Source organism: Perca flavescens, chromosome 3 (genome assembly GCF_004354835.1).
Source record: "Perca flavescens isolate YP-PL-M2 chromosome 3, PFLA_1.0, whole genome shotgun sequence".
NCBI classification, from domain to species: Eukaryota; Metazoa; Chordata; class Actinopteri; order Perciformes; family Percidae; genus Perca; species Perca flavescens.
Genome location: NC_041333.1, coordinates 15,803,908 through 15,875,996, shown reverse-complemented (window position 1 = coordinate 15,875,996; position 72,089 = coordinate 15,803,908). Strand labels below are relative to the sequence as shown.

General features: G+C 41.0%; 3 protein-coding genes across 3 annotated transcripts; all 3 read right to left on the bottom strand.

Annotated features, from left to right (window-relative positions):
- Positions 1-7,030: 7,030 nt before the first annotated feature.
- LOC114552867 (potassium channel subfamily K member 13) lies at positions 7,031-10,185 on the bottom strand. Its single transcript, XM_028573962.1, has 3 exons — positions 9,849-10,185; positions 7,256-7,798; positions 7,031-7,092 (listed from the first exon to the last, which is right to left on the bottom strand). The coding sequence occupies exons 1-3, from the start codon at positions 10,183-10,185 to the stop codon at positions 7,031-7,033; spliced, it is 942 nt and encodes a 313-aa protein (XP_028429763.1).
- Positions 10,186-16,724: 6,539 nt separating this feature from the next.
- On the bottom strand, positions 16,725-40,540 carry LOC114552528 (galaxin-like). The gene is made up of 14 exons (XM_028573401.1): positions 40,440-40,540; positions 36,864-36,962; positions 36,555-36,743; positions 32,985-33,083; positions 32,676-32,864; positions 31,357-31,370; positions 30,994-31,016; positions 29,479-29,579; positions 25,568-25,659; positions 23,602-23,681; positions 21,613-21,772; positions 18,932-19,094; positions 18,753-18,806; positions 16,725-18,645 (listed from the first exon to the last, which is right to left on the bottom strand). The coding sequence occupies exons 1-14, from the start codon at positions 40,495-40,497 to the stop codon at positions 18,389-18,391; spliced, it is 1,578 nt and encodes a 525-aa protein (XP_028429202.1). The 5' UTR covers positions 40,498-40,540; the 3' UTR covers positions 16,725-18,388.
- LOC114552866 (galaxin-like) lies at positions 40,511-61,981 on the bottom strand. Its single transcript, XM_028573961.1, has 11 exons — positions 61,911-61,981; positions 61,782-61,814; positions 50,392-50,428; positions 45,788-45,936; positions 45,183-45,314; positions 44,203-44,391; positions 42,958-43,056; positions 42,649-42,837; positions 40,748-40,846; positions 40,547-40,627; positions 40,511-40,515 (listed from the first exon to the last, which is right to left on the bottom strand). The coding sequence occupies exons 1-11, from the start codon at positions 61,957-61,959 to the stop codon at positions 40,511-40,513; spliced, it is 1,062 nt and encodes a 353-aa protein (XP_028429762.1). The 5' UTR covers positions 61,960-61,981.
- Positions 61,982-72,089: the final 10,108 nt, after the last annotated feature.

Here is a 72,089-nt window from a genome sequence, read left to right as displayed (position 1 = left end):
TGGACCAATAGACCCCGTTGCTCTGGACGGAGACCAGTGAAGGCTATTAGAAGCACTTTTCCGGTGATCTCTTCCTTTACAGCGCAGCCTCCAACTGACAGAGACAACGTAGATGTGACGTGAGCAACGTGTCTGAAAGTTGTAAGTCTTCTGGTAGCTGTGACAAGAGAAATCTCAATCATTCCCAATCTTACAGAGACGGAGAGTGTAAGTATATGTAGGAGATAACATAAGCACAGGCTAATTATTGCTAACTGACATGCTAGTTAACATTCGTAATTAAACCTAAACAGCTCATGTAAGTCGAAACTGCCTGCGAGCTTCTCCTGTACTGTACGGTAATTCCTCTACTGTGCGACAGTAAGTCACTTGGTTATGACACAATCGTTAGCTTATTTTTACAAAAACGTCTGCTACGGAGCTATAACATGAGGTACAAGGTAATGGAGCCTTTTATACATTGTGGTGTTTCTTTAGAAATAAACAATGGACAAATAGAGTCTTTAAACGCTTCAGATGTAAAATTATTGTATTTTATTTTGAAAATTAACCGGACATTTATTTTGTTTCTGTGCTCGACTTCCTGTCCCGCACTATCTGCCGTGTGCTGAATTGCTGCGGAGCTCTCCGTCGTCCGTCAAAAATAGAAGCTCTGCGTATCTGCTGCAGAGGGCTGCGAACTGACGGAACTGGGACGGAGTAGGGACGCAGACGTTCCATAGTCTGTGGAAATACACAGATTGACTTTAATGGAAACCTAATGACTCCGTCGACGTTCCGCAGACTTTCCACATCCAGTGGAAATTGCCAGTGAGTATGAGTCTGGTAAGGGATTTAAAAAGATCTCAAAAGAGGTACACTGTCTGGAAAATAGTGTACAAGTGGAGGACATTCAAAACAAATGCCAACATGTCCAGGTTTGGCCGTCCAAGCAAGTTCACCCCGAGAGCAGACCGCAAGATGCTGAAAGAAGTCTCCAAAACCCCTAAAATGTCATCATGGGACCTACAGCAGGCTCTGGCGACTGTTGATGTGAAAGTGCATGCCCCCTTGGTTAAGAGACTGCACAAGTTTAATCTTCATGGGAGGTGTTCAAGGAGGAAACCTTTACTCTCCAAGAGAAACCCTAAGGCCAGATGGAAGTTTGACAGAGAGAATGTAGACAAAGAACAGGACTTCTGGAATAATGTTCTTTGGACAGATGAGTCTAAAATTTAATTATTTGGTATTTGGCGCACACCAAATACAGCGTTCCAGGAAAAGAACCTCATACTGTGAAGCATGGAGGTGGAAGTGTCATGGTTTGGGGATGCTTTGCTGCAGCAGCTCACCATCATAGAATCCATCATGAATTCTACAGTGTATCAGAGGGTGCTTGAGCAACATGTGAGACCATCTGTAAGAAAATTAAAGCTGAAGCGGAACTGGACCCTGCAACATGACAATGACCCTAAACATACCAGTAAATCCACCAAGGACTGGCTGAAAACTAAGAAATGAGTCCTGGAATGGCCCAGTCAAAGCCCAGATCTTAATCCCATTGAGATGCTGTGGGGTGACTTGAAACGGGCTGTACATGCAAGAAACCCCTCAAACATCACCCAGGTTAAGGAGTGGGGCAAACTTCCCTCAGACCGATGTCAGAGACTGGTAGAGGGTTACAAGAAGCGTCTAACTGCCAAAGGGGGTAACACTAGGTATTAGGGGGTAGGGTGTCCTAACTTTTTCCTCAGTTAGAATATGCATTTATGTTGATGTCTTTTGTTTAATGGAGTAAAACAATTTTATTTTTTGCTTTTTACCTGCAATCAGATCACTTTCTTTTCCAGAGATAATTAAAACAAGATTAGACATCGATATGTGATCATTTCTAAATGAATAACTGAATATTTAATGGGGTGTCTTAATTTCTTCACATGACTGTATATTGCCAAAGCTATATAACCACTGGTGATGCATGCAAGTAATGGGTTGACCAAAGACAAAAAAAAACGTAAGTCACTGATGTTCCCTCAGCACTCAACACTACCCAAACACATCTATTTGCTGTAAATGTTTTAATTGTGTCAGGATCCTGCCGTTCCTTTGTGCCACCCGGGTGGCCATTTTGTATAATTGTGTTGTGTTTTGTGCCAACACGGTGCAACACGGTCTCATGGCAGTTCATGAAATGGTCAATTTTTTTTTTTTTCTTTTGTAATGTCATTTTTTTCGTTGTAAAGAAGGACCTGCTATTTCATGTTTGGAGTGATGGGGATCAGCCAATCAGCGCCTTTGTTTTGGGGTCAGAAAGGACGCCTGTGTTGCGCTGGCTGACTGATAAGTTTCGTTTTTTGAGTTAGTAGCGAGTGGCCAGGAGAAGCACATGTAGATATTTCTGGGGTGTATTGTTGTCGTCTGTGTCGCCATCTGTACATGTGTGCGTTCAGAGACATGTGTGTACATTGGTGTAAATGTTTACATATGTGTATTTCGGTGCCTTGGGTTTATATGAATGTTATCTGTTCTGGGATGCTAGTTTGAGATGCAGCATGTTAGCATGGAAAATCGCTAGCAGCATGCTAATGCCTAGTATTATTAGTGTTACTTTACTATTGTGTTTATATGTCCTCACATGGCCCTGCGCAATTATTATCGGAGTGTTTACAATGGTTGTGTGGTAGAGAATGATGATTGGGCTGCTGTTACTGAGACCCAGCAGTAAGAAGGCTGCTTTAATTTAATTTAATAAGGAGCTGATGTGTGTTATCTGATATTCTTTGGTTATTTGATATGAGCAGCTATATATGTATATATATGCATATGCATGTATATATGTATGTATGTGTATATATATATATATATATATATATATATATATATATATATATATATATATATATATATATATATATATATATATATATATGTGTATATGTATATATACCTGGAGTGAAGGTTATACTAATTACCATTTATTAGCCTTACTAACTGCATCCTGTCAGCACTGTTGTGTTTCTACTTGTATGCTGATATTTCCTTTATTGTTTATTGTAGAACCACACATGCCCTCATGAAGACACAGACAATCATCTGCTAATAAATCCATTGAAGAGCATCACAGCTTTTGACTGCATTCTTACCGATGCACCACAGCGGTCACCTATCCCCAACTAGCCATAGTTACAGTCCTAGTCGTCAATCCTCCATTACATTCGTGGTGCTCAGCACGAAATGGGAATGGCAAGCATAATGGGAAGCCTCTATATGGAGGTTGGGTTTAGAAGAACGGGGAAAGGACACGTCACACGTCGGGACATGACCCGCGGTCTCTGGGGGACACGCAACAACAACGGGACGGTTGTTTTTAGGAAAAAAAAGAACGGGGAAAGGAACAGTCAACAACGGGGAAATAAAAAGCCACCCGCGGGACACGATCCCCGGTCTCCGGAGGGTAAAAGTGTTGTTTGACCCATCCACTACCCCGACCAACCTCCCTAGGCGTATTTTCGGCTTTTCATACTACTCCCTACCGTATTCGTGCTGTGATCACGAAATATGCATTCCATTTAAATACATTACATTAAAATTCGTGCTCACCACCACGAAAAAAACTACATAATTGTGTCCTGTACATGAATCAATAGATTACATAACGTGACCATTTTATTGGTTATTTGTGCTTGTTGCTGTTTCCCATTAGGGTTTAATCCCGGGAAACGGGATTCCCGGGAAATCTGATCAAAACCATTTCCCGTTCCCGGGAAAGGTTATGACGGGAAACGGGAAATAAAATAAAATAAAAAAAGGCAAGGAGTGCTTGTCTATTGTTCTCATACTGTAACGTTGATGCAGGCGACGGTAGCTACTCCCTAAATCATTACACAGGCTCAATACATTCATTCATTAAAGATAGGCCTGTCTTTTTGTGGTGCACACTGCACACAATTGTACATTTCTGAGGATAATTTTCTTTAATTTTGTTTGGCCCTGCCCTAATAAAGAAATATTTGGTTAACTTCGAGTGATTATTCCCGTTTGCAGCTGTTCATCCTCAACAGCCACATAATGGATTTCGGTAACGTAATGGTTTAATAATTATTCAGTGGTTTACTTAACCATATTTCGTTAGTTTTTATAATAGATTTCTATAAAACATTGATTATATAAGGCAGGCACGGCGTTATGGGTGGGCCTGACGGACCTAGGCCCACCCACTTTTCAACAGGCCCACCCAAAACATTTCCTCAAAAAACATTAATTAATTAATATATTATAATTTGGTGAAGAATTATTAAAAATCGGCAAATAATCTCATAATTTGTGCTAAAATTGTCTAAATGTTTAGTTTTCAAAAACAATTTAAAAAACTGGTCATGTCTATTTTTATGTTTCTGCGCAAGTTCAGCAGACAGTGAGGTTCGGATCGGATGTAGCTTGTAGGTATGCTAGGCTAGCTCCCAGTGATCTGAGAGTGTGAAAATCATTTCCAGTAAAGGACAAGGTTGAAACAGTCGTTGTTTAGGTACCTTAAACGTGCACGAACGGTCTCAGAGTCATCGCTGCAACCAGGAGATGAAGGAGAGCTGAGATCCACAACGCCGAGCACATCTTTGTCTCGGCCACCGCAGCATGCTAACGCGGCTAGCGCGGCCAGCGCGGTTAGCGCGACCAGCGCCGGTGCTACAGCCTTTGCCTCTGCCTCGCGAGTGGATGATATAGCCTCTATGGATATAGTCCTGTGGATCGGTCTTCCGTGGTATGGGGTTCCATTTGTGCCAAAATTAAGCCCGCAACTCAACCAGTGCTAAAGTATCCGGTCACTTCTTCTGCTGAGTTTAATTGTGTAGGACCGCCAGAGGATAACCGTAAGGTATGTGGCTACTCTGCCTGTATTGTATTATGTCGTTATATGAGATATATGGAATAAAATAATCAATTCATAACCCGCTACAGAAGCTGCAGGAGTAGTTCTATTTCTATAACAGCTTATTACTGTTGTCAGGTTGTTTTTTCCCTCATGGTTTTCTCTTGTTATGGCCAATAATGCTTTAGGGCTATTAATGTGATTTATTTATTTTTGTTAAACATGTTTTTAACATGAATCATCACACTAAAGTAAGGAAATAACGTGAGTCTTGTTTTACATGACAGATGACGTTGTCAATGAACATGTTCTGTGGCCGAGTATTGATTGAAACTGTCGGGCAGTGTTGTTAATCTGTATATTGTTGAAAACTTAAAACAGTTGAAAAGAATTGTGAAATATTCGGCCTCATGTTATACGAGCAGAACTAAGCTATGTTTTGGGAAAATATTAGATTCCTGACCACTTTTACAGTCGATAGGCCTTAGGTTAGGAGAGATGCGCTATAGCACAGCCAGGTATGGTGCGTAATGGAGATTCCAAAGCCTCTTCTTTTGGGCAGAACCAAGGAGAGCGATTGCGGATAGGTCCGTCCTTTGCACCGAAACTTTTTACAATGCAACAACATATAAATAGCATCAAGCTATTACAATCTTTATTATGTAAGCACATATAATATATGTAATATAACAGTATATTAGCCAGTCATTTTTATTAGGTTAAACAGGGATTTGATAACGTTTTTAATTTAAGGCCCACCCACGATTGGTCTGGCCCATCCAAAACTGGAATCCTGGCGCCGTGCCTGATATAAGGGTTGCCTAGATTTTCAGAAGACAAGTCCCAGACATTCCACCTGGCATTTCATAATTAGCGCTGCAGCAGATGTCACGCTGCAGCACGCAGCTCACTTGATCACGCAGCAGAATTGATCATTGCAAACTGTGTTGATGATGGACATAAACTGTGTTCTTTAGTCCTAAAAATGATACAAATAATATAAAAAAATGTCAGTTTGGGATTTTGGGAACGCATATTTGAATGATATCGATACATTACATTACCATTTCCCGGCCATTTCCCGGAATATGGGATGTCTATTTCTGATCTGATTCATCTCATTTTCGGGAAAAATATTAAACCCTATTTCCAATATCCTCTCCCGTTATATGGTCTGCACTTCCTGTCTTGTTAGTTTTCCTCCGTTTCTGCTCTCACATTCCCAATTATGGTCTTGTCCAGTCCCCTGTCTTCCTGTTAATTGGTCTGTGTATTTCTACACATGCCACATTCCTCTGTCCTTGGTCGGTTCGTCTCCCTGTTTGTCCTGTGAGAGTCCTGTTCGTTTGTAGGTTTGTAAGTTTGTAAGCTGAAGAGTCAGAATAAATGTGTTTGTCTGAACTTCTGCCTGGAAGAGTCTTGCATTTGGGTCCTCCTGCTGATCATTCAAATCTCAGACTTGGATAGTGGATTTCTTGACAAACAGCATCCCAGTGTGTCAGGGTCATTCGTGTGTTGTCCTCCAAATTGCACTACTCCACACACTCTCCCCGTGGCTGTAATGTCCAATTTTATCTTGTACACAAATAATTGCAGACACAATTATATGACAGGCATGTTTAGAAACTTCCTGATGACTCATGTTGACCATTTGTTAATGACTGAATGTTTTGGTGTAATTACTTTTTATCAGTGTTTTATTGAATCTGTCCTTACTATAAGGGGCTTAAAATGAAGACATTTCAAAGGCTGACTCTTGTATTTATTCTCTTTATGTTTTTGACTATAGACTTTTGCTGTTCATTGTCATCCGTGTGTTCCTGTGACCTGCATGATAATAGTTAAAGTTGAAGTTGTCCTATTGGTATAATCATGATAAATCTCCTCTAGGCACCAAAAGGGCTGGACATGGAATATATTATATACATTTTAATCTAAATCTAGACTGTTGAAGAAAACACAAAGCAAAGTATGTCACACCTTGAAGCTGAGTCATCTGAGATAGACAACATAATGACAACCTGTTAACCTTTTGACCACTAAAGAAAGCTACAGATTACTATTGCTGTTGACAATATTTTCAGAAATATCTTTAATTTAGCCAAGTTGGCAGTGGTCTAGCATAGATTTTATTTCTTTCATGTGAACAATTATCTTGCTCCTGTTTTGCAGACATCCTATGGTCTATCTCTCTTTGGCACACTGTTTCCACTTGAGCCTCATCACAAAGGCATTTACCAATAGCACTGGGAACACAGGAGTGCCACATCATACCGTGGCCTGAACTGGAAACTGCTTGCACCTGCTGTCCATGCAAAGTGTCATCTTCACAATAAAATATAGGTGGCTGAGAAGCAGTGAAACAGAGTTTAAACAGTGGTCGGTGTTGCAGCCTATAGTGGTTGATACCACTATACATCCAGGCCAGTGTCTCCAGCATCAAGTTCAGTCCCTGTTTGATGATCACAGAGATGGTGTTAAAGAGGGAATAAGTGCAGCATACTCCCAAGAGCATCAGGAGACAGTTTGCAACCTGGTACGCCCAGGTGCCTTCATGGTGCTCTCTCTGGCAACTAACAAAGTCCCCAAAGCCCACTGTGCTGAACGCCACAAAGCAGAAGTAGAGGGACTCCATGTAAGTCCAACCCTCCATGGCTGAATAGAGAGAGGCAGCACCACATGCAACCAGCAGGACAGCAACATAAAGGATGAGTGTGACTTGGTAAACGGATGGTTTCCATTCTCCATTTCTGTTATCTTCACTGTCTCGGCCCTCCTGTCCGCTGTGTCCCATTCTTTTTCTGTGGCACCAGAAGATCAGCAAGCTCACTAATGTTATGACTCTCTCCAGGAAGAGATTGAAGAAGAGTATGGTAGCCGAGCAGCCCAGCAACCCATAGAAAACAAGGAAGACCTTCCCCATCGCAGTGGATGGGGCCGTCACTCCAAAACCTAAGAGAAACACTAAAGGTTATCATTATATTAGTGTCCTTGCAGAGAGGATTGTATTGCTACCACTGTGAAATGTGTTGTCTTACACTAGCTTAGTGTATGACAAGTGAAAATACACAAAGTTTAACTGTGTACTTTTTAAGTTTAAAAATTATCTGCATTTTGAGTTGAAAAGAAAGAAGATATGAAAAACAGATGCAAAAATAATTTTGAAAAATATTTATGAAATATTAAGAAAAGCTATCCAACATTAATGAAAAAGTTATCAGAAATCTATAGTAGACCAATGTATTATCAAGACAAATGTTCATCCTTTCCCTGCTAATTTATTTTTATATATTCTGGCCTACATGATTTAGTTAGTGTGCTTGTATTATCAAGACAAATGGCCATCCATTCCCTGCTAATTTATTTTTGTTTATTCTGGCCTATATATGATTTAGTTAGTGTGCTTAACAACACAAGTAGTGTGCCAGTCAAATTACAACTTCACAGATTTCCTATAAAAGTAATGTATAACTGTTGTGCGTGAAAACACATAGAGACTCTAGGTCTAGGTTTAAAGCTTCTGTTTCCAAGTTTCCCTGAATTATAACTTGACTCTTGTGTCAGCAGTCCACCGTGGGCGGTAATGACTTCCTCCAAGTAGCGTAGGTTGTGGCTTCCCTTCAGGCTCACAGACACCCACTCTATCCTCTTCCAGTTTTGCAGTAAAGGGCTAGACAGGGAATGACGACAAGAATCAAACTGCCGACGTTGCGGTTGTGTGCTGTAATAACTCACCTACCAAGCTGTCTCAGCTGTAGACTCTTAGTCTTGTTTTTATTACCACAGGCTATTTCATAATCAGAAAGAATATATGTAACCTAAGCAAATAACTGATAAATACTGACGAAATAAATCCTGCCTGCTCACATTGACCAGGGCTGCCACATACTGTATTCTTTGTTTTATGCCTATAAATAAGCCCAAGTATGGTTTTCAACAGTGGTTTAAAAGGAAGGAAGGAAAGGCAGTTAATTAGCGAGGGGCTATAAATGTGGGAGCCATAGTCGTGAGTCATATTGAAAAGGATGTGTTTGGTTTTGGGAAACAAAAACACCTGTTGGAAAGTGTCTTTAGTAGTTACATCCTGAAATTATTGTAGTCAGTAAATACGCAGGTTGTTGTAAACGGAAATTGATCAGGGCTCAGTGCCCTCTGTCCCTCCGTTTCCACAGTGATAGAGAGTGCCTAAAGATAGTGGAAACAAATGGAAGGCTGTATCTGATTCTCAGAGACAAGGCTGGTTAAATTTCTATCTTGGAGACATGTTTGTCCTCTATAGGTGTAGGTTATATATGGATTTCAATGGATTTTAGTGAAGTTTCAAACACCTCTCCCCTGTGGGCCTATCCAAATCAATATGCCTTTATATGTCCTGTCTAATTAGGTTCATAGTTAAATTGTGTGTAATTGTGATAGATTTGTGTTACTTGGACATGGTATTGATTGGTTATCAAGGGATCCCCTCTGTATCAGGACATGATGAACAATTGGCCTTTGATATTTTTATCTGTCAGAATGATACAGCCTTCACCAGTGGGGCATGCCTTACATAATGTGTCTTTTATAATGTAACTTTCAGTTTTACATATAAGTGTAAAACTGACAAAGTGATAATTCAAGTTGCAATTTTGACTGATTGATCATTAAGAAAAGAAGGGGCGCCCTGGTAGCTCACCTGGTAGAACCTGAGCCCCATGTACAGGGGCTCCGTCCTTAACGCAGTGGCCTGGGTTCGAATCCGACCCACAGACCTTTGCTGCATGTCATCCCACTCTCTCTCCCCCCTTTCTTGTCTTCAGCTGTCCTACAGAATAAAGGCCAAAAAAGCCCCAAAAAATATTTAAAAGAAAAGAAATCTTCTAATCCACATATGACTGTGGGGTGATTTAAAGAAAAACAACCCTAACATAACTATAATGTTGTGCGGAACAACCTGGGAACCGAATGAATTAGCGGATGTTATAATTTTTAATATAGAATTCCCATAACATCACTGACTCACCAATGGTGGAAACTACAGTTCCCACAAAGTAGAAGGCACCTGTAATATCCCATAGGGCTCTGCCTTGTTCTGTCCGGATGCCTGCGGTCCTTGCCTCCTCATAGTGGTGCAACAGAGATTTCAGGTCTTCATAACTTAAGTTATGGTCATGACTGAAGTCTCTTAGCCTCTTTTCCCAGAGCTGGTGGGTCTTTAACTCTGCTGGTCTCTCCAAGGAAGAAAATATGGCAGCGCCAGCCAGCATGTAAAGAGCAATGAGCACACAGAGCAGGTAGAAACAAGCAGTTTCCCTGCTAGGGATCAGAGATGGGCAGCAGCAGGTGAAATCTTTCTTCATTGTCATTTGTAAAGACTGAAGACGCTTTCTCTTCTTTGTGTGCTTTCAAGTCATGTGCTAAGCAACAGCATTAAGATGGATGAGATTTGCTCAGCTGTTTGACACCATCAGTATACAGGTGAAACAGAAGAGAACATTGATAGTCCAGTTTGCTCTTCCCTCTGTCTCACTTTATCCACTTAATCCCTGCATTCTAATCAATGCAATGAACACTTACACAACAACAGTTTCCCGATGTGAAGGGTGTTGTTATCTGTTGCTTCTGGTTCAGCAGGTGGCTTTAACAGTGGCTTTAATGATCTGTGCATGGCTACTGCTTATCACCAGCTCAATAATCAATCTTTACTCTCCTTTTATGAGCTACAAACATACACGATCATATGCACTCCTGCTCTCCTTTAACAATAAAACAGAAAGTATCCTGCCTGACTGAGTTTGTTCCAGAGATACTGATCCTTATGCTTTCAGGTCCACACTCAATATCATTGTGATGTTAAGTTATCACTTTTATTTCTTATCAAAGAATATAATTTAGAATGTGTTTATGTGCAAAATGTCAAGGTTTTCAGTTGATCAGATTTTTTCTAGCATCCTGTATCTGTGTTTGGAAACGTGAACCTCAAACCTAGTAACACAAAACTGAACAGTTTGTTAAAACTGTGTTCCTATTGAAACATTGCTCCACTGAGCAGTCTTATGCCTTGTTTTGGACATGTTTGTTTGATTGGAGTTGATGAGGATTTAATTTATGCCAAGTAAAGAACTCCGTTGGCAACAACAAAGTTGTTTTGTTTAAATGAACTAGTCCATAATTGCATGTTAAGTATTTTGGGTGCTTAGCTAACAGCTGCCATTAAGTATGTCCGGTATTTCTCCTGTAAATGAAAACATTATGCATTTGGAAAACCCAGTCGGCAACATGAAAAAGTTTCTCATTTATTAGGAATGTGTGACTAACTGAAATGGAACGAAGTAAAACAGTTGCCAACTTAAAAGTCTGCTATTAACAACTGAGAAATAGTTCAGATATTTGTCTCCTTCCTTACACCGCCCAACATTCTCAGAGTAATGTATCACTCCCACACAGTTCCACACAGTGAAAGCTATCCTCTGTTATTTATACAAAGTACAAAAAACCACAAAACACATGGGAGAAAGGCTTGGAGCTGACCTTCCCTTCATCCAGGACCTGCACCGGTCCAGGGTCAGGAAAGGGACCACTCACATCCTGGTCACAAACTGTTCCACCTCCTTCCCTCCGGTAGGCGATACAAGCCACTGTTCACCAAAACCAGCCAACACAAAGACAGCTTCTTCCCCCAAGCAGTCACTCTGTTGAACACTCAGAAATAGCCCCCACCCCTTACACTGAACAAGGTCAATCAACACTGTTCTGCTCATCTACCTCATGTATAGTTCAATCTTACAATTACAATATTGTTATTAATATATTACCATTGCACTGAACTGCCTTGCGCTATACTTATATTTAAATCTTAAATTTCAGAATATACTGATACTGCACTATTCCTTCCCTCTCTTCAATTGTTATTGTATATTTTTTGGAAATTTGTAAATTCTATTGTATTGTTATACTGTATACTTCACAGTATTTGTTTTATATTTCTTACTGTCCTTTCTGTTTTTGTTCTTTATATGTTAAAGCAACATTATGTAACAAATCTACTTATGTCCTGTCTTTTGTTGTCTGTTGTCTATCCTGTCCCTTGTCTGTCTTAAATGCTCTACTTTAAGTAGTAATTGCAATTTATGTATAGTCTACAATGTGTATGCACTAAATGTAGCCTGTCTCGTATGTTGTTTTTATATATTTTAAACGTGTAACACCACTTGAGCCACGGTGAAACGTTTTGTTTACAGCGTATATGGTTGAAATGACAATAAAACCTTGACTGCTTCTGTAACCGTTAGGCGTGGCGTGGGAGTGGCCTTGTAGGAAAGCGAAACAAGTGCATTCTGGGAGTTGTTGTCTTTCTTCCACATGAGCCAAAAATACATTTTCTGGCTTTTCTCGGTCTAGAAGGCACCTACTTCTAAAATTATTTCACATTTCTACTACATAAATGACTCAATTTAAAAACATGTTCATCTCTCCAGCAGTGAAATATCCCTTTAAGTGAGTGTTGTACTTTGAGAGCAAATATTAACCAGAGTCAAAATCCGTTTGTTTACGCAAACCTGGCCAATAAAGCTGATTCCGATTCTTCTTTGATTTGTCATGAAATGGATTTTAGGCCACAACAACTAGGAGACACACCATGATAAAGTTTTACAAAAGCAGTAAACCAAATCACACCAAATTAAAGAAATATTAAGATGTGGGTTGTGGATGACAGTGTAGTCAGTGGTATAACGTAAGGGTGCATGAGTGATGAATGTGTGTGTATGACTGTGTGATGAAACCAACACGCAAGAAGAGACAACTATCAGAATCAGAATCAGAAAAAGATTTATTGCCAGGTAAGTAGCACTTACTCTGAATTTGACATTGGTTGATGGTGCACACATAAAAACATATTTAAACATTAATATGAAATAATAAAAAATACAATTAATACAGAAACAAATACATATACATATAACTATATAACATTAGGAAAGAAAAAGTGTGTGTGTGTGTGTGTGTGTGTGTGTGTGTGTGTGTGTGTGTGTGTGTGTGTCTTTTAAAACATGAACTGATATAGTGACTTGGCTTTTCATCTATAAATCCTTAAAAATTAAGAACTTGGCTGCTGAATATTTTAAACACAATTTCCTGGCGGTTAAGGATTAATGACCCCAGTGTGACACTGTTGGTCTAAGCAATGATAAAGGAACCTTTTGTTTTTGACGGCAATGATTTATTCATTGCTAGATTTATTGGCATTTGAAACAGGAGTTAATTATTTTGATTGAGTAATCACCTTCTGCAGGTCACATGAGTGCTGATGTACCACGTGGTGTGAGGACTGTACCTAGAGTTTTGACAACTGTAAGTTTGTTTCAGTAAATGTGCCAAATCGATTGAGAAAAACTGTATTATTATAAACATCTTTTTTATTTATTTAGAAAAAGCATGCATAAGGGATTCCAGCTTAGGTAATAATCTTCATTACCTTACAGTGACAGCGACACAGCACACCACCATAAGGTATGAGCATTGACAATGTGGATGAAAGCTCCAGCATCTATTACTTACTCTGGTATAATTGTACAGTATAGTATATCATTACAATAAACACTCTTAAGGAAAACAAAGTATGGCCATCTCAGCGTTAAAACAAGCCACGATTAAATACTAAGTAGAATGTACTGCATATGCTTGTTCAATATCCTGTACGTTGGCTTTTTATCAAAGTCCACCAAAAAACAGCAAGCAATGACAGAGTCTATATTGTTCCCCTCCCTATCATGATCCTTCCTTCCCATGAAAACATGAAAACAATCGTCATAGTTCCGCACCAAGTTGGAGTTACTGGAAGATAGATGTGTGTTGTGCCAAAGTTGTTAATTCAGATTGGAGCCAAGGGATGTGTTCAATGGTACACTGTGGGCCAGATGCACACTTTTAAAAGTAGCATTATCAGTGCCATGGCCAACCCGCAGAAAGCGCACGCTGTGATACTTCAGCTTACGTCTTAGGGCGTTTTCACACATACCTCGTTTGGTCCGGACTTTCGGACTTTTTAGTTTGATCCGAACCAAAATAACAGCTGTGAAACCTCCCCCGGACCGCGGTCCGGATCTAAAGACCAAATTTTGGTCCGATAAAAAGAGGTGGTCTCGGTCCGGACCAAACTGAACCATGGTCCGGTTCGTTTATAGTGTGAAAGCATTTTTTGGATGGTTCGAACTTTTGGACCAAATACAAGAAGCTCTGGCAGGCTCTCCTTGTGTTACAAGACCGGGGAAGCTCCTTTAAGGTGCTTAGGGAGAGAGAGTGACGGTGAATGCGTTCAGAGAAGACAGCTGTCGGCTATCAGAGCAGAGAATACATCAGCAGTTTATTTGTTAAGTGGTAAATGTACAGCGTAGGTTTCAGTTTGTCTCTGAATAAATGCTCCAGAAAGAGCTTGTCTTGCTTCCTAACATCACAATAAAACAAAAAGGGCCGCGGCAGTAGGGGGAGAGCAGCAGTCAGTTGGAAAAACTCCGACACAGAGAGAGGATATGAGAGGACGAGGAAGCCCTTCAACAAACCAATCAGTTAGAAGTATCTGGAGACGTAGCTCACGTATGTGATGACGGTAGGTTTGTCACTTATAGATCTTTAGTGCGCTTGCAAAACTGCAATGTGAAACCACAACTTACCGGATCAAATGTATACAATGTAACAAAAACATGAACCTTGGTCCGGACCTTGGTTCGGACTTTCATGTGTGAAAACGCCCTTATTTACCAAACCTGCAGTTCATCGGGTAATTAGCGCTTTTTTCCGCCCACTATACCGTAAATTTCGCGCATTTAAAAGCGCAATTGAATGGGCGGTGTCAAAGAAATCCTGCTTGATGCGTGTTATTTTGGCATCCAGCCTATGTCATCCATCAGTCATGCATGAGACAGATGAATGAAAAAACTTTTGTTATCAGGTTGATCAGGCCAACATGTCAGAAGACATTCTGAAATTACACATTTGGCAGACCGCCTGCATGAGTCTCTTGACATCTGGAAAGTGAATCCAACATTCACTTTTTCAACATATTATTGATTGCGATAGTCCATATTTCATTTCAATTTCGCAATACAAAGAAATAGACTAAACATTTAGTGTCATTCTCAATTTCACAACGAAACAAAACGTAACTCATTTGAACCAGACCACCGTCTCAGATATCCTCGGTGTCACACACAATAATGCATGTAGTCTTTAACTTATATACACAGGGGAAATGCACTAACTGGCAGAAATTAATAAAGTCAGCTGCCATAGCACAGCCAAACTATGTTCTAGTCTTATAATCTACACGTAGTGATAACAACACCTGGCTGTTCAGTCGTCTCGGCTTTACGGAGACAAAAGAGACCAAACTGCCCTGCTCTCAGCTGGCTGGGGCCTGCGTCCAGGAAGCCATGATGCTGATGTCCGCTGTCCACTCTTAATCTATGACTGGACAAACGGCACAGGTTTACATTTCTCAATAAGAGGTCCATTCAACTTCAACTATACTATTCAACTATTTGTAACAAGACTTTGTCACTTACAGCGCTGTGAATACCTTCTCCATTTTTAATGTAACGAATAAAGTAACTTGTAATCTAACTTTGTTACTTTTAAAATCAAGTAATCTGTAAAGTAACTAAGTTACTTTTTCAAAGTAACTGTGGCAACACTGGCAACAATGTTCTTAATTGAAACATTTTTAAAAATCGGTAGTTTGCTACACTAACGTTACATTGCTGATTTGCACAACAGACCTGTATTTCTCTGACTAGCCTTGAATGGATTCCATGGAAGCCAGCCAGCGACAATGTATGATGACATAACCGTGACCAAGTGGTGTCTCATTTCATAGATGTATGACGAAGGGGTAGGTGAAGGGGTAAGACAGAGAAATAGCATCCAGCCTATGTCATCCATCAGTCATGCAACATGAGACAGATGACTTAACAAGCTTTTAAATGTTATCAGGCTGATCTGGCCAACAGGTCAGAAGACATTCTGACATGACACATTTAGCAGACAGAGCAACCGCCTGCATGAGTCTCTTGACAGCGTACTTGTGTGTGCGTTATTTACCGTGATATCATCATGTGGATGAAAAGAGTAAGCACTGCCAGCATACAGGTCACTCACGTGGTATTGATTACGACGTATTTCCCCACATGCATGTGCGCGCGAGTGCCGTCCCTGACTGGCTCAGGTTATCCCATTGTAGCCTATATTTTATTTTAACGGCTTTAATGGTAGTAGCCTATATTTTAATTTTATGTCTTTAATGGTAAGAGACCGCACAGGGGTGGATAATGAGCGGTGTTTAAGATACAATTACAATGCCACATATGGCGGACACCTTCAGATATGAGAGACCCCCTCAGATTTTTGACTTTGTTGCTTTCATGGGAGCCAGTCCTCCAGCTCTATGGGAGCTCGGCTCCCTCTGGCTCGGCTCCCTCGGGCTCGGCTCCCTCTGGCTCCCACGCAATTCGATCACTGATCCTGAGGTCTCAAACACTGGATGCCTTTGTTATTGTTGGCTTCCATAACGGCAAAATTTAGTGGAGAGAGACTGGGGATTTCATAAACACCAATCTTGCACCTCTCTTGCATCAGACTGTGTAAGGAGTGGGTGAGAGCGTGTCAATACTGACAAGGGGAGGATCACTGCTAACTTGTCCTAGGGAAGGGGTTTTTCCTCTCCTTACTGCACCCACACAAAATAAACAGGCCACTTTCAAGAATAAAATACACATCCTGCAATGTCCTAATATTCACTAAAAGCTTCCACTAACGGCCCAACATTAAGTAAGATAAGACACAACAGGTTTATAGGTTATAATGTTTTTTATTGAGATAAAATATATAAAACATAAAGCGCTCAAAGTAGCTTGTCATGTATGAAAAATAAACATGCAATATAAGAGTTATTATGAGTTTCTGTTTCTTAAAATTAGATAAGAATTAGAAGATTTATAGACATAGACATACTGAATATTTTTTGGTAAAATGAAAATAGGTTTTCAAGCTTAAATTCATGTCATTCACATACAGTACAGGAATATACACTGCACCAAAAAAAAATGCAGTATTGAGAAACATATCTTTAATGCACCATAGCTAAATCTTTGCATGATTGGAGGTTTAGTTCCATATAGCATATTTTTATCCCTGATATTTTTGAAGACAAGCTTATCAATTACTAGCTTCATAAATAATGTCATGATAAACTATAATTATTGCCCTGTGGTTGTATTCCTCCTCCAACCAGTAAAGTTTACATCCATATCTGTCTAGACTCATATAATGTGTAGTGAAGACTTATAAGCAATTGAATAAAAGGTATTATTGTATGTTTTGACGAAACACGGATGCTTCACACACACATATTCAACCCGGCAGCACAGAAGATCTATACAATCACCACAGTTTCAGGGTGGGCACCCAAGATTAGTGTCACAAATTCAGTATCCAACAAAATATGAAATATGGTCAAAATCTCCCCTTCTGTTCCTGAGTTATGGCACTGAATAATGGCAAGAAAAGTGTTTTTGCAGAACATTATGATGTCACAGTTAAATTGACCTTTGACCTTTTTGATATAAAGTGTCATCACTTCATCATTTAATCATACTAGACATTTGTGTGAAATATAAGTAGCATAGGAATTCTTGAGGGGCCAAACATGTGCTTCGTGAGGCCACTCTAGCCTTGCCCTTTGACCACTCAAATCTAATCAGAGTCCAAGTAAACGTTGGTACCAAATTTGAAGAGATTCCCCTGAAGTGTTCAGAGATATTGACCGGCCAAGGCTATCGCCGGTGCGGAGTAGTAAAAATTGACATGTCATTTACGTCATTTACATGTAAATGTAAACAACATAAATGAAATGTGTGCAAACAGTTGCCATTTATAATGTAGTTTAGTGCAAGAATAAAAAATAATAATAAAATATAATATAATGCATGACTGAAAAGAATAACAAAGACTATCATAATATTCTGAAAAATAAAACATGTTAGATGATAGCTGTTCAGCTTATGTGAAAATCAAACTACATATTAATTACACATTAATTCTTGCACGCTAACAGCTACCAGACAGGAAAGAAGGCAGCTTTTCTGCAAAGAGCACCGCTTTAAAAACCTTAATCTAGAATTGTAGCGGTATAGTCCACAGTGTACAGGTGGCAATGTGTTTCTGGTAATTTGGCTGCAAATGGTTTGGTAAAGCACCATATATATATATATGTGTGTATATATATTGAGCAATGAAAATAATGAAAAGTTGCACCGCTTATCATTGAAGGATAGGGGAAATGTCATGGCTTGTTTGTATTTCTTTAAACCAATCACAATCGTCTTGGGGGGCGCTAAGTCCGGGATGCAGCGATTGCAGTGCCCTTGCTAAATAAATAGCGGAGATTAGCTAAAGGGGAGGAGAATGCCCTCTGAAATAGGGGGACAATGGTAGGCTTCACATCCGGTGAGTCAGACCATGTATACGATAACAGATTAACTGATGGTAGTAACAGGTAACAGTGGTGACCTAAGGACGATAACACTTGGAAAGAATGAAATAGAGCGACTGGAGAATAGAGTTATGGTTGAAATCTGTGAAGACTTTAACTTCATCAAAGAAGTAGCTATTCCCAGGGATCAGTTTAGGGGAGCTGCAGCGATCAGGTGTTTCCAGGATGTGAGGCGAAGCCAGAGGTTTCACCATGGCATTTCTTCCATGGATTTTTAGCACATTGCTGAACACGATGCTGTCCGGAGACACACTTTCCACAGTACCGATTTGCACTAAACAGGGACATAAACAAACACATAACATTTACAAATCCACATATCTTCATAAACAGTATTTGCTCCCAAGTTCACACTCAAAAAAGTAAAAACTGATATCTTACTTTCATCGCAAAGATCTGTTTCATTCAGATTGTTTACTGACAGAAGTCTGGATTCTGAAAACGAACAGTATACACACACACATCATTGCTAAGATGCAGAAACTGAAATATACATCAAGTTAAAATGACAATGATCAAATGCTTTTTGTGGAGCACTATACAAGCATCGCACCACTGACCTTTAATCATCACGCTCTGATGCTGTCCTACTTTGGGTACTGGACTCAACTTCCCTGCACAGCATGACCACAGAGAGGCGTTGTAGTAGAGGTGACCACAGCATCCGAATCCTGTCTTGGCAGAGTAAAGCACCTCCTTGTCCTCACTCGAGCAGCAAACATTCTGGTTATAAAGTAGATATAATGCACAATTATGAATGGTCACATTGATGGTCCGTAAATATATGCTTGCTTGCTTACTGATATCACTGTTGTATGTGTCCAAGATATACAAGATATACAGTAAACGGATCCAGGACACAGTTATGGATCTCACCAGGGTTATTGGCAGGAGTGGTGTGACTGGTGCACCAAATCAGATGTTTGAGTTTTGGTATAATAATAAAAATTGTTGTGGTTATGGATTTGTCTGTTGGGGTTGTTTATATTTCTGTTACCTGTTTGCTTTGTATATTTATTCTGTATATTTCTGTTCCCTGTTGTGTAGATTTTCCTGTTTTGTGTATTCTGAGTAGTGTATGTTTCTGTTTCCTGTTTTATTTTGATAGTCTGTTTTCTGTCTTGTCGTGTCAAAGCCGCACTACGGAAAGCTTTTCCACTCCCTATTCAGCCCCATTGTACCGAATTTGGTTGCAGTTCCACCAGAGTTCCACTGGGGGTGGAAATGAATGGGACTCTATGGAGCTAAACGGCTAAATGTGTCTCTTTCGCCTGATTGTTGTTGAGAAATCTCAGATTTGATTGTAGTTTTTGCAAGTTCAACATGGATTATAGGTCGAAAGTTGAATGAACGAGTACTTATGTCCTTTCGATTTCTTACAGGTTGAGTCGTTGTTGCCCATAACACGCTAGCATTCTGCTAATGAATGCTGATTGGTCAGTGAAGGACGGATTACAATCGGAGATCCCGCTTGACGGCATCCGAAGCGGAGCCAGAATGTCAGAGTGAATATTTCGGCGTGGTCTTTAAAACATTAGCAAACCTCTTTCTAGCACGTGTATTGACAGGGAGAGCTTAACCTGTCAGCTGTGTTGTCGATGCCTCGAGAGAACAAAGGAAGCGACTCAGAGCTTGACGTAAAGCAGTATCTCTGGCTGTATATGTGTATGATGTCACATTTTAAAAGCTTTTTAAAACAAAAAAGCCACATTAAAAAAAATCTAACACCCAGCAGTGTGCAGTGTGTATTTTCTTAGCCTCCCCTTTCGAATGCAACATTCAAATTACTAGACAAAAAATTATATCCTGAGAAAAGTGGATTTTGAGGGTATAGCTCCATAGAGTCCCATTCATTCTGCATTGGCCTGTGAGCGCCCCCTATATGGAACTCTGGTGGAACTGCAGCCAGTTCGTAACGAGAGAGTGACATTTCTTCCCTTATTAGAAATTCTTTGGTGGTGTCTAGTTTTGCTTCCTGTGTTTTCATGCCTGTGTGATTGTCTAATGTGCTCCACCTGTTCCCCAGCCCTGGTGTCACCTGTCCCGTGTTTGCTCGTTACCTAGTTTATTTAGCCTCTGTGTTTCCTTTGTCTCTTGTCAGATTGTTGTTTGTGTTCGTGTCTTGCCTGGTCAGTTTGTTCCTGTCTGAGTTTCATCCACGTGCCTTTACTAGAATGAAGCGATTCGGTCTGATGTGGCAACGCTGCCGAATATCCAGAAGTTAAAGCCCAAACAAGAACTGTTATGGGTTTGGTATTTGGTTCTGTGTTGTCTTATTGTTGTGGTCTGTTTTGGTATTTGCTTGGTTTCCTGTTTAATTGTGATAGTCTGGTTTTCTGTTTTGTCTTGTCTGGGTTTTCACCGATTTCCCAGCCCTTGTGTCACCTGCCTCTCGTTACCTCATTACCCTCTGTATTTAGTCTTTGTGTTCCCCTTGTCCTGTGTCAGATCATTGTATTGTTTTCTGTATGGTATTCTGTGAGAGTTTGTGTTAGTCTACCCCTTGTCTTGGACTCCTGTTTTTTGTATTCTTTGTCTTTTGGATTCTTGGATTTTTTGCATATATTTTTGCCCAGCTGTCTTCTCTCCTTGGATTTTGTTTATTAAACCTTTTGAACTCCTCATTGCCTTATGTGTCTGCATTTGGGTCTGCCACATTCTCTCCAACTGTGTAACAAGAACAATCTTTGCTGAGTTGTGTTGGTGTCCATGATGTTGTGGCCCTCCTCCCCACGGGGTTTGGGAACAGTTTGATTTTCCAGCTCGCTCTGTTAGTGGTGAAGGAGTTGGCTAAGGATAATGCTAGCGATGCTAAGCCGTTATCACAACCAAACGTTAGCGATCGGTTATGGCAGATCCAGAGTGGCTCTTGGCAGATCCAAGAGTTTTAAACTTCAACAGAGTACCCGCCTTCAAGGAAGTTAAAGGTCCCATGACATGGAAATCCGAAATTTACATGCCATGGGACCTTTAACACTTGTCAATGGAGAGTGGCCAGACTCTCTGTACAAATGAAATGTACGAGAGTGTGATAGGACCAGGCTAGTTCAATTTATATATAAGTTGTGTTTACGTTCAGATTAGAGATTTTTTGTTCTTTTTGGTGTAAGAATCTGTGCAGGACAACATCTCTCACTATGGAGAGGTCCGAAAAAGACAAAAAAAAATGCATGCTTTCAAAACGGAACAAAAGGCTGAATGCAAAAACACGTCAAAACTTTAAATATTATTTAAAACCTACATGCGGGGTTTGCAGAACGGATCCACAGCATTGCGCGTCATGTCCAGGTCTGCATAACAGGGTGAGTTTGTGCAGTGTCCCTGCGCAGCACTTCATCTGAGGGTCTTTAATGTTGTAGGCTTTCCCCCCACAGCAGTGAGTGTTTTCTTTTTTGGCATGTCTGTGTGGATAAACAGTGCTCGTAATTAATATCAAATCACGAGTGTGAGATAAAGAAGTCATTGTTATAAGACAGATCATTTAATGTTCAAAAGACGGTGAGTTAGAATATGCTTTCTGTGAGCATCAAATACGACTGGAAGATAACTTTTTCAACACAGTGTCTACACAGAGTATAAGGTGAAAGCAGCATGTCAGCAGTGCAGCTTCTGTACTGTGCCACAGTAGAGCTGCAAATCACAGTAGTCTAATAATTAGACAGATAAATAATAAGAAAAAAAAAATAGGCGCCTGAAAAGCTGTTACATGTGTAAAACCGCAGTAAAACCTAAAGCGGTTTCGTGGCCGGTGTAGATAGCTGTAATGATTGAAATGGAAGAGTATGCTGAATCCCAATTTTCTGTCTTACCCCTTCCCCTTCCCCTTTCCTCTTAGTTTTGCACGTTCACGTGAAAGTAAGGGCTATCCCAATTGTCGTTTTGATCAAGGGGGAGGGCTAAGGGGAAGGGGTAGATACTCCTTAAAACCAAGCATTTTCACAAGCTTACTTGAAACCAAGGGGTACCCAGAGTCTCATAAATGTAAGCATTTTTTGGCTTAAATAATTGATTTAAAAATGACGACAGTCTTCTTTTGTGCTCTACACAGTCCTGTACATATATATTTGCAACCATGTTCTTAATTGAAAAAAAAAACGGTAGTTTGCCACACTAACGTTACATTGCTGATTTGCATAACAGACATGCATTTCTCTGACTAGCCTTGAATGGATTCCATGGAAGCCAGCCAGCGACAATGTATGATGACATAACAGTAACAAAGTGGTGTCTCATTTCATAGGGGTATAACGAAGGGGTAGGGGAAGGGGTAAGACAGAGAAATAGCATCCAGCCTATGTCGTACATCAGTCATGCATGAGACAGATGATTGAACAAGCTTTTAAATGTTATCAGGCTGATCTGGCCAACATGTCAGAAGACAGAGCAACCGCCTGCATGAGTCTCTTGACATCTGATGAAAGTGAATCCAATATTCACTTTCCTTTCAGCTCTTGTGTGGTCTCCACCAAATCCTCACAACAATATTTAGGTTTTTAGCTTGCTATATTTTTTTCAGCAGCTAATTGTTATTAGCTTGGTCTTTCTGCTGTTTGGTAGTGTACAATTAAAACGACTAGCTGCTCAGCTGGAAACGGAGCAAAAAGAGCTGCAGAGTTGGGTGATAATTCTCTCTGGATTCATAACTACCAACGACAGCTTTAATATTACACTGTCATTTCATTTAGACCAAAATGCCAAACTAAAAAAATACTGGTCCTCTTAAATATCAGATCCCTATTAAAATATTGTAATCCCCTGAAAGATGGAATAGCATAACTGTAAAACAGTCATTACATGCACAAGCACATGACAAACACAAAGGCCCGTCTGCACAGACGGGCAGATAAAGTTCATACGCTTAAAACCCAGACACAGAAATTCCTTGGCTCAGTAGCTTGGCCTGTTTTAAAAGTTGCCAGGAAAAATTCAAAGGTACATGCTGTAGCTGGAACGTCTTCTTGTCTCGGTAGACAGCATGAAACTATCTGGAGAGAATTTTTCCCTGCCACTCCTGTCTGGAGTAGTATCCTCGCAATAGCTCCAAGAGACAAACGTTAACAGTTTCCCACACAGCCTCATTTCTTAGCCATGGAAAACACACTATAAACAAGCCGCACACAAACCACAGTGCAACACACCAAGCTAATAAAAAAAAAAGCTTCACCGACTCACTGAATTTCATCAGTATGTCCACGGATAAGTGTAAACACACACATGCACGCATAATCACCTGTGTCCATCGCAGCAGATCTCAGTGCGAGGCCAATAGACTTCTGTCCCGCAGCAGTGTTGTCCATGGGAAACATGAAACTGAGAACAACACATAGTCCCTTTAGCTGGGTTATAAAGAATGCTGATTTCTGAACATTCCTCTCCATTTTCTCTGTCCTTGTACAAGGTCATGTTATTACAACAGAGAACTCTGCGTTGGGCCAAGCCATAAAGCCTCTTTAAAGAATCACAAACAAAAAATTAAAGTGTGCAAAAATACAGACACAAGCAAGTACAATCTTACACACATACAAATGCACACATTGGAACATAATTATGCGTGATGTCTCACAAAAATACAGTCCCAAAACAAAAAGTAATATCGTCCTTTTTATTATGCACGAAAACTAAACAACGCTGTTAGCAGTACGTTTTATCCATTAGACACAAAACACACTCATCTGCTGTATATAAGGAGCTGGGAGGAGCTCCGAGCCCTCTCAACAAAGCTGCACGAAGCAGAGTTTTTTTTTTTTTAAACTACGTAAGTGACGTGAACTTATTTTCAAGCCCACATACCTCAGGGGAAAAGGTGGTTTACATTTCCACAGAAAAACAGAGAAACAGGGTTGACCTTCACACAGGGCTTAAAGTGAAAAACAATCCTGAGCCTGGGGAGGGGGGGCGTTAAAGTCCTTACATTACACATCACAATCACAAATTTGCATTATTTAGCTTTTCATAAAATCTTGGACAAGGCCGTTATGTTTAAATAACTCAGGCATGAAAACGGGTCAGGGGTGAAAAAGGAGAGAAGGATATTACCTGTCTTGGGGGGTTTGGGGGCATGCTCCCCCGGAAGAGAACATTTTTACTATTCCATATTTTAAAGCATCAATCTGATGCATTTTTCTGCCAACCAACAGTGTAATATTTCAATATGAACTCATTAAAGTTAATTTGACTGCCAAAACAGTTAAAGTTCTTCTGACATTACACAATAATAAAAGTCATAAGTTTTAAGAACTAAAAAGTTTTGGATCAATTTTTACTTCTTCCAACCATATTTTAAATAAAGAGTCAATGTGGATTTACATATTGCAATAATATCATAATCCTATAATCATTGTGAAAACTAAACTTTACTACTTTGGCCAGGTCATCATAAAAAAGCGAATTAGTACATTCATGATTTTGTCCATGTTGATATTAGCTGCTTTATTTAGGCTACATTTATTAAAAACGTTGCATTGTTTATAGCTAGATGTCTAAACTCTGGGACAAGGCCGTTATGTTTAAATACCTGCCATGCTGACTCCAAACAGACAGCTTTGTCAGGGCAGTTTGGGCTTCAGATAGCTACAGTGAACGTGCACACACGTATTGTTTGTATCACAGTCGGTCAGTAAAGGAACAGTCGCAGTCGCAGCGGTAGCGGTTGTTGCCGGTAACGTACTCGAGTGCACGGACAGAAGCTTTGTGACTAGCAAACTAGCTGTATCTACATGCTCCAAGTTTGATATACTTTGCATCCATTTTTTTAGCCGCGTTACCAGGAGACACACCGCACTCGCGCTTTTCGGCAAAAACCCGCCCTACTTTGCATCTGATTGGCTAGAACTCATTTCATTGGTAGGTGGAAGTTCGATAATTGATTAAACCCAGCGCATCAAAACAAATCCCGTGTGGACTTTTTAATTTATTTATTTTTCTAAAATATTCATATGCCAGAAATCCGGCACCAGGCCCGATTACTTTCAACCCTGTGTTAGTTAGAGCTGTGTTCCTCTTAAATGATTGGTAGGCTATGTGAAATCAATTGACTCGAAAATATTAAACCACATGAAAGTTTTTTTTTTTTTTTTTTTCCTTACGGCCGCACGCCGGAGATCCGGCACGGTGCCGGAATACTTTAAGCCCTGCCTTCACAGGAAGAATACTCTACCCAGCTGAGCAAACAGCACTGTAAATGTAATGGTACATACTTGTTCAATCCAAGACTTCCACTCAGATACAAAGCCATCCCAGCAGACATGTGTACATGGGTTATACACAGTAGAGGCATCATCACATTGGCCTAAACAGATGGGGGGGGTGAGGGAGAGAGAGAGAGAGAGAGAGAGAGAGAGAGAGAGAGAGAGAAAAGACAGAAGGTTTATCAGAGGGTGTGGGAATAATTGATACCAAATACCAGTTATAGCAGGGTTATACCAGTGGCTTAAATATCAATAGAATTACTGCAAACTACGTCGGCTCTGCAGGTTTGTTTGGTGTCACAGTGAGTCACAGAAATGCCGATAAAGTGGTGCCACCAAAGCCCTGTGCCACCTTTCGCGCGCATCCTGCAGTGACACGATGTAAACAGTAGGGCCGAGATCATCGATGTAAGCCTGCAAAAGCGACGGATACATTTTTAAAAAGGAAAAATACAGATTCTGATCTTATTAGGCTACAATGTGTCATTTTATAACATTTTTGGTTGGTGGTGTGCCGCGGGATTTCTTTAATGTAAAAAATGTGCCGTGGCTCAAAAAAGGTTGAAAAACATCATCACATTGGCCTAAACAGGCAGGTGTTGGGTGGGGGAGACCGAGGGTTAATCACACAGAGGGTGTGGGGATGATTGATACCAATAAAGGGTGACTCAGAATAGAATAGAATTGTTGGAAGGGTAAGATTGAGCATAGACGTCTGTTTGGGGTGTTCACTGCAGTTGTACTATTGCCATGTACCCATGACGTACACTACAGTAAAGAATTCCCTTTACCCCGCCCTCTGTCCCCACCTTAATGATCCTCCTTGTGATAAATCGAGCAAATAGAAAACTTATGTTTTTCATCATAGACATATTTTAAGACCTGGAAATTACTCTAGACGCCGTTATGGGAAAGGAAAGGCGTCGGTCGGTATATACCGGGTGGACTCTCCCATCTTTGACCAAGTAGCACGTGTGCCTGAACCTGGCCAAATCTCAAACACAGCTGTAACAGATCAGTGTGGTGGAATTTCCAGCTTACGAACTCTTGCTACGTATGTTGAGACAGTGGTACCCCAGGTCTCATTCAGATCAGTGTCCAACATAATCTCATAACCTGTCTCAGGCAGAATATCAAGTATATCAACTCTGTCAGATGATGGGAGACGTAACAACTGGATGATAAGACAAGCACTCCCATCCTGCCAAGGTCTTGGATTTGTTTTAAAGGTCCCATGACATGCTGCTTTTTGGATGCTTTTATATAGACCTTAGTGGTCCCCTAATACTGTATCTGAAGTCTCTTTCCCGAAATTCAGCCTTGGTGCAGAATTACAGCCACTAGAGCCAGTCCCACAATGAGCTTTCCTTAGTATGTGCCATTTCTGTGTCTGTAGCTATTGAGGGAGGGGGGTTGGCCTTGACCAACTGCCACTTTGCTCATTTGAAAGCCATGCTGTCTCTCTCTCTCTCTCATGGGTGGGCTAAATTATCTGGGCAAGCAAAGCAGAGAAAGGGGAGGTAACCTTGCTCCTTATGACATCATAAGGAGAAGATTCCAGATCGGTCTATCTGAGCTTTCATTTTCTCAAAGGCAGAGCAGGATACCCAGGGCTCGGTTTATACCTATCGCCATTTCTAGTCGCTGGGGGACCATAGGCAGGCTGGGGGAACGCATATTAATGTTGAAAAACCTCATAAAGTGAAATTTTCATGCCATGAGACCCCTTAACTAAAAGACAGATGGAGCAGGGCCCCCCTACTACATATTGTATAAAATGAAGTTGCATTTTAAACTGGTCCTACAATAAAGTACAGTGCGGCTTTATACTGTACATACCTTGTTTTTGTTGCATAGAATACTAAGCTATTCAAATAGCCTAATAATTGTTGGCATGATTTTATAAATCATGTGTTAATGTTAAACATACATGTGGCAGAGTGAATCCTTAGGATTAACTGTATCTGTGGATGGCTACCTTACCTATAGGCCATTAAACAGTAGGGATTTACAGTATATTTGCTAATAATATGTTGGATTAATTTTAAGACTCATTTTTGAAAAAAAACTTTCAAAAATGTACTATAATTTAGAGCCCCACCTGCATTGACTCTGAAGGCCCCCTAGGGTTCCTGTATCCCCTGTTGAAGATGCCTGACATAACACATTTTCACATTCGCACACACTTAGGATAGGCTCTACTGCAGTACGGTCAGGCCGACATTGTCTTCTGTCTGCGCTGAGGGGTTTGAGTTAATGATTTAGCTAAGCATTTGTGTTTATGGCGCTCGCAATATTTTTGTTTCCATTCAAGTAACAGCTAATCTTAACACCTCCAGCATGAGTTTAAATACACCTACAGGAAGACAGTTACTTCAGAAATTGGGATGGCACTATACTGTACTGTGTAGTCCCAGATTCTCCTCAATTGAGATTATATTAAATGCTTCTGTGTAAGTAATCAAAGTCTCGCGAACCGTCTTCACATATGTGAATATCAGTTGTGCTGCTCCTGAGTTTTCCTTAACAATCAGCACTCATATTAATCAGTTTTCAATTTTATGTTGATAAGACTGCTTACCCTTACTGCACATATTATGACGACTATTATTATGTGCTGTACTGTACCTCAACACAACATAGTGCATGTAGTGCTGTACTGTACAGTGTGCAATTTTGTTGGCTAATGGCAGTCTCTGAATGCAACATGAGCATGTCCATACAGAGTGATGCAATAGTCTGGGTTTCTGTATATATTCAATTCAATTCAATTCAATTTTATTTATAGTATCAAATCATAACAAAAGTTATCTCGAGACACTTTACAGATAGAGTAGGTCTAGACCACACTCTATAAATTCCAAAAGCCCAACAATTACAGTAATTCCCTCAAGAGCAAGCATTAGCAGTGGCTATTGCGACAGTGGCAAGAAAAAACTCCCTTTTAGGAAGAAACCTCGGCAGACCCAGACTCTTGGTAGGCGGTGTCTGACGGGCCGGTTGGGGGCGTGATGAACAGTGGTGATAACAGTCACATTAGAAGTCACATATATGCACTATGTTGTGTTGAGGTTTTTTTAAACAGCAGATACTTTTTGTTTGTCCAAGACGAATTTCCTTCGGGAAAATAAAAATATATCTTTTCTCATCTTATCTTATCTTCGTAAAGGTCAAATGTTACAATTTTGGAGTGAAAAGGTGATCCTGCCAATCAGGGTGTCAGATCAGAAAAATGTGTTGTTCTGAATCAATCATACCTCATACCTCATGCAGGGGAGTTATATTAACTATAACTACATTATAACTGATATTGGAAGAGCAAATGCCAGTAGATTGGCTGAGGAGTGCTACTTCACGAATGCAGTTATCAAAAAACAGCTGCTCTTCGGACCAAAGAACATATCATGAGACCAAAAATTAGAAAGGTTAGACTTGTACTTAGCTTGGTGATCACAGTCACCTTGGCGGGGAAATAATTCCCAATACCCATTCTTTCTGCCAGTTAATCATAATTTTAAAACGTGATAAATTGCATGTCCGGGTTATTTAGGGAAAGGGAAATTTGCGTATGCTCTTTAAAATACATTCATCGTACAAGCTGATATGCCTAAGATTTGTTGAGTGATGAACAATCTGAACAATTTAATTAAAATCATCACTGGTGCCAAAACTGTCATTGAGCAAGTGTAGGCATAGGTGATAATTGCCTGGAAGTCTATCCCATCACAGTTGCCCCTGAGGTATTTTTTTTTTGTGTGCCACTGAAATGAAATTGTTTTGTCAGCTTTAGGGGAAATGTGTGGGTGTAAGCAGTTATTGTAATCACATGAGAATGACATCAACCATGATGACATAATGTCCTGTATAACAAAAAACATATTCAACACCCACACAACAGAAACTGACTGTTTTTTTCATACCTGGGAAGCGGCACTGAGACTTTCCCTGGTTTTTCTCACAGCAGCGAAAGGAACTTGGATTGTAACATGCTGACCCACAGAGAGTTGTGTTTGGCTCAGTGCTGTAGAGGTGCAAAGATAAGCAAAAATAAACACAAAAGTACTCCACATCCCATGAGCACTATCATATAACACAAAGCAAGGTTGAATGCCATTTAAGTCACTAACCTAATCACTGGTTCCTAAAGTAATTGTATTGGTTTGCAGTTTTGAATGTCATATGTATCGTTTGGACAACTAACAATACATCTGTGACAATTTAAGGGTAAAGGCCCGGACACACAGAGCCGATAATCGGCCGTTGGACAGTCTGGCGAGGTCAGTGACTCCAGTCTGTTCGGTGTGTTCCGTGCCGTTACCCACTGCTAGTAGCAGCTCTACTCGGCTCGGCCGCGGTGCCCCGATTTAGTACCGCCTCAAGGTCGTTTTACAGTCGCCACAGCCAAGCTCGCGCGCGCCAATGTGACGTCAAAATGATGTAGATCTTGCTGGCTCCCCAGGATTTTGAGTGCGCGACCATTGTTTTTTCAGAGGTGCGCAACGAAGTGGAAACAGGAAGCATGAACGAGCTCCTGGGAAACCGGATGCCAGGACTCTCAGAGTGACTGCAAGTCTCTCTTGTAAACTTACTGGGTTAAGAGGAGTTCTTTTATGATGAATGAAAGGCTTGAGCTGACAAAGTAGGTCATTGAATCAAATCGAAGCATTGACATCAGTGCTGCTGCCATTTCTGCCAGTTGTTTACCTTTTTTTTTTTCTTCTAGTCCGTAGAAAGAGCAAAGTCGGTAGCCTTTCCTCATTAGCGCCACCTCTGTTCAGGAGAAGTCTGCAACTAGTGTCGTGACCACCACACGCGAGTATAAACAGGCGCTCCCATGACGTCACACTGGCGCTCGACAGGTCGGCTGCGGCGAGTATACCCCACGTTTCATGCGTGAGGCGAGCGCGGCTGGTCGTAATAGCGCCGCCGAAGGAAACTGCCGTGACCTAACGCGACACACACATAGAACGTCGAAGGTGTTGTTCTTGCCACAACCAGAAGACAAATGTTGTTTCAAAAGAAGCTGGAGGCAGCAAAAAAAAAAACACAGCTGGCTAAACTATTTAAAAGCGGCGGGTTTGTTCACTACACCCCCGTCTGTCGCTAGCAATGATGACGCAGCAATTAGCGACAATTCTCTCTGACCAATCAGTAGTCTGCAGGTTTTCACGTCACCTTTTGGTATCGCCTCAGCTCGCTTGGAACCTCGATGGAGGTGGTACTAAAAAAGTACCTGTCGGCAGGTACCAGGGACTTTTTTTCATAATGGAAAAAAACAAAAAAGGCGAGGCGAGTTGAGCAGGTACCATCTAATAGAAAAACGCCATAAGTATTGTGCCACAAACTGTAAATGATGATTTGATGATTGTTAGTGTGTGGTAAAAATAAAATTTTGGTGGTCTCAGCAGGATAGTTAAAACCTTTGGTCGGCTTACCAGTTGGGTTGAGGTGTGGGTTTCTAAGAAAAAACAAAAAATAAAACACAAAAATGTAAATATCTCAAAGGGCAACCCACTACTTCCTTGCTCTGTCCCTGTTCCTCCCTACCAATGCCAGGCAATCCAATGCACATCACTGTGGCTTTAAACATTATTATAATCCATTTGAATAAACACAGCTTTATTACAAAACTACTGTAGTGGATTGCACTATTTTGTCTGGTGTTTCTGTTATTTATAATACAGGTATATTTCAGATAGTAGATATATGTTATTGTTACAGTGCATGCAATTTTGGGCAGCTTTGACACAGCTGACTAGTTATCTCTTAAATCAGAGAGATAGCAGATAGTTTCTTACCTGTTGCTGCACACCTGTGGAGATAAGGCACAACATGTTTTTGAGTGTGTGCATGTAGGAAAAACATAACACTGCAGGAAATCTAGATTAAACTGAAGAGCCATTGTCAATGACTCATCATGCATGCTCAGACACTCAGACGCTGATGGAAACAACATTTCTAGGAACCTCTGATGTGCTTCAAAGAGAGTACAAACAGATTTCAAAGATTTGCAATAAACTGCGTTAAACAGGTAAGAGATGACGTTCTATTATGATGCATCTATTCTAAGCACCATTTTTTTTTTTTTTTTTTTTTTTTTAAGCACCATTTTTTTATTAAGTAGAGAAAACAGCACCAGCACAAAAAAACTAAAACTTGTTTCCCGCAGCTTTTTCTAACCATGACAGCGGTGCAAGTTTATTGACATGTCTCTGCTTGGATTTTTGGTTAAATAATAAACATGAACCTGACAATCTCAAAAAGATTTCAAAGATTTGCATGGAACTGCGGTAGGCAGGTATAGGGATAACTTTCAATTCAATTCAGTTTATTTATGAACGGGGACAGTGCAAATTAATAAAACGCTTGATTTTACATGGGCTAAAAATCCCAGAATTAGCCAAAAGGCTATTTTTCATCTGTAGTCCCCTGCCCTCGGTGTTAAAAAAAGCCTTTTTAAAATACAAAGAAACAAAGAGGAAGACAACACAAACAAAACCAAACTTAGCACAAAACATCACAGAAGCAGAAAACCACTAAACAAAGCACAACACAGACGCAGGAAGATATACAACCAAGCAAAGCAACAGAGTACAGGGTAAAAAGATTAGAACAGACACAGCAGTTAAGAACAATAAAAGCAATACACAATAAATAAAATTCTAGTAAATAATGTTGACTTTGCAAACTAACAGAATACATGCATTATAAATAAGTTTAGCGCTGACATGTATATGTATATGTATTGACCATCCAGTGTTTTAGCTGCTTAGTAAAAGACGTATATATGTGTTTAACTGTCTGATGTGGTTTGGGATTGAATTCCACTCTCTTGAAAATAGCCTCGGGAAGGAACTTGTTTCGGTGGAACATGTGTACGTTCAAAAGTTGTTTTAGTCGTGCAACAGGAAACTCAGACTGGACAGATAGTCTAACTAGCTGTCTCAATTTACCCTGCAGATATCTGAGAAAACGTTAACCATAGTCCTCATAAATCGGCTGGAGTTTAAAATTCCAACACAAAGAAAGCGGAAGGTACCGGACACTCGGCCGAAAAAAGTGAAATCCGGCAGAATTTCCCAGAAGTGGAACATCGTGGATATAGACTAAGACGCACCTGACTCCTTCGCACAGCAGCTGGATGTGATCGGCTGTATCTTAAGACTGTCGTTCATGACACAGCAGCGCTCAGTCTTAAGGTCAAACTGGTCACGTCCACAGCACCGGTGGTCACTGGAATTTCTCGTCAGGATCGTCTTGTTCTCCATCGGACCACAACACATCTGCTTGTCCTCATCATAAGCATCTGTGGAAAAGATCAGGATAATTCTTGAAACTGTATCACTGTTATCTCAACCACAATACAGCTGACATGAGCCAGAGTTTTTTTCACCAAAATACTGTGTTTAAATTCAGCTCTACTCACTTTCTGCACAGCATTTGGCATTTGATGCAGGTTTGGATACAACAGTTGATTGACAGCATAGTTCATTTGATGTGTTGTAGGCCTCTGTTCCACAGACAGCTGTAAAGACAAAGATCAAGTCAACGTGCAGGCACCGCACACATTAATTGGCATGAAGTTCCTTGAGCATTGATTGTATTTCAAAAATTTCCATGAAAATGGTTGATGTGTTAAGCCCCTAAAGCAGCGCTATTTTTGTGTGTTGGATTAAAATTGACGATCATGAGAAAAATGAGGTAAAATCTTTGGTTGTCAATCAGAAATGGAAAATCAGAAATTCTCACAATGTGCTATCATAAAACAGCATGAAATTACATAAAATACACTGACCAATGTGACATTGTAAGTAATTGTAGATGTACAATGTACATGCAAATACCACATTGGGACTTGTAAACATTATATCTATTCTAAGCACCACTTTTGAATTAAGTAGAGAAAACAGCGCCAGCACAAAAACTAAAGCTTGTTTCCTGCAACATTTTCTGAACATGACAGCAGTGCAAGTTTAGTGACATGTCTCTGCTTGGATTTTTCTATTTACTTATCATATTTTAAATAATAAACATGAACCTGACAATCTTAAAAAAGATTTAAAAGATTTGCATGTAATTGCGGTAGGCAGGTATAGAGATGACGTTGACCTAGTCTCACTTTGCCAGACCATCCACACGCTGCGGAGCAGAGGAGGGTCTGGCTAGTCCACACAGCATTCGGATGGGAGAAAAATGTGCTCTGGTTTATTGGCATTTCTTTAAACCAATCACGATCATCTTGGCGGCGCTAAGCTCCGCAAGGAGCTACTGTAAAATAGTTGTGTGAGAGAAAACTCAGATTGGACAGATAGTCTAGCTAGCTGTCTCAATTTACCCTGCAGAGATCTGAGGAGGAGTTAACATAAGCATCATAAGCATCTGTGGAAAAGATCAGGATAATTCTTAAAACTGCATCCCTTTTATGAGTGACTCACATGAGTCTGAGTTTTTTTCACCAAAATACCATGTTTAGATTCACTTTCTTCACAGCATTTGGCATCTGATGCAGGACATTTGATGTGGTACAGTATACCAAGTACAATATTAGACTACACCACTAATTTAGGGGGTGTAGTTCCTGTGCCTCTGCTTTGAAACCAGAGAACCGGGCCTGAGTCAACACTTCTTCAGCTGGCAAGGCTATTTTATTCACTTTGAACATCGGTTCAAAGTGTTCCACAACTAACGTCACTGAAGTGACAAGTGCAACCAACTTTGTTCTCTCCTACCCAGCGCCGTCTCTCTAATGGACTTGAGTGTGTAGCAGGCAGTGGACCAAACCACTGTGAGACAAGGAAGGGAGCTCACGATGTTTTTAAAGTTAAAACGCAATTTTTGCCCCATTTGTATTGTTTTACTACTTACACAATTATTTTAATTATATATTGTTACATTATTTACAATACACAGCATGTTTAAAAATCTTTTTTTAAGGTGGTGGGGGGGGGACCTTAGAAGGGGTGAGATAGGTTGGAGCTAGACCATTTAGTGCTTTGTATGACATCATCACAAACATCACAAAATGTTTTCCTTTTGGATCAAAAAGTTTTGCTTGTGAGTGAAAAAGGTTTGAGTAAAAAAGTTTTGCGAGTCAAAAATGGCTTAGATAAGAGTTTCTATTGGTGGGTTTGACTGGGCATGGCCACACCCACATTCAAGCGCTGCAGCCAATAAATACATGGCCGCAGCTCTGGGAGGCGTCCAGTATCTTCACTTAAAGGGATACTTCACAGATTTAGCTTTAAGCTTTGTATCAGTAGAAACCCGGTAGTATTTTTCGATTGACCGTGCTTCCCTCCCTCTTGTCCCCCTGAGACGAGAGATCTCTGTATTGTTGGTCTGGAAAAAATCTTTCGATGATGGAAAATGATGATTTTTGCGTCATCAGAAGATTTTTTGACCAGAGGCAACGGACTACAGCCAGTAGTAGGAGCTACTTCCGCATGTTTTCATCCCGCCCATAGGGGGTTGGACTGTCGTCTTTACCCGAAGATTGCTGAGCGTCAGCCATCTTGAATCCTCGCTAAACAGTAGCTAAGTCTTTTACAACAATTATGTGCATTCAAACTACTGCACATGTGTACCACCGGGATACATTGGTACAGATCCGAGTATATGCAGGACACTTTATTACAGACGGAATACTCCACACACTACGCGAGCTTCGCCTGCCTGCTATGGAGACCAGCGGTGTTGCTCGATGCCTCTGGCCGGTAAAGGGACATCATCAGCGGGGAAGAAGTACATATGCAACACACACACACACACACACAGTAAAACTCTGCCCCTCATGTGTTGTATAGGCTGCGTAGCAGCTCTGCGGAGGACGGTCTGGCTAGTCCACCCAGCAATTAGGGATGGGAGGAAAAACGTGCTCTGGTTTATTGGCATCACAATCATCATGGGCCGCACTAGCGCCCAACAGTGCAAAATAGCCTCGGAAAGGAACTTGTTTTGGTGGAACGTGTATGTTCAAAGGTTGTTTAAGTCGTGGTCGACTTGTGCAACAGAAAAATCAGATTGGACAGATAGTCTAGCTAGCTGTCTCAATTTACCCTGCAGAGATTGGAGGAGGAGTTAACATAAGCATCATAAGCATCTGTGGAAAAGATCAGGATAATTCTTAAAACTGCATCACTTTTATCTCAACCACAATACAGCTGACATGAGCCAGAGTTTTTTTCACACATTTTTTTTTTTAGACACATGATGTGGCTTGCTGCATGTTTAATTGTGCTAACAGACCATCCAAGAAGTTTACACTCCAGTTCTTTTGGGGAGTGAAATATTATTTTATTTTACGTTATACGTTAGCATTATTAGCATGTTAATTAGCTAATTAGCTTTGGAGCCAAGTTAGCCACAGTTAGTAGCGTTAAACTGGCATGCACCGAAGTCAAAACGTAACTTAGACACACATAGACAAGTGCTTAAATGTAGCTGGATAATACTGTTGAACAAAGGTGTTCTTGTAAGGTTTGGAAAATAAAGGTTCACCACATTATCTGGGAACATGTTGGCTGTGGATCGTCAGCAGCAGGAACCGACTTAGCAGCGCCGTGGAGCTCTGCTCCTCCTGTTAGGGGGGTGCAATATGTTTGCACAGACGAGTGCATTTTGTGAAAAAATGTATATTGCTTCACCTTCACGACATGTGCAGTCCTATTTTAAGAAGAGAGTTGTTTTTTTGCAACACCTGTCAGCTATCGTCAATAAAATCATATTATGTGGCAAACACTGTCTGGTAGATATCTTGAGAGAGAGAGGGGTTAGTAAAATTCCTGATCTTTTCATTAATCTCGGAAAATTGTTTACCCTGCAGAGATCTGAGGAGGAGTTAACCATAGTACTCAGAAATCCACCGGAGTTTAATATTCCAACACAAAGAAAACAGAAAGAAACAGACATCGGCGAAAAGATATGCATCAGGAGGAATGTCCTGCGGCACAGGAGCAATCCCGGAAGTGGAATGTTGTGGATATAGACTAAGACGCACCTGACTCCTTCCCACAGCAGCTGGATGTGATCGGCTGTATCTTAAGACTGTCGTTCATGACACAGCAGCACTCAGTCTTAAGGTCAAACTGGTCACGTCCACAGCACCGGTGGTCACTGGAATTTCTCGTCAGGATCGTCTTGTTCTCCATCGGACCACAACACATCTGCTTGTCCTCATCATAAGCATCTGTGGAAAAGATCAGGATAATTCTTGAAACTGTATCACTGTTATCTCAACCACAATACAGCTGACCTGAGCCAGAGTTTTTTTCACCAAAATACTGTGTTTAAATTCAGCTCTACTCACTTTCTGCACAGCATTTGGCATTTGATGCAGGTTTGGATACAACAGTTGATTGACAGCATAGTTCATTTGATGTGTTGTAGGCCTCTGTTCCACAGACAGCTGTAAAGACAAAGATCAAGTCAACATGCAGGCACCGCACACATTAATTGGCATGAAGTTCCTTGAGCATTGATTGTATTTCAAAAATTTCCATGAAAATGGTTGATGTGTTAAGCCCCTAAAGCAGCGCTATTTTTGTGTGTTGGATTAAAATTGACGATCATGAGAAAAATGAGGTAAAATCTTTGGTTGTCAATCAGAAATGGAAAATCAGAAATTCTCACAATGTGCTATCATAAAACAGCATGAAATTACATAAAATACACTGACCAATGTGACATTGTAAGTAATTGTAGATGTACAATGTACATGCAAATACCACATTGGGACTTGTAAACATTATATCTATTCTAAGCACCACTTTTGAATTAAGTAGAGAAAACAGCGCCAGCACAAAAACTAAAGCTTGTTTCCTGCAAAATTTTCTGAACATGACAGCAGTGCAAGTTTAGTGACATGTCTCTGCTTGGATTTTTCTATTTACTTATCATATTTTAAATAATAAACATGAACCTGACAATCTTAAAAAAGATTTAAAAGATTTGCATGTAATTGCGGTAGGCAGGTATAGAGATGACGTTGACCTAGTCTCACTTTGCCAGACCATCCACACGCTGCGGAGCAGAGGAGGGTCTGGCTAGTCCACACAGCATTCGGATGGGAGAAAAATGTGCTCTGGTTTATTGGCATTTCTTTAAACCAATCACGATCATCTTGGGCGGCGCTAAGCTCCGCAAGGAGCTACTGTAAAATAGTTGTGTGAGAGAAAACTCAGATTGGACAGATAGTCTAGCTAGCTGTCTCAATTTACCCTGCAGAGATCTGAGGAGGAGTTAACATAAGCATCATAAGCATCTGTGGAAAAGATCAGGATAATTCTTAAAACTGCATCCCTTTTATGAGTGACTCACATGAGTCTGAGTTTTTTTCACCAAAATACCATGTTTAGATTCACTTTCTTCACAGCATTTGGCATCTGATGCAGGACATTTGATGTGGTACAGTATACCAAGTACAATATTAGACTACACCACTAATTTAGGGGGTGTAGTTCCTGTGCCTCTGCTTTGAAACCAGAGAACCGGGCCTGAGTCAACACTTCTTCAGCTGGCAAGGCTATTTTATTCACTTTGAACATCGGTTCAAAGTGTTCCACAACTAACGTCACTGAAGTGACAAGTGCAACCAACTTTGTTCTCTCCTACCCAGCGCCGTCTCTCTAATGGACTTGAGTGTGTAGCAGGCAGTGGACCAAACCACTGTGAGACAAGGAAGGAGGAGCTCACGATGTTTTTAAAGTTAAAACGCAATTTTGCCCCATTTGTATTGTTTTACTACTTACACAATTATTTTAATTATATATTGTTACATTATTTACAATACACAGCATGTTTAAAAATCTTTTTTTAAGGTGGTGGGGGGGGGGGGACCTTAGAAGGGGTGAGATAGGTTGGAGCTAGACCATTTAGTGCTTTGTATGACATCATCACAAACATCACAAAATGTTTTCCTTTTGGATCAAAAAGTTTTGCTTGTGAGTGAAAAAGGTTTGAGTAAAAAAGTTTTGCGAGTCAAAAATGGCTTAGATAAGAGTTTCTATTGGTGGGTTTGACTGGGCATGGCCACACCCACATTCAAGCGCTGCAGCCAATAAATACATGGCCGCAGCTCTGGGAGGCGTCCAGTATCTTCACTTAAAGGGATACTTCACAGATTTAGCTTTAAGCTTTGTATCAGTAGAAACCCGGTAGTATTTTTCGATTGACCGTGCTTCCCTCCCTCTTGTCCCCCTGAGACGAGAGATCTCTGTATTGTTGGTCTGGAAAAAATCTTTCGATGATGGAAAATGATGATTTTTGCGTCATCAGAAGATTTTTTGACCAGAGGCAACGGACTACAGCCAGTAGTAGGAGCTACTTCCGCATGTTTTCATCCCGCCCATAGGGGGTTGGACTGTCGTCTTTACCCGAAGATTGCTGAGCGTCAGCCATCTTGAATCCTCGCTAAACAGTAGCTAAGTCTTTTACAACAATTATGTGCATTCAAACTACTGCACATGTGTACCACCGGGATACATTGGTACAGATCCGAGTATATGCAGGACACTTTATTACAGACGGAATACTCCACACACTACGCGAGCTTCGCCTGCCTGCTATGGAGACCAGCGGTGTTGCTCGATGCCTCTGGCCGGTAAAGGGACATCATCAGCGGGGAAGAAGTACATATGCAACACACACACACACACACACAGTAAAACTCTGCCCCTCATGTGTTGTATAGGCTGCGTAGCAGCTCATGGAGGACGGTCTGGCTAGTCCACCCAGCAATTAGGGATGGGAGGAAAAACGTGCTCTGGTTTATTGGCATCACAATCATCATGGGCCGCACTAGCGCCCAACAGTGCAAAATAGCCTCGGAAAGGAACTTGTTTTGGTGGAACGTGTATGTTCAAAGGTTGTTTAAGTCGTGGTCGACTTGTGCAACAGAAAAATCAGATTGGACAGATAGTCTAGCTAGCTGTCTCAATTTACCCTGCAGAGATTGGAGGAGGAGTTAACATAAGCATCATAAGCATCTGTGGAAAAGATCAGGATAATTCTTAAAACTGCATCACTTTTATCTCAACCACAATACAGCTGACATGAGCCAGAGTTTTTTTCACACATTTTTTTTTTTAGACACATGATGTGGCTTGCTGCATGTTTAATTGTGCTAACAGACCATCCAAGAAGTTTACACTCCAGTTCTTTTGGGGAGTGAAATATTATTTTATTTTACGTTATACGTTAGCATTATTAGCATGTTAATTAGCTAATTAGCTTTGGAGCCAAGTTAGCCACAGTTAGTAGCGTTAAACTGGCATGCACCGAAGTCAAAACGTAACTTAGACACACATAGACAAGTGCTTAAATGTAGCTGGATAATACTGTTGAACAAAAGGTGTTCTTGTAAGGTTTGGAAAATAAAGGTTCACCACATTATCTGGGAACATGTTGGCTGTGGATCGTCAGCAGCAGGAACCGACTTAGCAGCGCCGTGGAGCTCTGCTCCTCCTGTTAGGGGGGTGCAATATGTTTGCACAGACGAGTGCATTTTGTGAAAAAATGTATATTGCTTCACCTTCACGACATGTGCAGTCCTATTTTAAGAAGAGAGTTGTTTTTTGCGCAACACCTGTCAGCTATCGTCAATAAAATCATATTATGTGGCAAACACTGTCTGGTAGATATCTTGAGAGAGAGAGGGGTTAGTAAAATTCCTGATCTTTTCATTAATCTCGGAAAATTGTTTACCCTGCAGAGATCTGAGGAGGAGTTAACCATAGTACTCAGAAATCCACCGGAGTTTAATATTCCAACACAAAGAAAACAGAAAGAAACAGACATCGGCGAAAAGATATGCATCAGGAGGAATGTCCTGCGGCACAGGAGCAATCCCGGAAGTGGAATGTTGTGGATATAGACTAAGACGCACCTGACTCCTTCCCACAGCAGCTGGATGTGATCGGCTGTATCTTAAGACTGTCGTTCATGACACAGCAGCACTCAGTCTTAAGGTCAAACTGGTCACGTCCACAGCACCGTGGTCACTGGAATTTCTCGTCAGGATCGCCTTGTTCTCCATCGGACCACAACACATCTGCTTGTCCTCATCATAAGCATCTGTGGAAAAGATCAGGATAATTCTTGAAACTGTATCACTGTTATCTCAACCACAATACAGCTGACCTGAGCCAGAGTTTTTTTCACCAAAATACTGTGTTTAAATTCAGCTCTACTCACTTTCTGCACAGCATTTGGCATTTGATGCAGGTTTGGATACAACAGTTGATTGACAGCATAGTTCATTTGATGTGTTGTAGGCCTCTGTTCCACAGACAGCTGTAAAGACAAAGATCAAGTCAACATGCAGGCACCGCACACATTAATTGGCATGAAGTTCCTTGAGCATTGATTGTATTTCTAAGATTTCCATGATAATGGGAGATGCGTGAAGCCCCTAAAGCAGTGCTATTTTCGTGTGATGGATTAAAATTACGATCATGAGAGTAATGGGGTAAAATCTTTGGTTGTCAATCAGAAATTCTCGCAAATCAATCATAAAACAGCATGAAATTACAAAAAAATATTGTGACCAATGTGACATTGTAAGTCATTGTAGATGTAGGCTACAATGTACATGCAAATTCCACGTTGGGATGTGTAAACAGTATTATATCTATTCTAAGCACCATTTTCTAATTAGAAAAACCAGCGCCAGAACGAAAACTAAAGCTTGTTTCCTGCAAAATTTTCTGAACATGACAGCGGTGCAAGTATATTGACATGTCACTGCTTGGATTTTTCTATTTACTTATCCTATTTTAAATAATAAACATGAACCTGACAATCTTAAAAAGATTTCAAATATTTGCATGGAATTGCGGTAGGCAGGTATAGAGATGACGTTGATCTAGTCTCACTTTGCCAGACCATCCACACGCTGCGGAGCAGAGGAGGGTCTGGCTAGTCCACACAGCATTCGGATGCAGAGCTGTATAGTAATGAAGTAGAACTACTTCACTACTGTACTTAAGTACTAAAAGACTGTATCTGTACTCTACTGGAGTATTATTTTTTTTCTCCCACTTCCACTTTTACTAACCCTAACCCATATTATAGGAAAAGTCCACTTCTAAGCAGTTCTAGTAACTTCTCTCCCCCAAAACCGTTTTTTCAATTTGCATTCGCACTGGCCAGGTGGCCATAGGGACTATAGGAGGGGTAAGGGAGTAGCCTAATGCAAGCACGGCAACTGTCTTTATAGCGTTAAAAATCAGAAAAAAAATACACCAAAAAAGTATGAACTACATACTAAATCTAATGTATATAGCATATTTGTCATAATTTAAACAAGTCTCCCGAAGAGAAACGGGTATCTCTCTCTCCCCCACCTCTGCCGGCTGCATTGTGGACGTCTGAGCGGTCTGAGAGACCTCCAGCTGACAGAGGGGTTTCTGAGCAGGACATGGCAGAGCGGCGAGCTTGCGGCCGGGGCTGGCGCCTGCCGACTGTCGCCTCACTTCATGGAGCTTCTCACCTCCGAAAACTTTGAAGCAAATTGTCAATTCGGCATCAATTTGCGCAAGACTGCCGATATTCAAAAGGTTAACAGTTCATTTCTCGCCTAAAACGTTGTCAGAAGTGAATTTAGTGATGAATAAGATGGCGAATATTGTTAAAATGTTCCCGTTGTTGGTCTGTCTGTACCGGAAACTCGACCCTCGTTGATCTAGATCCCTATGCTGAAAAGGGAACAGTGAAAAGACCCTGCTCTGAAGTAGGAGCTGAAAGAGTTACAGGAACTGCAGCCAGAGGGACTTAAAAATCTCCAAATTGGTCCAGTCGGAACATGAGAAAAAAAAAAAAAAAAAAAAGAGTTCTAGGAATTTTATGTTCTAGGAACTGCAAAAATCCCTCTGGTCGGAAAGCGGCTATAGTCTAGCTAGCTGTCTGGATTTACCCTGCAGAGATCTGAGGAGGAGTTAACCATAGTCTTCATAAATACACCGGAGTTTAATATTCCAACACAAAGAAAACAGAAAGAAACAGACATCGGCGAAAAGACATGCATCAGGCAGAATTTCCTGCGGCACAGGAGCAATCCCGGAAGTGGAATGTTGTGGATATAGACTAAGACGCACCTGACTCCTTCCCACAGCAGCTGGATGTGATCGGCTGTATCTTAAGACTGTCGTTCATGTCACAGCAGCACTCAGTCTTAAGGTCAAACTGGTCACGTCCACAGCACCGGTGGTCACTGGAATTTCTCGTCAGGATCGTCTTGTTCTCCATCGGACCACAACACATCTGCTTGTCCTCATCATAAGCATCTGTGGAAAAGATCAGGATAATTCTTGAAACTGTATCACTGTTATCTCAACCACAATACAGCTGACATGAGCCAGAGTTTTTTTCACCAAAATACTGTGTTTAAATTCAGCTCTACTCACTTTCTGCACAGCATTTGGCATTTGATGCAGGTTTGGATACAACAGTTGATTGACAGCATAGTTCATTTGATGTGTTGTAGGCCTCTGTTCCACAGACAGCTGTAAAGACAAAGATCAAGTCAACGTGCAGGCACCGCACACATTAAGGGTTTTTTCACACCTACCTCATTTGGTCTTGACCTTTGGACTTTTCAGTTTGATCCAAACCAAAATTACAGGTGTGAAACCTCCCCTGGACCACGGTCCGGATCAAAAGACCAAATTTTGGTCCTATAAAAAGAGGTGGTCTCGGTCCGGACCAAAGTGAACCACGGTCCGGTTCGTTTATAGTGTGAAAGCATCTTTTGGATGTTTCGGACTTTCAGACCAAATATAAGAAGCTCTGGCAGACTCTCCTTGTGTTACAAGACTGGGGAGGCTCCTTTAAGGAATAGCTCGGTGCTTAGTGTGTAGGCTACATGAGAGAGTGTGTGACGGTGAATGCGCTCAGAACAGACTATCAGAGCAGAGAATACATCAGCAGTTTACTTGTTAAGTGGTAGTAAATGTACAGTGTGGGTTTCCGTTTGTCTCTGAATAAATGCTCCAGATAGAAAGTTCCCGTGTCTTGCTTCTCAACATCGCAACATAACAAAAAGAGCCGCGGCAGTAGGGGAGAGCAGCAGTCAGTTGAAAAAATTCCGATACAGAGAGTGGATGCGAGAGGACGGGGAAGCCTGTCTACAAACCAATCAATTATAAGTATCTGGAGACGCAGCTCACGTTTGTGATGACGGCAGGACGTAGTTTTGTCACGTATAGATCTTTAGTGTGCTTGCATAACTGCATTTGCATGGAATTGCGGTAGGCAGGTATAGGGATGACGTTGAGACGCACCTAGTCTCACTTTGCCAGACCATCCACACGCTGCGGAGCAGAGGAGGGTCTGGCTAGTCCACACAGCATTTGGATGGGAGAAAAATGTGCTCTGGTTTATTGGCATTTCTTTTTAAACCAATTACGATCACCTTGGGCGGCGCTAAGCTCCGAAAGGACAGATAGTCTAGCTAGCTGTCTCAATTTAACCTGCAGATATCTGAGGAGGAGTTAACCATACTCCTCTTAAATACACTGGAGTTTAAAATTCCAACACAAAGAAAGAGGAAGGAAACGGACATCGGCGAAAAGACATGCATCAGGCGGAATGTCCTGCGGCACAGGAGCAATCCCGGAAGTGGAACGTTGTGAATATAGACTAAGACGCACCTGACTCCTTTCCACAGCAGCTGGATGTGATCGGCTGTATCTTAAGACTGTCGTTCATGTCACAGCAGCGCTCAGTCTTAAGGTCAAACTGGTCACGTCCACAGCACCGGTGGTCACTGGAATTTCTCGTCAGGATCGTCTTGTTCTCTAGCGGACCACAACACATCTGCTTGTCCTCATCATAAGCATCTGTGGAAAAGATCAGGATAATTCTTGAAACTGTATCACTGTTATCTCAACCACAACTTAAATGACTGGCTATTAAGTATCCTGCGGACCACAAATGTTTGAATAAAATACAATAGAACCCAATATGCATAATTTACATGTACAATTGTGTCAGACTGAGGTAAACCCGTTGCAACATTAGCAGAATCGTATATTGTAGTCTTCTGTAATTTTGTATCCGAAAATCATAATTTTAATATGTAAGGAATACCCGACAAAACCCAACACTGTCGGCGTGTCATCATGATACAAGTCTTCCGTGATCGCGCACAGCCCCCACCCCTCCTCCACACAGTTTCTAGTAGCCAAGGAGGACACGGAGGGTTAAAAAAACATGATGGACTCTTCAGAAGAGGTTATTATCTTCACTCGAGGTTCTGCACGCGAAAGTTGCTGGACGACACAATCTTCTGTACATAGCCATACTGAGAAATACAGAGAGAGTTGTGTGGAGCTGATAGTCTTAATTAGCTTTGTAGCAACTCATTTGGTAATGGCTTGAATGTAACGGACGTTCATTAATATCAAAAAGTTGAATACTCTGTAAACAAACATCTGCACCATGAGTGTTTGGTTTTACCATCCAGTTACTAAATATTAATGGACAGCTGCCAGCCAATAAGAGGTATCAAACTTTTTGTGGGATTACAATAAGGAAACAGAAAGAAATTGTATTTTGTAAGTGTATACTGTATGGTAATATGTTAATATATGACGCTATACATCCATCAATTGTGTCCAGTCCTACTCACCATTATCACAACATTTGGCATTTGGCGCAGGTTTGGCTAAGATGGTTGAGTTACAACACATAAAGTTGAGTTGGTCATAGGCCTTTAGTCCACAGCAAGCTGACACCTTTTCGCTCAGACCCTCTGTAACAGCTGTAAAAACAGTGATTGAGTCAAGATACAGACATCAGTATGACAGTAACAGCTTAAAAGTGTTGTGTTTTTTATCATCATAATTATTACATAATAATAAACATAATACACTGACTTTTTTAAGTAAGGCTTTTTAATGCAGGACTTTTACTTAATAGTGCAGTATTTTCAGTGTGATAAACCTGAGTACTTGTTCCACCACTGGTTATGAGGCAATCGTCACGTTCATGCCTAATGCTTTTTCTCTATTTCTAGAGACAAGTCAGCATAAACTTCTTGATGATGCTTGAGGAAATAAGTTGCAATCCCCCACCCACATGAAGTTTTTTAGTGTTCGCCGTGCCATTAATTGTCTTTATCTATATTATTAAATTTTCTCACCGCATAGTTCATAGTGCCTTCGTTTTTTTTGTATGATCACTAATCCAACATTTAAATGTCTTGCTAGTTTGACACAAATGTGTGTTCATTACCTGTGTCGTTGGTGTATCCATCTTTACAACAAGTGGCTTCTTCAGGGTTGAAAGCCTGCATTCCACAACATGACCACCCTGCACCTGGAAGATGATTCTCATTGCACACGGCCTCACGGATGTCATTCTCTATTTTCAAACAGGTTTTTCTGAAAGACATTCGTCACAACAGTCATTAGTATTGCATCAACATCACAGTAAATATGTGGCAAATACAGTTATTTTATATTGTATATAAATGTAGCCTATTTTCATGTATATGCACATTTCACCCTTATCCTTAGTAATACTGCCCTCTGATGGACTTAACTAGAACAGTTACATAGGTACCCATATTTAGGTACCACACATTTCCACTATTGCTGTGCATGTGAACATATTACACAGAAAAAAACATGACCTACAGTAAAAGGTCATGTTTTTAAGGGTCCAGCTGGGGCGTTTTGGGCTTTTCAACAGGGACAATCTTGTGTACAATGAAGAGAACAGAGTCTGGGTTTTTCCGTTGGGTTGCTCGAGCTGTAAAACAAACTATTAACAGCTATTAACAGCTATTCCTAAAAGGCTTACGAGTAGAGATGCTAAATTGAGTTTGGCACTACAGAAATGCCAACATTTCATTAATCATTTAACTTATATTCATTCATTACAAGTTATCCACTACACTGATACTGATGATAGAGCTGAATGGATTTTACTGTAGGTTTGAAACACACCCCTCCCCCACACCAACTCACCAACTCACACTTCAGACAATCATCTTCCCCCACCTCCACACTGTCACCTCCCCCCCACTGACCCATCACCTGCACTCAACATCTGTGAAGTGGATGTGCGCCAGCTCTTCCAGAGGCAGAAGACCAGGAAGGCTCCTGGCCCAGATGGTATGTCACCATCCTGCCTGAAAATCTGTGCAGACCAGCTGGCCCCCATCTTCACTCAGATCTTCAACAGATCACTGGAGCTATCTGAAGTTCCCTCCTGCTTCAAATGCTCCACAATCATCACAGTGCCCAAAAAACCCTCCATCTCTGGACTAAATGACTATAGGCCTGTCACCCTGACATCTGTAGTCATGAAGTCCTTTGAAAGACTGGTGTTGGCCCACCTGAAGGACATCACAGTCCCCTTGCTGGACCCCCTGCAGTTTGCCTACAGTGCTAACAGGTCTGTGGATGATGCAGTCAACTTGGGACTGCATTACATCCTGCAACACCTCGACTCTCCAGGGGCATATGCAAGGATCCTGTTCGTGGACTTCAGCTCGGTGTTCAACACCATCATTCCGGACATCCTCAGCACCAAACTCTCCCAGCTCACTGTGCCAGCCTCCCCCTGTCAGTGGATCACAAACTTCCTGACTGACAGGAGTCAGCAGGTGAGACCATAGACAGTATATAAGAATGGACCAACAGATCCCGTTGCTCTGGACGGAGACCAGTGAAGGATATTAGAAGCACTTTTCCGTGAGCGCTGAGTGTTGCTGCGCAGCCTACAACTGAGAGAGACAACGTAAATGTGACGTGAGCAACGTGTCTGAAAGTTGTAAGTCTTCTGGTAGCTGTGCCAAGAGAAATCTCAATCATACCGAATCTTGCAGAGACGGAGAGCGTAGGTATATGTAAGGAGATAACATGGGCCAAGGCTAATTATTGCTAACTAAAATGCTAGTTAACATTAGTAATTAAACCTAAACAGCTCATGTAAGTCGAAACTGCCTGTAAGCTTCTTCTGAACTATACGGTAATTCCTCTACTATACGACAGTAAGTTGCGTGGTTATGACACAATCATTAGCCTATTTTACAAAAACGTCTGCTACGGAGCCATAATGTGAGGTACAAGGTAATGGAGCCTTTTATACATTGTCGTGTTTCTTTAGAAATAAACAATGGACAAATAGAGTCTTTAAATGCTTCAGATGTAAAGTTATTCGCTGTCAAAGTGATGTCAAAATGAATGGCAGTCCATGGATGCTAACGGGCAGTGGTGTAGGCAGAAATAGTATTTTGGGCGAATACAAAAGCCAGTACAAAAGTGAGTGGGCCATTTTCAAAAAGGACAATCTGAAAAAACAGCAAACAATTTTACCTTCCAACATACTGCATTACAACGGCAATAGCAGTACTGTCTCCAATATGCTCAACCAACAAATCTCAGTCTAAAAAGTTTGTACATGTAACATATCCAATCCATATGCTTCAGGACTATGGTCAGATCATGAGCAGCAAATGCGCTAGCAGCAGTAAAACAAAATCAAAGAATGAAAACTTCCAGCCTAGCATTGTTTGAATTATGAAAGATATAATGAAAAGTGGCCAGCAAGGCGCCAAATCTTAGACAGTGTATCGAGTCCATGGCAGTGACAGGATGTGTTTTAGCTAGAAGCCATCATCAGTGTTCATCATTTCTTACTAAATACGAAAGTTACTAGGTTACTTAAATAATAACGCAAGAAGCATGAAATGCGTTTTACTTAATGTTACCCCTGTGAGGGCCAGCACTCAAACAAACTCCTCTCTGGCTGATGGGCTGTCAGCTCCGCTGGGGAAATGTCTGCACATGCTGCAGAAAAACGCGTCCACTTTTAAAGAGAAGCCATTGTTGTTGCGGTAACTTTTAACAGTGCATTGCTTAACACATCCATGGTACATTGTCTAAACAGCCAGCTAGCTAGCGTTAGATGCCAAAGGCAGCATGGAGAGTCTGCCTGTTGTTACCATAGCAACCACCTATGTTCCAAGGCTTCCTAATTGTTTGATCCTTATTCTGTGGTTTAAACAGTTTCGTTTTAATCAGAAGAGAAGACACATTAAACACACACATACACACATACACACACACACACAACTAGTTATGTTACTATTTCTTTTTTTTTTTACATACATTTGAATATTTTTCATAATAAAACAAAACGTATTGATCAAACTTGGCTGGCCGGCCAGTGAGTAAAGTGGGCGGGCCAGTGCCGCCCTGGCCCATTACTGGCTACGCGACTGCTAATGGGAGGTGATATTGTTGTAGCATCAAAATAGCGCCGTATGAGGTTTGAGTTCTGAAGCGAAGCCTACCCCCTTGGGTGAGACTGAGGAACATCACATCCAGCACCTGGACTATTAGCACTAGCGCCCCCCCAGGGGTGTGTGCTCTCCCCACTGCTCTTCTCCCTCTACACCAATGACTGCACCTCAGGAGCCCCATCTGTTAAACTCCAGAAGTTCGCTGACGACACAACAGTCATCGGCCTAAGCCCGGGACGGTGATGAGTCGGCCTACAGACGGGAGGTTGATCAGCTGGCACTCTGGTGCGGTCGGAACAACCTTGAGCTTAACACGCTCAAAACTGTGGAGATGATCGTGGACTTCAGAAGGAGCCCCCTCACTCTTCCCCCCATCGCCATACTCAACAGCCCTGTGTCTGGATTGTGGAATCCTTCAGGTTTCTGGGATCCACTATAATCCTGCAACCTAAAGTGGGAGCCCAACACTGACACCATCATCAAGAAGGCCCAGCAGAGGATGTACTTCCTGTGCCAGCTCAGGAAGCTCAACCTGCCTAAGGAGCTGCTGATCCACTTCTACACAGGCATCATCCAGTCTGTCCCTTGCACGTCCATCACTGTCTGATTTGGATCTGCCACCAAAAAGGACAGGAGCAGACTACAACGGACAGTTAGGACTGCAGAAAAGATCATCGGTGCCAACCTGCCCTCCATTCATGACTCACTTCCAGAGTCAGGAAACATGCAGGAAACATCACTGCAGACCCTTCTCACGCCGGACACAACCTGTTCCAGGTTCTCCTTTCTGGAAGGCGCACCTTTGCTGGTTCCACTTATTATTTATTCATCATTCTCTATTCCAGAGCTGTTCATATTGTAATATTATACTTATATAATAACTTAATACTTATTTATTCCAGCATCCTTTGCACTATGCTCCATAATTAAAATAATAATTTATCATAAAAATGATTTACTCCATGCACTACTGCCTCAATCTGTATTGTTTCTGTTTATAGTGTGTATATATTGTTTGCTTTTGTTGTTTATATTGTATGTGTCCTCATACCTGGCAAATAAAGCGGATTCTGATTCTGATTCTGATAGTGTATCATCAGGTTAAAATATCCAGTGACTAGAGAAAAGCTAGGGTCACTAGATACCTTAGGATGGATCCATGGGAACTATTACCATTTTATCGTAAGATCAGCTTTTGAGATAGCATGCCCAAACTGTTGGCGAGTCCTGTGGGACAACGTCAGGGGTAATAGGAACATGTTCATGGCAGTGTGACCAGTCATTGGCATATGTCAGATAATCTGATTGCTGCTAGAATGCTACTATAATTGTAATCAGTATTGTCTGATATGGAAAAAAATCAGACCTCACTGTCAACATCCAAATAGCATATTAGTGCATCCCACAGCATAGCTTATTATCTCTCCCTTTATACTTCTGTCACAACACAGTTTGCACCTTGGAAGACCAGCTAAAATGTCTTTACTTTGCTTTGCTAAAATGTGAGGGAGGATGCATGTTTATACTCTCTCTTTCTCTCTCTGACACACACACACACACACACACACACAGAGGGAACACTCACCGGTCTTTAGAGGCTACAGTAGCTCCTGTGGCAAACTCTGTAAACAAACAAAAATTCCAGGTTATGAGTCACTGGAAGTACAGTTATGGCTTAAAATGAGTTATACTAATTTCCATTCATATGAATCTCCTGGGACCATATATGTTTCCTGGGACCATATATATATTTCCTGGGACCATATATATATATATATATATATATATATATATATATATATATATATATATATATATATATATATATACTGTAAAAAAAATGTGGGGGTGATAATGCATAGTGATTTTAAATTGGACAAGCAGATAAACTCTAATAAATTTAAGCTTTTTCCAACTGAGGCTCTTATCCAGGGTCAACCCTTTTTTATCGATCGTTTTATCGTTTGTCACTGCAATCAAAACGCAAGTGTGTTTTTTGCATCACAAAAAGTTTTCCTTTTGAATCAAAAAGTTTTTCTTGTGAGTGAAAAAGTTTTGCTTGCAAGTCAAAAAGTTTTGAGTCAAAAAGTTTTGCGAGTCAAAATGGCTTAGATAAGAGTTTCTATTAGTGGGTACTGGGCATGACCACATTCAAGGGCCGAAGCTCTGGTAGGCGTCCAGTAACTTCACTTAAAGCTACACTTGACCTCACAGCCACGTTGGTGCTTTTCGGAGAATGTTTTATGAAGATATCTGACATATGATGTGGCTTGCTGCATGTTTAATTGTGCTAACAGACCCTCCAAGAAGTCTACGCTCCAGTTCTTTCGGTGATTGAAATATTATTTTATTTTATATCATACAAGTTAGCCACAGTTAAGGCCTTTTTATGATTGTGCGTAGAATTGACAGCGTACCCCCGCAGACCCCTCTGCGTCTACGCCGTAGCCTGACGTGCACCTCTCAAAAAATGTAACTACATGTCGCATCGACGCACGTGCTCGGCCGTGGCTTGGTAGCGTTGCTTTTCCCCTGACTCATTTCCTGGGTCTCCTTCTCCATAAACAACATGAAATCAAGGAGAGGGTTAACTTTTTCTGCTACAGATTTCACACCATGGTCATAAAGAACAGGGGAGACACTTTGTTTCTCTCACTATGACTCTAGAGTTGCTACAATCCGAAGCTAATCGCGGTCACTCTCTCACTTCACCCTCGCTCTATCACCCACTCCCCACACACACAAATGCTGGCTCGACGCACACACCAGCGCACAAGTATAAACATCAGGCCACTTACGTAGGCTACGGCGAAAGCTCTGCGTGGAGCCTCCGCAGGACCATAAAACGGGCTTCAGTAACGTTAAACTGGCATGCACCGAAGTCAAAACATGACTTAACTCTTGTGTTTTCTTCCATTTGACCATTCGCTTGTTGTCCTCCCGGGTCAAAACTGAAAATCAACACTTTCTGAAGTCTTACTCTTTTTTTTTCAACACTTTTGGCACTCTCTTTAATGTTTTTGGCGCATTTCTTTATGATTAACGCTTCTTTTCACTACCATGTATAAACACCACTAACACCAACTTATTACCCGTTTTACACTTATTTTTGGAATTCATGGTCAATAAACCTCATTTATAGGAAACTATACTTAATCCTTGAGTTAAAAAAGCAGACATTTTGAATTATTTAGACTAATATTAATGGAAGGATAATCACAGAAGGGTCAATGTTCAGTTGGAAGACTGTTTCCAAGCATTTCAATTTTTTTTTCAAATGCTAAAGAATTTAAGAAAACATCCAAAATTTAATGAAAGTAAGGATCCCATCTTTTGTTGTATTTGTGAATCGAATTGTATGGTTGTATGTATGGTTATTTTTGGGTAATCAAAATTAGGTATAGTTAAAAAGAAACCCATATTTCTGAGGTAGAAATTTTGAAAACAGGTAAAATCTGACCTGAAGACAAAACAAGGGTTAATAGACAAGTGCTAAAATGTAGCGTGATAATACTTTAGAACAAAAGGTGTTTGTGTGAGGTTGGGAAATAAAGGTTCACCAAGTTTAGTTATCTGGGAACGTGCTTGCCGTTGAGCTCTTTGCTCGCACCGAAGCTTCGACTTTCCTAGAACGTTACACTGTGATAGCCATAGATGTAATGTTATAGACAGCAGGCTCTGATCTTTGACTTTATACGGGCAATGTAACGTTAATGTCACGCTAGACTTGGCGAGCTGTGTAGAGTTACAGTGTGTAACTTAAAGCAACACCGAAGCACTTTTCCTCTTCGGTCCCCCTACAGGTTAAAAGTGGAATTGTCCATTACCATTCTCATTCGAACTACAGATCTGCTACCTGATCTGGCTAACTTGCATAGTCTGGTTATAGCTGGAAGAGGGTCACAAAGCGAATGCAGAAATGTCGTTCACCCTATTACAAGTTGAAGAACTACTGAAACGATTTTGGAAACATTATTTTAAGGTACAAAAGAATCTTTGGTGTTGCTTTAAAAATAATAACGTTAAGCTAGATGTTGCAGTATGTTATTGGTTGGGCTGGAGTTGGTTATTGATGTTATAAGATGCAATTAAACTCTGCATGTTTGCAGCCCTCTCCTCGGGAATGTATTGTCTGGAACTTCTGGTGTTTTTCAATGTGGTGCAACTAATTCCAAATGAAACACATCGCCATCGGTTTGGCGCTAAAATAACCAAGTATTTTTCAGTTCAGGCAGGGTTAATCCAATGGTTTTCATTACCAATTGTGCATTATTTTCCCTGTTTGCAGTGCTCGAAGTGGGCACTTTTTCTTGCGTACCGCTACTTCTAGCATGTAGCCGGTACTCTACCATTGACAGAGAAAGCGTCAGTGTCAAAGAGATTAACTTATATAAACTACACTACCCAGGGGGCACTATGTGACTTACCTCAGATCTTGACAAATCTCGTAAAGGAAAGCAGTCGGCCCACCCTATCAGAAATTCGCTTAGCCAACGACGCTAGTTCGGTAAAGCTGTCTGATGCCTGCAGCCTAACCGTAACCATAGACTGTTACGGTCATTCTGTAACAGATTTATCACTGCTGAAAACCTAGAAACTAAAAAGAAGTGTGTCAAGTTTGTAAGTCGTTATGTTAGCTTGGCTTCCTAAAGGTACTACAGGGTTTGTACACCTTTTCCGAGGTCAAATTCAAGCACTTTCAAGGTCCATTTTAAAGCTTTTTGCAGCACCTTACACCACCGTAAATTACATACCAATACGTAGTCAAAATGCCTGGGTTCGATTCCCACAGCAATACACCAACCAATGTGTCCCTGAGCTAGACACATCTTGGTAGCCTAATTTAAGCTGGCGAGGCAAACTAGTAGCCTAGGCTAACCTACTTGACAAACTAGACACAAACACTTAGACCAGTCCACTGACTGAAAACTACGCAAGTTGGTTGGCGCCGCAACGACACACCTTCCACACCCACCCATACACCAGCAGCAGGAATGTAATAATTTAGAGCCTACCTTTTGTTGAACCCATAGTGAACCCTGGTTAAATCCATGCCAAACCACCAACGAGAAAGCCAATCCATTAAATCCACCAAAAGTTTTTCAAACTTGCTGCCAGGCTAGTCAAAACTCCCAGGTTGTTACAGGCTGTAAATTATCCTAGAGTTTAGTGTTTGTCGGTTAGTGGGGAAAATAAAGACACAGGTATTGGTGCCTATGAGATAAGATAAGATTTCAAGCATTTGCAAGCATTTTATCCAAAATGTAAGCACTTTTCAAATCTTGAAAACGCAACATCAAAATTCAAGCATTTTCAAGGATTTCAAGCACCCGTATGAACCCTGGTACTAAAAGAATGTGTGTGCGTGTGCGTAAACAGAGGTCCAAGTCCAACCAGAAACATCAGGTATGATTCACAAGCTTCAAACTAACGTTAACGTTGATGTGAGCGGAACAGCTAGCGTTAATGAGGAGTATGCAGCTACCAACTTTAATGTTACCTTAGTCAATGACACCGACGTCAACAATAACGTGAGTAACGAAACACATGGATGGCCTGACTGTTGGTCAAGGGACCAAATTATGTATTTTTCTCCACAAACAGCTCGCTCGTTTTTTAAAGATAACAAACTGGGCTGCAAAACATGTAGCAGCATCCCGTCACTTGCTGGCCAGACAGAGAGGGGACTAATGAAGCTCAATTAAAGCAAATTCTTTCAGGAAGACGTCATTAACCCAATCACTACACTTTCTTCTTAAATCAAATAAGCTGTTTAGAAGCGATGCTTTCAGTTAAACCAATCAGACTTGGCCACGAAATCCAAGGGCCAATCACAGCATTACAACTCTAAATCTGTTCTCGCCCTGTGCTGTCAGTGTCACAGCCTGGCCGTGACTCAGGCTGCTGTCTTCCTTTTTTGGTCGTGTGTGTGGAGTGAGTGTGTGTAGGCGTGGTCGATCCATCAGGGCACCTGGCTCTCCAGCGCAGCTGCAGGCAATTCACTAATCAAGCTCCAGCACTAGTACGCCTGTGATCCAGGAAGCCAACGCCAGTTCGTTTCGGTCCGTCAAGCGGTAACTACTCTTGGTCCATCTCGCTAGTCTCTAGTTACTTTGTTTCTATCTCAGTGTTTATCTTTTGATTAACACTGTCATCTATCTATGTACAGACGCTGAAGGTCAACCTACTCTTCGCTTCCAGCCACGCCACCAGCCCTATTTGTTTTCGAGCCTGCCGTGCCTATCTCCACTCCTCCACTCCATTTGGGTCACCATCCTCCTACGTGGATTTACAATATGTCTGTTCGGCTGAACTTACATTAAAGAACTGTTGTTAACTCCCAACCATCTAGTCTGTGTTCGCTCTTGGTTCCACACCTCACCCTATAAGTCAGCTGTTGTTTCAGGCAAAGCGCTCAACCCTCCTCCTCCCCTGCCACCTCCGGTCATCGTGTTTCTCCTGGCTGACCGCTCCGTTGACTCTTCGGTCTGGTCTCTTTCTCTGCCAATAGTGTCTAGGCTCCACCGGGGGGGTTATGTTCCTGTTCTCTGTCCCTTTAAAAATATTAATTCGATGGAGTCTAATCTCCAAATAACTTTGTAAATGTTATTATACAGTTGTACAATAAATATTTTGCATATCTGCAAACAGTCTCTCCAGATTGAAAAACTGTCACACACACACACACACACACGACTTGTTTAAATAAATACATGCATTTATGTTGTTAATAAATAACAATAAATTGTTGTAACAGCAATATCTCCAAGTTTAGTTTTTCACTGTAGAAATCTCAAATGTCATAATGATTTGCCAATGCAAGAGAGTACTGGCACCTTTTTTTTCCCCACTTCAAGCGCTGCCTGTCTTGCTCAACATGAGACGACAGGTCTCCTATCAAGACTTCTTATCTGTGCAGTGAACACTTTGGAAATCATTACTCATCTCATAAGACATTACAGTTTTGCCAAATTATGACACTAGGTTGTTATTCGTAGGTTCTATTATTATCACTGTTTTACTGTTACACTTATTTTAATTTAAGTGTTCTTAAAGCATAAAAAACAACTTTTGAATTTGTAACATGTGAAATTGATGTTTTCATGACAGAGGAGTGTTATACTCAGTAAACGTAATACAACTTTTTTCTGCCACATGGCATCGTTTCGTCATTGATTACATGACACTCTGCAACACAGTAATACATAGACATAGACAGACAGAGGAAGAGAGGGGGAGTGCATGGACTGAAGCGTATGCTACTCACAGAGTGACGGCTTACTCATCATGAATGGGTCCAGCGCGGGTCGAATGCGCTTTGGCGGGTCAACGGCGTTACACACGTCTTGTGTCGGCTATGAAATGTCACACACGTCTTGTGTAGGCTATGAAATGTCTGTATCATCACTGCGCTGCATTTTTATGAACTATGATAATATGGCAATGTGTCACATCTCTCGCCCAGGTCCAGCAGGCTCCGTCTTACACTGACAACGAACTGAAGTTAGTGCATTTAATGCGTTTTTCGACGTGGCAGCCGCAATAACGGATAGTTACCAGCGGAAACACTGGTACCAATACAGGTTTCCCTCTCATTATTGACAATAAACAGCTGAGTTAATTAGGGCCCGAGCGCCGACAGCGGCGAAGGCCCTATTGAAACTGAAGGAATTATTGTTTCTTTCTATTATTTTCCCGTCAAATGAATGGCTTTTTGAGGGGCTTAATATATTCAAAAACTCACCAAATTTGGCGGTCGCATCAAGTCTGGTGAACATTTACGTATTTTAAGAGTTTCGGGAATAGGCGCACAAAAATGGCTCGCTAGGCCCCCTAGAAAGTTAAGAAAATTGAGCCCCTGCAGTGCGTTAAACGTAGACTCACGAAACTTGGTACACATATGTAACATGTCAAGATGTACAAAAAACTTCATTAGAGCCATACCCTAAACCCAACAGGAAGTCCGCCATTTTGAATTAAATGTTGGAAATTAGTGTGATTTTGGCCATTTCCACATGTCGTACTTTAACGAACTCCTAGAGATTTCATCCGATCAACTTCAAACTCGGTCTGTACCATCTTAAGACGTTAAAGATGAAAAGTTGTTAAAAGAAAAACGGTTGAACGGTTGGCCGTAGCCTAGGGCATCAGGTGTGTGAAAACATGGAGGCCATGTTTGTGTTATCTGCAGGATAACGAACGGGAAAGGACACGGATAATGTGTTGTTTTTTTATACATAGGCCTATTTATAAATAATTTTAAACATGTTATGTCTGTGCATGTTTCTTGGCAGAGGCTGAGTTCAACGATACCTCACACAAGACTCTACGTCATACAGTTCATTAGCTGTTAAAAGGGGCGTGGCTACATTATAGGGGGCAGGTCAAAACATCACCAATTAAAAAGGAACTCTCTGCTGAGTTCAATGATACCTCACACAAGACTCTACCTTAGATGGGTCAGCATTTATGAAAGGGGGCGAGGCTTAAACATAGGGGGCGGGCCAAACCATCACCAATGAAGAAGGAAGTCTCTGCTGAGTTCAATGACACCTCACACAAGACACTACCTTAAACGCTTCAAATGGTATGAAAGGGGGGCTTGAGTAAGTGGGCGTGGTTAAAGTATAGGGGGCGGCTCAGTATCACATGTAGACCACACATTATAAGTTTCATGTAAATCGGATGTTGTTTATCATATAAGGCGCATTTCCTGTTGCCAGTGGGGGGCGCTATGACCAAAAGTCAATTTTGGCCTGTAGGTGTCCTCAGGCCTGGACCTTTGTCAATCCTGAGAAATTTCGGGCAGATACGACAACGTACACTCAAGTTACAACAACTTCTTTGTTCATCGCTAAACACTCAAAATGGCCGCCACGCCCACAGCGTCTGACAAAAAGTTTTACTTTTAATAACTTTTCATCGTTAAGGTGTTGGGATGGTACAGACCAAGTTTGAAGTCCATCGGATGAAATCTCTAGGAGGAGTTCGTTAAAGTATAGCACCTTGACTTTTAGGCCTACTTCCTGTTGCCACTAGGGGGCGCTATGACTTTAAGTAAATATCGGCCTTTATTTGTCCTCAGGGCTGGACTCTTATAAATCCTGAAAAGTTTCGAGCCAGTTGGACAATGTACACTCAAGTTACACCCACTTCCTGTTTTGATGGCGAAACGCACAAAATGGCCGCCCTGCCACAGCCATGCCCTATGACAAAAAGTTTTTCTTTTAACAACTTTTCATCTTTAACTTCTTACGATGGCACAGACCGAGTTTGAAGTTGATCGGATAAAATCTCTAGGAGGAGTTCGTTAAAGTACGACATGTGGAAATGGCCAAAATCGCACTAATTTCGAACTTTGAAATCAAAATGGCGGACTTCCTGTTAGGTTTAGGGTATGGCTCTAATGAGGTTTTTTTTGTACATCTTGACATGTTACATAAATGTATACCAAGTTTCTTGAGTCTACATTAAAAGCACTGCAGGGGCTCAATTTTTTTAACTATCTAGGGGGCGCTAGCGAGCCATTTTTGTGCGCCTGTTCCTGAAACCCTTAAAATACGTACATTTTTACCAGACTTGATGCGACCGCTGTTAGGTTTAAAAACAGTTAAAACATTGGTGATGTCTGATAAAAATGTACTTTTAGTTGAATGAACACTGTAGCTAGAGGAAGCACTGAATCAACCGATTGCATCACACCACACTAATCAGCATTTGTCTGGCTCACACCTTCTCAAGTTTCTAAAGAATTGATTAGGTCATTGCTGATTTAGCATAAATGTAAAAGCGCTAGAAAGACTTATGTCGCTTTTGCATTACATGGTACCTACTCGCCTCGCCTCGACTCTACTCGCCTTTTTTGGTTTTCCAATTACGAAAAAAAGTACCTGGTACCTGCTAACAGGTACTTTTTTTAGTACCTGCTCAGTCGAGGTTCCAAGCGAGCTGAGGCGAGCCGAGAAGGTGACGTGAAACCCTGCAGGCTGCTGATTGTTTGGAAAGAAGCGTCACTGATCACTGCATTGCTAGCGAGAGACGGCATTTTTAAATAGTTTAGCCAGCGGTGTTTTTTTTTTGCTGCCGGAGGCTCCACGCAGAGCTTTCTCCGTAGCATACAAGTGGCCTGATGGTTATACTGGTGCGCTGGTGTGTGCATGTGTGATCTGAAATTATCTCCGCAGCGAATATCGACTCTAGAGTCATATACAGTATGTGAGAGAAACAAAGCGAGTAGCGACTCTAGAGTCACATATATGTGAGAGAAACAAAGCGAGTAGCGACTCTAGAGTCATATATATGTGACCACGGTGGGAAATCTGGAGCAGTAAACGTTAACTATCTCTTTGATATCATGTTGTTTACGGAGAAGGAGAACCAGGAAATGAGTCGGGGGAAATGAGACGCCACTAAGCCACGCCAGCGGCAGTCGCTATGATGACCAGCCACCCTGAGGCGATACTAAAATCTGCAATGGAAAACGGACGCACAGCGAGTCGAGGCGAGTAGAGTCGAGTAGAGTCGAGGAGAGTCGAGGAGAGTCGAGCAGGTACCATGTAATGGAAAAACGCCATTATTGTTTAAACAACTTTGAGAGCCATTGCCAGTTGAGCCAGACGTGATTTAGACAAAGAACGAGTATTGCTGTAGTTTGGAAACAATTGACACTGTCTCAGTAAGATCCTGTGACCGGGTGTAGCCTCAAGACACTGATTGGGAACATAGAACTTTTCTTTTGAGAGACATCTGACCAATAGGGGAAGATTTCATTTGAGAAACCACCCAGATGTAGGGGAATAAATGTATGAACTCCGCAAGGAGAAGCATGAGATCAGTCCGCGGTCAGCTGCAGTGTAACATTTGTGTTTTGACTGTTGTTTTCATCGTGTTGTTTTATTAAACCTTTTAGTTAACTTTCAATTCCCCCAGCCTCTCCTTCCTCCTCCATAAATCAGAACGAACACGTCTTTTAGAGATTTCTTAACACCGCCAAATTTGGTGAGTTTTTGAATATGTTAAGGCCCTCAAAAAGCCACATTTACGTTGTCTCTCTCAGTTGGAGGCTGCACAGTAACGCTCAGCGCTCACCGGAAAAGTGCTTCTAATACATTGACATATATAAAATGGACCAACAGAGCCTGTTGCTCTGGACGGAGACCAGTGAATAATATTAGAAGCACTTTTCCGGTGATCACTAGCTTTACTGCGCAGCCTCCAACTGACAGAGAACGTAAATGTGCTTCTCCTGTTACTATACGGTAATTCCTCTACTATGCGACAGTAAGTCACTTGGTTATGACACCATCGTTAGCCTATTTTTACAAAAACGTCTGCTACGGAGCCATAAAGTCAGATACAAGGTAATGGAGCCTTTTATTTGTATGTATTTGTATTTGTATTTTATTTATATACATTGTTGTGTTTCTTTAGAAATAAACAATGGACAAATAGAGTCTTTAAATGCTTCAGATGTAAAGTTATTCGCTGTCAAAGTGACGTCAAAATAAATGGCAGTCAATGGAATGCTAACGGGAGGTGATCGCTGTGTAGCATCAAAATGGTGCCATAGGAGGTTGGAGTTCTGAAGCGAAGCTTACCCTCTTGTTCTAATATCCTTCGCTGGTCTCTGTCCAGAGCAATGGGATCTGTTGGTCCAGTTTATATACTGTCTATGTGTAATAACCAATGGTAATAACGCCCATCACTCTGTGACACAGGTTCGTGGGTCCAAGTGTCGCGATTTCGGTTTCATATCGCATATCATTACAGCCCTAGTCGTTTGTGATTTAATAACATTTCACTATAGAGTAATTGATCCTGGAAGTTCTAATCTGTGAATATCTTTATAACTTTATGAAGCTACATGCTAATAATGCTAACTTATAACCATAGACAGTAGCTTATAACATAAAATAAAATAATATTTCACTCACGGAAAGAACTGGAGTGTCGACTTCTTGGAGGGTCTGTTAGCACAATTACACATGCAGCAAGCCACATCATGTGTCAGATATCTTCATAAAACATTCTCTGAAAAGCACCAACGTGGCTGGGAGGTCAAGTGTAGCTTTAAGTGAAGATACTGGACGCCTACCAGAGCTGCGGCCATGTATCTATTGGCTGCAGCGCTTGAATGTGGGCGTGGCCATGCCCAGTCAAACCCACCAATAGAAACTCCTATCTAAGCCATTTTTGACTCGCAAAACTTGATGGAGTGGGTCCAGAGCAAACTTTGAATCACTTTAGTGACGTTAGTTGTGGAACACTTTGACCGATGTTCAAAGTGAATAAAACAGCCTTGTCAGCCAATCTGGAGTTCCACAACTACACATATCCTCTACAATTGTACAATTTTGCCCCCCCTCCACCCCCCACAAATTGTAGCCTACAGCCATACAGACTACTCCCTGACAGCATTTTTCAGCTCAAAACCTGACTCACGCCTGGTTCTCCGGATCCAAATCAGAGGCACCAACAATACACCCCCTCAATTTACATCCACTACATCAGGCAGCCTATTTCTCACCCTTTTCCTCAACCGTGTACAATGTTGCGTCATTGCAAAACACGTTTCCAATTTCAGCACACAAGGAAAACAAGAGAAAGCAAGCCACATGTAATGGTATTAAAGAAAGAAAGAATAATTAAATGTATTAGGCTACTCTTTCTCTGCACCTATGGCGGTTTTTAAATCATTGCGCAAATCAAACATAATAGGCTACTGATTAACTGCTCTCTTAAACCACAATAGACAAGACTACATATTCTTGAACTAGATACATTAATTCCCAACTGGAATTACGCACAATCTTGTGCCAATCACACACACACACACACACACACACACACACACACACACACACACACACACACACACACAAGAGGACGTGTGTAACTTAAACAAATACATCAGAGAAAACAATACACTCTGAGATCCGTCAATTAAGGAAAATGAATCTGCGCCATGCTACTTACCACAGACAGTGGTGAAGTCGCAAATCAGCCAAACTGAAAGAATATAACCACAAGCATGATTACATTGTTTGCAAGCTGTTACTCTCATAAATCCAAATGTATTTAGGCAAAAATGCGCCCATAGCCTACCCAATACGAGAGCCAATAGCGGGAGCATCTGGGAGCCTGTTTGAGCCATGACAGCTGACCTGCTGCACCAGAGAGTGAGATAAAGATGCTGAAAGAAAGGCCTGCGTCTAAATAGGCTACCAATGGGCCACTCCTCCCACATTAGACGCTCCTAAAAATATTTCACTTATAAAGCCATCGGAATCAAGATCCCGTGACTCATATGACACACTAGCCTATAGACCGCCATACAAATGTAAAACCTCCTGTAAAAAATAAATGTTATTATAGGTGTTATAGAAATGTAGCCTTATATTATATATTATTATTATTATTATTATATATTATAATATAGGCTGATATGTGAAATGTAGATTTGATTTGCCTAAACAGATTGGAAGCAGGCTACATCAAAAGTAGCCTATTGCATAAACATCTACGATGTGTTGCCTTTGCCTGATTTCTTAACCACCATACGTAGCCTAGGCTATATAGGCTAAAGGTTGAATGAAAAAAGAGAGGTCTTGTGACACATAAGATCCAGGCTGCAGCTTGTTTCAGTAGCCCATATGGACTATTCAAGTCACGGATACATGACTTCATTACTCTGCCGGCTTAATGAAGCGTCCAACAAGTCCTGCCATGATGACGATCGACGGACTCGAAGCTCGGCTGGCCCTCCGAGAATGTCCAACTCCTTGGCAATCCTGCTGACTCGTCATAACTAGGGTGACCAGATTTTCTGGAGCTAAAACAGGGACACTTTGCGTGTGACCGTAGTGTGTTTGTGCACGCACACGCTTTTTAACTTGAACATGTGCCAGTCCAGGTCAGACACAGACACAGACAGTAACTTCATTATTTTGAGAGTAGGCCTAGCCTATGTCTAGGCTAGCTACTAAATGTTTACAGTATAGCCATGTGTTTAATACTGATAGTTTCCCCTCATTAAAATCACATCATAGACTATGCAGTTGCTGTTTAGCCTACCCTACGCCCACAACTGGCAGTTAGTTTCCACTTATAAAATCACATCGTCTGCAGGCGCTATTTACTCCTACAACGCTGTCTAACCCAGTCTCACGGCAATTTTGAAGACTTTCGTGATGGGGTCACGTTTCGCCGACTAATGTATTTCAATCAACTCCCGTGAGACTGGGTTGCTGTCTCATGCTGTGGGCGTAAACAGAGAGAGAGACAGAGTAATTGGACAAATATGAGAGAGATGTTCATCACACAGCTTCTGACTGTGATTGTACGTTTCTGATTCATGTATGGTGACCTAAAGGTTAAAGAAGCGATATTGTGATCGGGTGGTTCAATCCCCAGACCGACAGCATAAAATCTGGGTGGGGAAAGTGAAAGAGCAGCGCTTATCCCTCCCTCATTACCACCACTGAGGTCCCCTTGAGCAAGGCCCTTAACCCCAACCGCTCCAGTGGCCAGCAGATCAGACTGTGTTGGGCAGATTCCAGGTATGAATATGTAACTGTGTGGATGTGACAGGTCATCGTTGCAAATGTGAATTTGTTCTCAATCGACTTACCTGGTAAATAAATAAAGGTTAATTTAAAAAAATAAAAAAAGTTTTACCTTCACTAAATAGCCTAACTTGATTAAGGCATTCTAGAACAGCTTCCCCTATTCAGTAAGAGGTTGTAAGCAGGTCCCTAGTGGAAGGCCTGAAAAATATAATCAGGCCTAGGCTATACCAAAATTATATATTGCACAAATGAAATATCCCAGTCTTCAAGCAGTAGTATATTCAAAGGTTATTCGTTTGCACAAAGAAAATAAAAATAAATCAAAGAAAAAGGCCTGGTCCCATAAAGGTGCAAACTCAATTTCTCCTCTTAAAAATAAGTCAAATTAAAATGCTCAAGTTGCTCTTTTGTTTTTATGTAAAGCACTTTGAATTGCCTTGTTTCTAAAATGTGCTATATAAATAAAGCTGCCTTGCCTTGAAAAAATACGACAAAATAGGCTATAATAATAATAATAATAATAATAATAATAATAATAATAATAATAATAATAATAATAGCTTAAGGTTACATCTAAACTGCTTTAAATCTGAGGCCTACTGAAATGAATGCATCTGCGCACAAGAGGGTAGAAATGCATCCACACAGCCATTGTTCTGGGCGTGGGTTGTTTTGTCAGTGTGGCATGATGCAACAAGCAGGGGCGATTACAGGATTTTACTTGCGAGTGATTAAGATTGCCATCTCTGAAAAAAAACTCAGACTAAATAAAAAACGGTGCCATTTGCTATACCTGCCATCAAAATGGCAAACCTGTATCCAGCCTGGTTTTAATTTTTCTTTGTAAAATAATCTATAGAATAGTCTGTAAAAAATATATGCTTATTCCACATAAACTATTTAAACTCTAGAGAAACTATAAAAAAACGATTCAATTTTTAAACACAGTTTAAAACAGTAGATTGCAATGACAATTTTTTTCAATACTTTTAACAACTTTCCTAAACTCTAAGCAGTTAGCACAACATCTGTAGGCTATCCTGCATCCGGCATCCTGTAGGCTGTAGAATTAATTGTAAATTTCTTGTTGCATGCTTTCACACAAAATGTATACCGTTAACACACATTTAAAAAGCTTGAACTTGTTTTACACACAAGCTCAACCAAGACCAAAACAATGGATGTTTACTGCAAAATTTAGAAAAGCTTTCACACTATGTCAGAACAGACAGGGCAGGCGATTGCCATAGGCGACCTAGGCAATTGCCTATTGTTTATTAAACATGATCATCCTAGGGCGCCCTCTCAGCCACACGTTTACTTGTCAACCTTTCATTTAGCGACGTTTCCAGACGCTGTGACTCTACAAATCACAACATGTAAATAGGAACATGTTGGCGTTATTTTGTCACAATTGGGAGCTGTAGGATTACTGGAACCATTCACCTGCATGTTCTGTGCTAGACTACGCTACCGGTGGAGCCGTCAGACAGCCTTACAGCACGCACGGAGATACAGAAATAAAATTAAACTAATACATTTAAAAAATCCTTTTGTAAACCTAAGTGTCAGTGTCTCTATTCTTGTTTTCATAGTAGAATGAAGCACACAGAGAAGCAGTCACCATCAACTAGTCTGTATTACAGCTTTTTTCTTTTCTCCCCACAATTGATTTAGCTTCTTCAGAGTATAAATTGATCCCATGTAGCTATACACCATGCCTAGATGGTTAAAACATGTTATTTTTGTTACATGACCATTTACATCTGTGTACTTTTGGGTCAGATATCAAGAACTGATACTTGTTACTGCAAATCGCACCTAACACATGTTAGGTGCGATTGCAGTAACAATATCCGTCTTCCTCTGTGCAGAATTGCGGAAATGTGTTTATAGCTTTAATTGACAACGAAACAAGTGCATATCAGGCAGACGGCATGCCGCAGCGCATTGAGCGCTCAGAGCGCAACGATGGAAGATGTTAAAAAGAAGTTGGCCTCAGAAGATTTTAAAACCACTGAAAATGAAGGAAAGTCTACTGTGTGGAAGTATTTCCACATAGTTGTCTAGGCATATGTTAATTCTATTTCAATTATGATTGGGCCTCTTGTAGGCGCCTGTGTTAACGTGCGCTTGTTGCCCCGTGTGCGCTCACTGTGCTGATGCGCTGTTGACATTTCCGAGTGCCTTACAGTTATTTCCACACAAAAAAACGTAGCCTACATGTGTCATTAGTATGAGAAAAAAATGAGATTTTAACGGTGTCGGGCCGGGTCGGGCTCGGACATAAATGTCTTGATGCCTGTCGGACTCGAGCCGGGTTCGGTCACGGTTCTGTCGGACGCGGGCCGGGCTCGGACAGAAAAATTCGGCCCGATCCCACCCCTATAAGGGACCCTTTATTATATAACCTTAAGAGAACCTTTAGGGAACGTTCAGAGAAGGTTAGCTGAAGGTAAAAAAAAAATAACCTTAAGAGAACCTTTAGGGATGTGTCCCTATTTCTGCGTAGTTTTGTGTTTCCACCTCCGATTTAGAGCACTTCCCTAAACTGTCTCTTTCAGAGACCAGCGTCCCTAACGGGGCTCTGTGTCCGTCAGAAGGTCTGAGATCTACCGTATCAGCAGAGATCTCACGTAATGCACAGCAGAATATGGTCCAGGATTATTTTCTGAAATATAGTGACTTTATTCTTGTAATAGCTTTTTATCACTTTATTTTTCTCAAAATATCACGACTCCTCCAAACCTCAGAGAACACAGATGAGATATACTTTATTTTGAATGTGCACTGTTTTGAACATGAGCAGAAATCTTGCTCAAACACATCTGAAATATTACAGTCCAGGGGTTTATTAATTCATTAAAATGAATTCATGTATCATTCAGGTGAATAATTTTAATATGCACATTTAAGGAGGTTACTTCCTCAACAAAAGAAGCAAAACTCAATCTAGGGCAGTGGTTCTCAAACTTTTTCGGTCATTCCCCACTTTGGACAAGGCGGAATTTTCAAGCCCCACCTGCCCCCATCGGCCCAACACAATGCTAGTGAAATACGCAACAAGCTTAAACTGTTCCAAATTATTGAACAACTAGTATCAGTATAGTAACAAGTTGTATCTAAATACAAACTAACAATCTACATCCAATAACAGCAAGTTCAAAAATAAAGAAAATAAAAGTACAGCTGTGTCAAAATTTGTATCAAGTTCAAAAATAGAAAATAAATAAAAGCGCCACTTTGCAATCTGTTAAAAAAATAAAAAAATAAATCAATTTGGCAAGACAGGTCTATTTATCCCTGCATTAGTGGCTGCAATGAGCCTGTTTTGCACTGCACAATTTCTCAAACTGGGGTTGCAGGCTTGATACTGCCACTCTCAAGTCATGCTCAATGTTCAGCTGAGATCTGTACTTTGTTTTCAGTGAAGCAACAGCTGAAAAGCCCATCTCACAGAGATATGATGTAATATAATATAATCCAATAATATAAGATATATTAAACTGCATAATGAGCACTTTTACTTTTTGGTACTTTAAGTACAGTATATTTTACTTAGGACAATGTTGAATGCAGGACTTGTAACTGACAATTTGTAACTCTAAAACACTGTTTTCTATTTTTACTGAAATACATGATCTGAGTTAAGGCTTCCATCTCTAGAAATCACCAACAACAGTCGTGCATGAATAGCTGCAGCAGTGTTTAACACCGAAAACACACAGCTCAGTACAGCACAACAACTCAGGGCTCTTATAAGTTTTAAGGACAGGCAGTGACAACTTTTGTTGAGGAAGTAACCTCCTTAAATGCGCATATGACAATTATTCACCTCAATGATAAATTCATTAATTTTAATGAATTAATACACCCCTGGACTGTAATATTTCAGATGTGTTTTGAGCAAGATTTCTGCTCATGTTCAAAACTTTGTGCACATTCAAAATATATCTGTGTTCTCTGAGATTTGGAGGAGTCATGATATTTTGAGAAAAATAAAGTACCTAAAAAAAACCTATAAAATAATCTACCTGCACCATAGTCTGCTGTGCATTACGTGATTGCTGTGCTGATACGGTAGATCTCAGACCTTCGGACAGACATAGAGCCCTGTTTGGGAACGTTTAGGGAAGTGTCTGTACGCTGCTCTATGCTTTTTTCTCATTGGTTGTTGCGTTAAATCTTACCCAGATACAATAGTGCTATTTTCTGATTGGCTATTCCCTTTCTTTTTTTTTTTTGATTGCCTGATAAGTGGCAGGCTTGACTAAGAACTCCAGGGAAGACACGCTTGATTCCTGTCAGTTCCATAGTGAGAGCAGCGCACCAGAAAACTTCTGGGCGCTGCAGAATATTAAATATGTTATAAATAGTTTTTCCGCGTGAGAAATACAATGTGTGGCGGGATTGCGTGACGGTCACGCTCAATGTGTGACACTTGAGAGCCCTGGTTTCAATATAAAACCTTTGTAACGAAATCCAAGACTTTGTATACCAAATTCAAGGCTTTTAAGGCCTTAATTTGAGACGATCAAATTTAAGACCTTTTCAATGCTTTAAAGACCCCGCGGGTACCCTGACACACACACACACACACACACACACACACACACACACACACACACACACACACACACACACACACACACACACACACACACACACACACACACACACACACACACACACACGCAGTCACTCTCTAGTCTAGTGCGCGTTCTTGCTCCAGATTCTAGGAGATTTGATTTCATTTACGGGCGTCAAGGAGCCGCTATCCAGTCTCCTACTAAAAATGTAACAGCCTTACAAAATAACATGGCGAGAAAACTTTTGTTACAAAAGGTTGTTACATTTATTTAAAGCTTTTTTGCGGCAAAACAGTTAGTTCTCGTATCGCGAGAAATAGCCTACTGTAGATCAGCATACTTCACTGCATGACTTCACTGTAGTCTACTGCCAGAGATTGTGCGATCTATATACCGTTCTCTTTTAATGGGATCTACCAGGTAAGACAGGAATAGTTAGAAATCATATTTACAACATGTTTGGCTTGACCTAAAATAGTTAATGGAAATTGTGTAATGTGCAATGTACAGTGGTTTTACTAAGACCTTCTTGTTTTTTTACCGACCGGCACCGCGCAGACCCGTTATGAGAATGAATCTGCAATGCCTGACAAACAAAAAAAATAAGAATTTGTCTTGAACCCGAACCCGATTCAACCGAGCGGGCGATCAGTCAATGTTGTGAAAATGGGTTAATTAAACATGCATTGGCAAACATGAAAAAAGCACCCACTTCAGCAAAAGTTAGTTATAACGAGAGTTGGTTGCTGCAGGCATGCTAGTCTACACGTGTACACATGCACGCACATACACACAGTAAAATTATGCACATCGTATCATGCGTTGTTTCCTATCACTGTGATCTTGAGTAAACTTTGCCATAACAGTTGTAAAACTGTGTCTTAAGGGCGTATTTAAAAGCTTTCACTGACAGTCCAGATTTTATACGCAATGCTTAAGCCCATAGTAGGTAAAGTAAGTCAAATTAATTTATGAAGCACAACTTTTAACATAGCTTCACACAGCTTCACTAAATAAAGTGAAAGCTGTGCCTAAAGTTATGGCCTATAGTTCATCATGCAGTATTGGCTACTGACAGCCAGGGCTTCTGACAGAGAAGCTGCACCCTCTTGTGTGTGTGTGTGTGTGTGTGTGTGTGTGTGTGTGTGTGTGTTTTGTGTGTGTGTGTGTGTGTTTTTGTGTGTGTGTGTGTGTGTGTAAAGAGAGGAAGAGAAGGTGGAGATCTGTATAAGATGTAGCTTATGATATATAATAAATGTTGTGCAAGTGAATAATTAGTAAATTAATATTATAAGTAAATTGGTATTGGTGTACTGTACTGTGTGCAGCTCAAAGTGAGTGTTTATGTCTTTTTGTGCTAGTTTCATGTGAGGTTAAACCAAAGCCACCGCGAAGCTGCCACAAGTTCCCAGCTGCACCACTGGCGAGAGTCCAGATGAGCTGAAAGCGAGCAGAAGGTGGCTACTGGTGTGGAGAAGTTTACATCTAACACAAAACTGTCCAGCCCTGGCAGCCCATCAACCTCAACTTATATGTAACTTAAGAGAGGGTAACAAAGCAAGAGGACTGTCATCTTCAGCAGTTATCACCTCTCTTACCCCTGAACATCTACAACTTTGACGGCTGGAACCGTATCTACATCCTAGATGGAGAACCATGCTGAGTGCTGCTCCATCATATTCCTCAAATGTATTACTATATTCCCCGGCATTCGAAGGCAAGACCGCAAACCTGGGCAACACACATTGTCATTTGATCAGCTGAGCTAAGCTGAGCTGAAGGGGCATGTAAATGCTTCTCAACGGTCCAGTTTTGGCTGACTGGTATTCAAGATGACTGACTACAATTTATTGGTAAAGTGCATACTGTGGATATGTGCCAGACAGCAGCTGCACCTGGGCATGGAAATTATAGACAAAATGAGTCCAGAAGACTGCTCATGCCTCCATCCAAGAAAGCCAAGACCAAAAGCCGAGACCAAAGTCCTCTAAGTGGTTGTGGTGAGAGACATTTCAGCTACCGCCACTGCAAACCACAGCCATGCCAGTGGGACTGGGCCACAATCAAAACAAAGGGTGTCCTCTAACAGCTGTGACTGCATAGGCCATTGAAGAGCAGTGACATGCTACATCAGCTTCAACCATTGTGAAGAACCATTCCCACACCTCACATGGACTCACAGTACACACTATTGCCATCTGTTAGACGGTATTGCTGAATCAAAACCCAAAACATCTGGGCTGTGTGAGCCTTTTCCTTCACACATCAGGCTCATCAACACGCTGTCAACTCCCACATAAACTGAACTGAAATGCTGAACTCTCTCTGAACAAGTAAACAAATCTCTGCATGGGCTGCTGCTGTTACTATGCACCCCCTGACCTTTTAAATGTATTTTCTAAACTGTATTGTATGTCCCGAACCCCCTCACACAGGTACACCCTCCTCTCTCACACACACACACACACACACACACACACACACACTCACCCCACACACACACTCACCCCACACACACACACACACAGGTGCACCCCCCACCACATCGCACAACCCCTCACACACACTGTCTGTGTCATCTTTGCCTTAAGTTTTACCTCAGTTTTGTGTTCAAATAAGTCCTGACGTCCTGTATATGTTAATAAACGACATTGACGCCAAAGATTTCTCCTGACTCCATGTGATCATTACAATATCAAAAACAGTTTGAGAATGATGAAATTGGAAGCAGAACTATTTCTGCCTCCAATTTCAGATTGTAATATTGTGTAGCTTAGTAAAGTACCAAACTGATATGTAAATGAGGCTTTATTTCACAACAGCTGACAGCAGTCTTGGTACATTCTGTACAGCGATACAGACTATATGCATTACACAGTCCTGTATTATATGCATAAATTATGTATTGTATGCATTAATATACCATTAAGGGAAAAACAGCCAACACCAGGGGTGTCAAACTCATATTAAGCAGATGTGGGTCAGATTTGTTGGAATTAGACCTATTATTATTATTATTATTATTATTATATATATACATGCATTAATATATGTATTGTATGCATTAATATTGGAAAAATAGTTAAACAGCTAGATTTATTGTAAGAAGACCTCATGGGGGCCGACATTGTCCTGGTCGTTATCATTTTTCTGCATGGTAACAGAGTGTAGTTTGATGATACTTTACTATACCCACTTAAGAGCAAACAAGTACAAATCATGTATTTTGTTTCTCTCTTGAAATATCCTACTTCCATGTCAGGTATTTCGGCCTCTTCCTTCCTGAGGATGGTTTGTAGTGCTTGACCCTTTACACTTCCTCTCTGCTCTGTTTATCCATCATCCACTGTAACACTTACTATTTTTACCCATTGCTGAACATGCAACAGTGGCTTTTGAAGTCATAGGTACAGTATGCTCTTCCTTTGGGGATATTTTGGGTTGTTTGGTTTGTGTTCTTATATTGTTTCTTTGCATTTTAATGGATCTATCTTTTAATGGGATATATGTTCTTTGTGATAAGACACTGATATGCAGGCATACAATGAGGAAGATTTCCCTGAAAAAGATCCTTCAAGGGCAATCAGCTGGGGTGAGAGGCAAGCTGCAAGCTCAGAGAGATGGAGCTCAATCAGAGAGTCTTTGGTTAGAGCTATGATGTCCTCTGAGCTTGTCGGTGAACCTATCTGCGACAGCTGTAAAATCAAGCCAGCAGTGATCCGCTGTAAAGCGTGTCTGCCGAAGCAATTCCTCTGTGCACACTGTGATGTTGAGGTCCATGCCCATCATGTGCTGCATGACAGAGAGGCTTTGTTTGAGGGATTTTATCAACCAGTGTCCCCAAACACTATCGTGGCTGAAGTTGATCAGTCATTTATCTTCAAGGAAGCAGGTAGTCATATATCTTTCACAATTTTTTTAACTTCATTGTGACAAATGAGCTGAAGCGGAAGTTTGTACTCCCAGATCATAATTTAATCATTTGAATTCTTGTTTTACATTCATTTTTTTCTTGGTTAGTTCGATTTGTACCAGTCAGCCTACCGAAGATATGTGGCTGCTCTCCAAGCTTGGTTACCATTAAACCAGCTAAAGGAGTTATCCTGGTTGGATTGAATGGTGAGATA

What these genes read in the sequence shown, in the direction of transcription:
- LOC114552867 (XM_028573962.1), bottom strand. Translation starts at nt 10,185, where the DNA reads ATGAAGAAAGATTTCACCTGCTGCTGCCCATCTCTGATCCCTAGCAGG. An exon ending in AACTGTAGTTTCCACCATTG is followed by an intron (nt 7,799 to 9,848) that starts GTGAGTCAGTGA and finishes TGTTTCTCTTAG; the next exon opens with GTTTTGGAGTGACGGCCCCA. An exon ending in ACTGGCCTGGATGTATAGTG is followed by an intron (nt 7,093 to 7,255) that starts GTATCAACCACT and finishes CTGTGTTCCCAG; the next exon opens with TGCTATTGGTAAATGCCTTT.
- LOC114552528 (XM_028573401.1), bottom strand. Translation starts at nt 40,497, where the DNA reads ATGAACGACAGTCTTAAGATACAGCCGATCACATCCAGCTGCTGTGGG. An exon ending in GGAAGTCTTGGATTGAACAA is followed by an intron (nt 23,682 to 25,567) that starts GTATGTACCATT and finishes TGTTGTTCTCAG; the next exon opens with TTTCATGTTTCCCATGGACA. An exon ending in ATCTGCTGCGATGGACACAG is followed by an intron (nt 21,773 to 23,601) that starts GTGATTATGCGT and finishes TTATCCACACAG; the next exon opens with ACATGCCAAAAAAGAAAACA.
- LOC114552866 (XM_028573961.1), bottom strand. Translation starts at nt 61,959, where the DNA reads ATGGCTCAAACAGGCTCCCAGATGCTCCCGCTATTGGCTCTCGTATTG. An exon ending in TGCCAAATGTTGTGATAATG is followed by an intron (nt 44,392 to 45,182) that starts GTGAGTAGGACT and finishes TCTTTTCCACAG; the next exon opens with ATGCTTATGATGAGGACAAG. An exon ending in CTGCTGTGGAAAGGAGTCAG is followed by an intron (nt 43,057 to 44,202) that starts GTGCGTCTTAGT and finishes TTGTCTTTACAG; the next exon opens with CTGTCTGTGGAACAGAGGCC.